The following is a 72,089-nucleotide window of genomic DNA, read 5'->3' on the forward strand; positions in this document are numbered from 1 at the left end:
ACCCCAAAATACTTGCTCACAGTAATCATGTCACTTCTCCATCTTCCTTCTGATAAGATAAACAAGTTGAGCTCTTTAAGTCTTTCACTCTAAGGCATTTTCTCCAATGCTTGTATCATTTTGTGACTTTTCTGTACCTTCCCCTATTTTTCAACATCTTTTTTTTTAATGCAGTATTTTAGTATTGGTCTCCCTAGTGTTTTATAAAATCCCCTCCCTCCTGTTACTCATTACTTCCTGGTTTGTATATCCAAGGATCACATTTACACCTTTTGACCCAGCATTGCACTAGGAGCTCTTTGAGTTTTGTATCCACTTTGACCCCTAATTTCTTTTCAGAATCCCTGATTTCCAGGGCAAAATTCTCCCTATTCTGTAACTATGGCCTACATTCCTTGTTCCTATATGTGTAACTTTGCATTTGGCTGTATTAAAACATAATTTGGTTGAATGGGGCTGCTTAAGTGATCCAGATCACTCTGTGTGACTGCCCTGTCCTCCTCATTATCCACCAATCTTTGTGTCACATGCACATTTTATCAGCACTGTGACTGTGTTTGCTTCTGGATCATTGATGAAAATGTTGAATAGCGTCGAGCCTATTACTGATCCCTTCAGGACCCTGTAGAAGTGTCCACTGCATTTGATGATTCCCCATGGACAACTACTGTTTGCAATCAATCAGTTAAGCAGTTGTTAATCCATTGAATACATCTTTTATAGATAAGAAGTGTCTAGTGCAGGAGATCAAAAGTAGTGAAAGAACCTCAAATTCAGTTGCCTTTTTAGAGTAGTAAAATATAGATGCTTATTCAAACAACCATCCATGTATCAGTTTGTATACTGTGTTTAATTACTATGATATCTGAGCAGTGTGGTTCTGAAATCTCATGACCAAGGCTTACTTGATAGATTTCCTTCATATGCTGCCTTTGGTGAGGCTGAAACTATGGCTTAAACTATTGAAAAGCAAGAAGTGAAGAGGTGTGTGCAATTAAAAAAAAACCCTTCATGGTATAAAATTAAATCTAACAAGCAAAATCAAAGAAAATTAAAAAAACAACATACCAGTGGGACTGTGACCTGGCGGGTCGGGGCTCAACCCTCACAAGGGCGGAGGGGAGCCACACCGACTCACTACAGGTCCTCTGTCTCGCAGGGGCTGATCCCCTTCTGGGTTCCTGGCGACAAAGACACAGTCAGAAGGCTCAGGCCCTCTGGGTCAGGGGCTGAGCAGCAAACAGTACAAGGTGGCTCAGGCCCTTTGGGTCAGGGGCTGAGCAGTAAACAGTACAATAGGCTCAGGCCCTGGGTTGCAGGGGCTGAGCAGTAAACAGTACAATGGGCTCAGGCCCTGGGTTGCAGGGGCTGAGCAGTAAACAGTACAATGGGCTCAGGCCCTGGGTTGCAGGGGCTGAGCAGTAAACAATAGGTGTATAGGCCCAGGTCCTTACCTGGGTGAGGGGGAAAACTGCCACCCGTGAGTGGGGTGGCAGGGGGGACACAGGCCCACCCACTCCACTGTGTCCCAGCCCAGAGCCCTAACAGCGGCTATCACTGCCGCTGGTCAGTGGGGTCCTGACCGCAACACACTGACATCGGGACCTCTGCATCTGTAGCCTGACAGGGGTCAGCTACCCCCGGGCTACTTTCCATTTCCCCCTCAGGGCCTACCTCGTCAGTTACACTGGGTCCAGGCCAGTCAATAAGCATAGGCTCCTCAGGACCAGGGCTTGGTGGCAGGTCCGGTAGCTCTGCCGGGAAGTCCGGCTAGGCGTGCTCAGGCGGCTCCTCCGGGTAACAGCAGGGACGGGGAAGCCCCGGCGGCTCCTCTTCGTAGTGGGCACAGGGGAGTTCCAGCGGCTCCTCCGGGTACCGGTCATGGGGAAGCTCCGATGGCTCCTCGTCGTACAGGGCGCGAGGAAGCTCTGGCCAGTCAGGACAGCTGCCTCGGGCCCTGGAGGGTTCCCAGTCCGGAGCTCCCGCCGGCACATCTGCTCCCGGCGGTGGCTGGGCTCTGACTGAGCTTTGGCGGCTGGCTTTTATACTTCCTGTCCCACCCCTTGACTTCCGGGGGGCGGGAACAGGTGGTGGTAGCTCCGCCCACTTGGGTGTCTGTACTGGTGCTCCCTCTGCTGGGCAAGAGGGGAGCCACACCGACTCACTACAGGGACTATCAGAAAGTATTAAGTTCAGCTTGCCAGGGCTTCACAAAGGAAAAGGCATATAACTCCTATGGCAAGGTGGTAGCCATTTCTGTGACTGCCGAACAGGGCTAGAAGCCACCCAGGAATGGAATAGCGGGACTGTGACTGGCCAGGAATGAGTTGCATTGACAGAGCTGTAATAAGGTAATAATTGGAGATATACCAATCTCCTAGAGCTGGAAGGGACCTTGAAAGGTCATTGAGTCCAGCCCCGTGCCTTCACTAGCAGGACCAATTTTTGCCCCAGATCCCTAAGTGGCCTCCTCAAGTATTGAACTCACAACGCTGGGTTTAGCAGGCCAATGCTCAAACCACTGAGCTACCCGTCTCCCCTCCCTGTATGGGGATGATAGCACTTAAGCAAGCTGCCAGCACTATTCGATCCTTATTTTGACCAGCACTGAAAATTCACTCCTCCTGTGGAATTAGAAATATAAATCTGGTTATGAGCAATGATATCCCATGTTACTAGTGATTGAAAGACCATAGGCAGCATAGGCATATTGGAGATAGGAGCCAAGCAGAGACTTTGGATACCCCAAAGCAAAGACAACAGCAGACAATCAAATGGATTTCTCTGATATAACTGTAAGAACTTTATTTCAGTTAGGAGGGATTTTTGAATGCCTATGGCTTGCTTGGCCGACTATAGATCAGTACATATTTGAACTAATCCTAACTAACCACTTGCTTTCATACTCTCAGTTTATTTTAGCAATTTGGTCACATTTTAAAAACAAAAATCAGCAGCTTTATATTTTTTTCATAGGTGTAAATAGACACTGAATTGTGCCTCAGATGTGTAATTGTTTTGCCACTGTTGTGGGATCAAGGGATTTTTTTGTTTGTTTGTTAAATAAAAATTGCCTGTGAAAGAGTTGAACTAGAGGAACATATCTGAAAGATTCCTGCACCAGTCAGACTCACTTAGCCCTTTAATCCCTTACATTGGCAGCTGAATCCAAGAGACATGTAACTAGTGCACAGAGGAGCAATAAACAAACAAAGCTTGAAGCTCTTGGCACCTTAAAAAAATTGCCCATTTCTCGTAAATACATTGCAATAAAACAATAGCTGCTGAACATTAGTGGAGAAAGAAATCAACCAAGAAGAACGCAGACTAGGTGGCCTTACAGTTGTGGATAAAAGCACTAAAAAACAGGTTAAGATAAATCCTGCAAAGACTATTTGAGCTTTTGAGGGTTTATTAATAAAATACTCTAGTAAACTAAACAGTTGATTGTTTGAACAGTAGAATATTTGTCTTACACACAGAGACACTCAATCCCCTACTATTAAAATCACTTTCTTTGATTACCTATTAAGCTACTACTGGCTCATCACCCTTTCTTAGCCTGTAATTGCTCACATTCAGCTACCTTTTTCATAGAGAATATGTGAAAGAATTAAATAAAATTGGATGTCACATTCTTAAAGTGCAGCAATAGCAGTGTGGATTCATGCTGGTAATTAAGAATGTTTCACTGTGAACAGTGTGAGTATCCTGTTAAAAATGCAATGCAAAAAATTTTGTGCTGACTTAATGATGCATATGCCTTAAAAAAAAAGAGCTTTTCGAATTTAGATCAGTCATAGCATATTGAAACGCTACTACATTTTGAATAGTGTGGAGTTATATACCATAGAGAGAAGTGGAAATATTGGTTGCATGAAATGGAGGATAAATGAGTACTTTAAAATCTTTAAGTTCCTGTATTTATACGTGCTGTACACAACATAAAAAGAAAGATAATGAGGTTATTTGCATTATAAGGTTCCAGGGCTCATTTGTGGCACATTTCATCTAGGGTTCTCATTGTGAATCCTGTGTTTGTGTGCATCGCATGAGCCAGAATCTGAGATGTTTGAAAAGATGGTGCAAGTTCCATGTTGGAAAGCTGGTGCAAGTGACTGTGAATGTAAGTGAATTTAACTCGCATGATGAGAAAGGCAGAAGGGTGACGTTGTAGCAAGAAAAACAGCAAAGGCGGAGATGCTTATACTAAACACATTGTGGTTTTTCTACATGGATACTTAATCTTACACCTCCCTATTGATTGCCTTTCCTGCTATAATCTTGCCTTTCTGCCTCTTTCACAGTGCAAGTTATACACACTTGATTTACTAAGTTGAACAGTACACTACTATTTTATATAATTTCTGAATCTGCCCCATTAAGTAGGTCTAATTATGTGATACTTTGAAATCATCTGCTAAATCTTACAATTGTGAAATACATTGAGGGAGTTTTTTTATAAAGTGCTTTGTTCCTGTTCTGCTGACCTGCAAAACTCCATGTTCCTGGGACTTGCAGGTTAGCCTTCTAGTGAAAGAGAAATCAGTGACACAGTGTCTGGGTATATGCTTAATGTAACTTGTCGTATTTACACACATACACCAAGAGTGGCCATTAGGGCTGACTTTGTTGGTGTTTTTTGTGATGTGGATGACTAAGAACTAGGCAGAAACCACCAATTCAGCTAGCAATAGCCAAATATCCCTCAGATTGCGATGCGGTTTCAGTTACTAGCTCTGGACTTGGAGCGCATAAAGTCTGTGTCTTGTTTTAGCACATTAGGACATCATTTGTCCTACAACTCTATTGGGACTTATTTTCATGTGTGCTAAAACCCATTTAACTCTACTTTTCTGGTGAAAAGGGGTCCTAAAATGGGAGTATATTACATTTACAATAGTTGTCTTTACCTTGCCAGAGTGATGTAAAAGGCCTTACTGTAAATAAAAATCAGGCCTGCTTATGTCCATCTGGTTATTCTGTTCCCACCACAAAGACAGTCTCTCCCAAGCTAGAAGTAACTTGCAAACAAGCAAACTAAAGAGCAATGCCAGTAGCACAGTTTGTTAGATGCTATATTGTTAAGCCAGTGGAAAGGAGCTATTTACCAATTTACGAATTGTCTGAGTAATGATGATCCCAGTACTTGCTGTTTTGCTATCTCAGTCTAACTAAAGGATCTCTGGAGATATGTATAGGTAGTCTCCTCACTGGCATTTTAGGAGAGAAAAGTATGTGTAGTTCATAGCAGTCAGATGAAAAAATAATGAATGTTGGAGTAATTGTTGTTTCTGAGAAGGCAGTACTTCTTTTAGATGAGTGTAGGCCTTGGTGCAAATACATTCCATTTCTGATAGGGATTATTTCAGGCAGAATTAGAAAACAAAGTTGAGGAGGAGGTAGCTGTATTGCATTTACAAAAAAATGTGTTTTGTTGTTCATGCATGATGTGGTGATCCATTCAGGATCTTCCTACTTGCTGTGGTTCATTTCAGAATCCAGTGCCATCATTAAAAGATAAGAAATCAGGTTTCTGTTTCATATGTGCATCTCATTGACCAATTTTAATCAAAACTAGCAACATCTTTAATAGAGGATCATTCTATCAGACTGTATTAGCATTTCTGATCTGTCCCCACTGTAAATTGTTTTTGGGTATGACTGACTCATGTCAGAGATAGACAAGGTAGGTGACATAATATCTTTTATTAAATCAATTTATGAAGTGAGTTTTATGAATAATACTATATGTAGTTCCGAAAGCAAACATTGTCTTTTGGTATGCCGGCATTGCCATACTCCACATGGGGCTTCTCAATGATTGTGGAATTGCAGTGGCCATTTTTAAATAAATGGCAGCCATGAACAGTTTACCTTCTGTCTCTCTGCATCCTTTGGCCTAAATAAAGTCACACAACAAAACAGTGATGAGCTTGTGAGACTTAAAATTTAAAAAAAGGGCCCATGCGGTTGTAATGACAAATTTAAATTAAAAACAGGGGGAAGCTAGAGAAATTTTGGGACGTAGTTGCTGCCCATGCAAATAGAAGTTCAGAAAGCAAAGCGCAAATAGCTTTGCGAAACCTGTGAGTTGAAGAGTCAGTGACTGATTGCTATTTCCATGGAAAGAAATAATCCAAGTATACAGTCCTGAAGAGTTTGTACAATGCAACTGAAAAGGAAAAAAAATGAAATGTTTTGTTTGATACTGTTCACAAGTGAAAATGACAGTACATAGGAAAATAGAAGATTATCCGGAAGAACGGAGTTTATGGAAAGATTGAATCAGATGTTTGAAGAAAATGAAATAAAAGAAAGCTGATTTATCCCTGGCATAAATAGGTCCAGTTCTTACTAAAGTTTATGGTTCTGATTCTGATTTCGCTTATTTCACTAGTATAACCTCACTGACTTCATTGGATGACTCCTGTTTTAATGGAAATGAAACCAGAATTGGGCTCAATGGGAGATTGTGCTTGCATTTACCATGTCTGAATTTAGCCCATAGTCTGATGTTAGTTTCCCCAAATGTTACAGCAATAAAAATTGATTTAAAAATGTGTATATTGATAAAAGAGAACCTGACTTCAAGAATGCTTATAGTATGATCCCTTTCAATTTCAGAGAAAAGTCAGTGTGAGAAACATGCCAGAATGCTACCAGATTTCTTGTATTTAGAGTGGTCTTTACAAGATGGATGTGAGGGTTAATTTTGTATGGAACAAAGGAAACCAATGACCTAAGCAGCCCAAGGCCAAATGTTGGTTTCAACACTGAAAGCTTCCTGATACAGAAACCTAGAGTTGAGAGTCAGTATACTATTGCAACCCAAACCATCTCATTATTTCTTTTAAAGGCCTTACATGTTGATCAGATATTGCTAAAAGGACTACCCTTTGCTTGTGTAAATATAGTGGTCACCTTGAATAAGGCTGAAACATTGGGCAGTCTCATCTCTACATTCCTCTCTTTTGACCTAAATGAGATAAATACATAACCCCCATTCCAAAAATTGTAATAGTTTGTAACCCTTCTTTGGGAAAGAACAACATTCATTGAGTACACCAGTAGATTTAGAGGGTGAGGATCAAATATTTAAATATTCAGCTAATATCATTGTACATCAAGAACCTAGCATGCTCCAGGTGTGTCTCTAACATGAAGCAGGTCACATTGGGAAGGTTAAGTCTGATGTTTGCTTCTGAGGTGTGATGACCAAGGAGAAAACAGTATCTGCAGTGGTGTTGTCTTTTGTCTGTCTATATCAATATACCTGTTTTAATTTGTTCTGTTCCGCTAGTGAGATTCAGGAAACTCTGACTAAAAACCAGAGTATATAGAACTCACTCCCAACATACCTTTTAGTGTTTTCACTTCCCTTGTGAGAAAATTTAGAGGAAGGTTTATTGGGTATTTTATAAAACATAACGTCCTTTTTTCACTGAAACATTTGTGTTGAGATTTATGTGGTGAGCAGCCATTTGAATTATTGGCAAAAATGAACCCTAATAAAAATATAGTTTAATTTTCCTGGGACAAAAAGAGAGGGTGGTGAAATAGAACTGTTGTTTAGCACAGTTTAAAAACTTTAATGGGCTACTGCTACAGTACATTGTCAATAATATCCTTTTGACCAGAGATATAAGCTGGCTCTGGAAAATGTAGCAGATGCATATTTCCATGATTTCCCCATGCCACAACATCATAAAGCTCAGTGGACATGTCAGAGAACTTAATAGAATCTTCTGCAGATTTCAGACTAGAAACTGTAAGGAAAATATAGAGCTCTACAAATCTATATTTTGTCTTGTGTAATGTTCGCTAAAGCATTACAGCTGGCTTAATCAGTTGAATATGAATAAATGATGGATATCAAACAAAAAATAATGAATTCCAAATAAATACTTATTTCATAATTGAAGTTGCAAGAAATTTCTATGAATAAAATATATTTGTACTTATAATGCGTAAATTCAGTTGTGACACTGTGGACCATAAACAGCTTTCTGATGAAAACATTGATGAGTTGTGTTAAATTAGTAATAGGTTGAATACATTTCTTAATTATGTCACCAACTTTGTGTGCAGGAATGTCATCTAAAATAAATTGGACGCCATTTGTTATGTCTACACTGTGAGAAAAAAATGGTGTATTTTGAAAATTGTAATGTATTCTCAGGAGCCAGCAGTTAATGATATGCTGTGCTTAAAATTAGTCCTTGTTATGGGGAGTATTGTAGAGTTAACTTCTCTTTTGCCAAAGACCATTTATATAGTCTTTTCATCAGCATAATTAGTATGGATTTACATGTCTTTCCATAAACATAACTGTGTTACTCTGGGAATTTTTTTTTTAAAAGCAAGAATAAATATACCCAAGAAGTCTGTGAACTTTGAAAAACATTCATATTAAACTACAATTAACCAAAAAACTCAAGTGTGCTGAAAAGGATAAAGAACTATACCAGGGCTTAATTTTTGTGGGGTCTCAGTCCGCGCACTTGTCAGGGGTATTTATTTAGTAAGGCATGCACTTCTATGCTTAAATGCAACAGATGACCTCACCCCTACAGTGTGTATGAGGTCATGCTGTGTGGAAGATGCCATTTTGTTTTGCTTGATCCCCTGGCATGGACTCCTTTACCAATTAGGCACTGCACCACAGTAAACCTTGGCTCAATAGTTATCCTAGGCACCTGAGATCAAGATTTTAAATGTAAAAAATTAAGGATAGGCAAACCTCAGGAAGGTGGCAGTTTAGAAGTTTCTCTGATGTTGTTTAATGATTAGATGGAAATTAGCTATTTCAATATATCGCCCCTATCTCTGACTCTCTGTGTGACCTTAGATAAATCATTTCCCAGTTTGGTGCCTGAGTTTTCCCATTTGTAAAATGGGAATTATATTTACCTGGCTGGGGCAATGTGAAGCTTAATAATGTCTGTAAAATGCTTTGAGTTCCTTGGAGCAACGTCATTATTGTGTTAGTTTTTTGGATGGTGATCTGAGTTTTTTAAGTTGAATTAGGCTCACCATATTTCCATCAAAAACAACTTCTAGGAATGGAGACGGTGAGGAGTAAATTGTAATTTATTTCAGGTGTAAATCGGGTCCTGGCTGAGATGTATGGGCTACAGCCTAAGCTTGTGTTAACTGGCATATAGCCACTGAAATAAATGGAACTACATTGATTTACACTAGAGGATCTGGCCCTATTGTTCTGCTCACTTTGCCCTGTTTCCCTCTACCCTAAACAGATGGACAAGTGGAAAAAATGTGATTTAAGGATCCCTTTTCAGCCCTGACTTCTTTAGTGGTGATCAGAATGGGATTGCAAGTATGGAAGAGGCATTAAGGTTTCCAAGACATGGAAGAGTTATTTAAGCATGCTGTATTAGAGCAAAATGGAAAAATAATCCCTTGCCTAAAGTCCTGGTACATGATTGCTACTTTCTAATCAGATACACTGAACCTTGGAGGAGTAGGCAGCGTTTCACCTGGCTAATTGAGCTGGTGGAGACACACCATTTTACTTCTCTGTATTTGCGTGAAACTGCAATGAAGGTTTGGGCCTTCCACTTCCAGCGAGGAGAGATGGACTGGTACACTCATCATGGACTCTTCGAGGCATTGTGCCTGTGTGGGGCATAATGCTTCTGAGAGTGACTGTTATTGCATCTTGTTACCGTCTGATCCTTAGTGTGCAAATGCTCAAAGCCACAGTTTTGCCCTTAGGCTCGTCATCAGGAAAAGTTTTGGATAGTAGGATCTGTTATCCTATGGAAGAATTTTCCTACAGGAGTAGTGGAAGCCCTATCACTTCACACATTTAGAACCTGGATACAACAATAAAGAATTATCCAGCTGTGCCAGGGCAGTGATGGGATCTGCTAGGGAGTTTTCATTCTAGGTTCTCTGACCACCAATCAAAGGAATAAATAAGCTAACCCATTTCACCTTTTCCCCCTTTCAGTTCTCCAAACTGTATGAAAGATTCCAAAGCATAAAATTGGGAATCTTCTCTTTTGCTTGAGATTAATGGCAAATGGGGACCCAGGAATTTCCATACTGGATTAGGCCAATGGTCTACTTAATCTAGTATCCTGTTTCCAGCAGTGGCCAGTGCCACATGCCTCACAGGAAAATGCAAGAACCTCAAAACAGACAGATGTGATATAATCTGACCCCCAAAATATACTTCATAGTTACCTTATTTTAGCAATTTTGCACTCATTGCCTCATAAATGAGTCAGAGCTATATATAATATCAGTTTAATCTTCACAATATGGACAACATTTTAGGTCATGTTCACGTTCTTTATTGCTTTATAATGGGGTTTTCTATTTCACTGATAACGGAGCAGAACGACATTTTTCCATTTCAGAAATTGTCACTTCCCTAGCAGACAATAGGATTGTTTCCTTATCTCCTTTAGCTGTGAAATTTGCTCTTTTCAAAAAAAAAAAACATGGAGTAACTACAAAATGCAATAACCCCTTAATATTGGCTGGCTTCTAGGTTGCTTGACCCTTTATTCTGTCTGTTTGATATAGTGATGGTATGCAACACACAGAAACAGCCCCTTCATTTACATCTTGTCAAATCCTTGTCTGTTTTTACTCTGTCATAAGTCTATTTTTACTCCATTAGATTATAAAACAATATCATTTGGGTTTCATTCTGCACAAAGTATTCAGTGAAACCAAAAGACTGGAACATCAGGCTGTTAATTTTTGGAAAAAAATATAATGCATTAAGCAAAGTATACTTCAGAAGAACTTTCCAAGAACACAGCTTTTTCAGAACTGGGAAAGAGGCACCATGTATACTTCTGCATCCTTGTGGCAACTCTGTTTGTGTTCTCTGTTTTGAAATGTTATCAAAAATTATAAAGCATAAAAGCTTTCAAGCACTGAAGATTAATCCTCCCTCCCAGAAAGATATAGATTGTAGTCAAATTCTATAAACCTGGTTTTGCCTGCAGCAACATATTTTTAAGTATAATTCTGAAGCAATATCAAAGCAGATGGTGCAACAGCAGCATTGAAAAAGCATTTGGTGTATTGTAAGTGTCAGGTTAAAATTCACAACCTGATGAATTGCACAGAAGTTCAGTGCTAAAATGGTGCCATTTTTGTTTTAAAATAACTAAGCTGGAAAATGTTTTTCAGTAGAATTAAAGTAAAAAGAAAATAAATAATCCATATGCCCATTGTTCTCTTTAAATATTTCAAGTGTCAACTGAAATTGTGAAATGCCATGATTATGTTTTCCATTTGCTTGGAATTTCTTGTATGAGCATGCTTTCAGGGACCTTCAAGTCAGATTTTTAGCATATGCAGTAGACAGGAGCTATACATAATACTTTCTTCAAGTGAGTGTGTGTACTTTTATGTTGCCTTTAAAATAGTGCTATACATTCTTGTGCAATTGAATTGAGCCTTTCTTTTTGTTCTCTATTTACTACACCTTAAAACACAGAAGAATCTTTGTAATAGCAACAACTAGAATCAGTGGACACTGATCCCTATTATGTGACAGTTACATTGGCTGTTGTAACTCTGATCTTTCTTAAACTGGAGCTGTTGAATAAAGTTTAGTCTCTTCGCAGCTGCAGGGCCAGATGATGCCATTTTGTGCTTCAGATGCAGACTGTTGTGGGAAAGTCACTGTTTTGTGTCCCATTCAGTTGCCAATTCCTATAAAATAACTTGAGGTTGGTTTAGAGAATTTTAGTTTCTCCTGCAGTTCAAGGTGTTTCATGACCCTTTATTTAGTGCCTGGAATGGGTGAAAGTTCAGGGAGTTTTTGATAGAGATATTTTAATCCTCCTCTTGTTATTGAGAATATCCTGCACTCACAGATTGATTGTAAACTATGTAGAGCCTGTGTGAGTTGACCATCTGACATGGTTCAGACAATATTGGCTACATTGTCAATGATAATGCAACCTAGAGAGAAACTTTAGGAGGGGAGCCGAACATTGGTTAGTGTTTGAAACTTTGCGGGTATTTAGGCTGTTGTATGATCTTTGTGAAACCCGTGGATATAAATTGCAACTGCTTTTGAAAACTCACTGCCAATGGCAGAGGCAGATGCTTTTTGGAATGGCAACCAGTGATATGTGACATCCAGTGACTTGTGCAGGCAAGTGTTAGTGTAGTTGTCCCCTTTTTGGTGGTGGTTATGAAAATTATGTTTACACTGGCTCTCAAAGCGGGATTTACTAAGTTGTCCCATCTTTTTAGTTTTGCTTTTACTACCTACAGCTCCTTGGAGGGCTCAGCATGCTTATCACTAACATTGTTTTCCTTTATCAGCTGAAGGTTCATACTTTTCATTCTAATTACTAGTATTCTAGTTCCTGGATATATTTAAGGTCCCTGCACATGCACATATTTCTTCCATATGATAACACGTCATGATAGAGGACGGGGTAGGCCAAACCTGAGCTGCGCTGCCACTCCATATGCCAGGTTGCAATGCTCAGAGCAGGGAGCAAGGGACAGCTCTCCAGGAATGGGAGCCACCACTGTGGAGTGAGTGCAATCCCCTCCAAGACTTCCCACTGTCTGGGGGCAGGACCCAATATCCCCCTCCTGAAAAAATTTAAAAAAAAATTGTAAACAATAATGTTATGGGGCTCTGCCCAAAACCTGACTAATAACTTCTAACTAAAACAAGAGATGCTGCTATCAGGTTTTTTGGAATGAACTTTCTCCTTCACAAAGGGACTAGCACTGTGGCTGCCTCTGGACCACAAAGGTTGTTGCTTAAATTCAATCTCTGATGAAGTGCAATTTGCATATAGAATACAATCACAGAGTCGTGTGGCCTATGTGTTCTCTAAGCTTTTAGATGGCTGTTAGCAGGTTTTTAGAGTTATTTTTACCTTTCTACCCTTCTGACGTTTAAAAAAAAAAAAGCAAGCCCAATAGCAAGGATTTTTAATGAATCTGTAATCTCGGGGGTTGTACCCTATGACTGGAGAATTGCTAATATAGTACATATTTTTAAGAAAGGGGGGTGGGGAAATGTGATCTGGGAAACTACAGGCCTGCTAGTTTGACCTCAATTGTGTTCAAGGTCTTGGAACAAATTTTGAAGGAAAAAGTAGTTGAGAGCATAGAAGTAAATGGCAACTGTGATAAAATACCACGTACTGTATATACTTGTTCATAAGCTGAATTTTTTTTAGTAAAAAAGGGAAGCACCAGAGACGGGGGTCGGCTTATTAACGGGTATAGAGAAGGAGAGGTGGGACACAGCCCCTCCCCCCAACAGAGGGAGCAAGGAGGCGGCACAGCCAGCAGAGCCAGAAGGGAAGAGGCAGGGCGAGAGTCTCTCCACTTCTGGCCATGCTGCTCTTCCCCCAGCCTCCGAAGCAGCTGCAGCTCTGGCGCTGGCAGGCTGTGGCCGTGCTGCCCAGCCCAGCCCGCTGGAACATGCTGCAGCCATGCCGCCCGGTCTGGCCCGCCGGAGCAGCTCCAGCCAGGTCAGAGACATCCTCCCCTGGCCCTCCCCAGATAAGGTGGGAAGGGATGGGATAGGAGGAGTGTGGGGGTCCTGGGCTAGGGGTGGGGTCATGGGGGAGTGGTCACAGAGGTTACTCCCCTGACTCCCAGCTTCTCCACCCAAAAAATTTCCCCACCAGTTGCTGTCCCAGCCTGTCACGGTAAGCAGCTGGTATGCCGGGACATTTTGTTTACTTTGGTTTACCTCCGTGCCTGTGGATGCTCGAGGTAAACAAACCATCTTGGACCACCAGCGGCTTATCCTGATGGCCCGGGAGCCAAAGTTTGCTGACCCCTGAATTATAGGGTCGGCTTATGAACGGGTTATAAAAATTTCCATTTTTACTTATCCATCTTGTGGGGGGTTGGCTTATAAACGAACCAGCTTATGATCAAGTATATATGGTAAAGAGTCTTGTGGCATCTTATAGACTAACAGATGTTTTGGAGCATGAGCTTTCGTGGGTGAATACCCACTTCGTCGGATGCATGTAGTGGAAATTTCCAGGGGCAGGTATATATAACCTCGTTATCTCTAGCCTGCTTCTTGCTCGCTTATATATACCTGCCCCTGGAAATTTCCAGTACATGCATCCGACGAAGTGGGTATTCACCCACGAAAGCTCATGCTCCAAAATGTCTGTTAGTCTATAAAGTGCCACAAGACTCTTTGCTGCTTTTACAGATCCAGACTAACACGGCTGATACTATATATGGTAGTTTTACAAAGGGTAGATTTTTGTCAGACCAGCCTGATCTCCTTTGTTGAGAAGATACTTGATTTTTTAGACAAAGGAAATGCAATAGATCTAATCTACCGGATTTCAGTAAGGCATTTGATACAGTTCCACATGGGAAATTATTAGTTAAATTGGAGAAGATGGGGTATGATGGGGTGGACTAGATCCTGAGACCCCGTGCTGGAAACCTTGTGCCCCTGCCACATCCCACCCCAGAAAAGGGAAGTAGACAAGTCCTCCAAGCTGACTAGAATGGTGTGTGGGAAGCAGCCAATCAGAGCCCAGCAGGCTAGTATAAGAAGAGATGCAGGGCCAGAGCAAATTCAGTTTCTTGCTAGAGCTGGAGGAGTGTGGATGGTGTGTGGCTGGCTGAGGGAGCTGCAGGACCTCGGATGAGGTAGTGCTGTCAGAAGCCAGGGAGATCGAGAAGGAGTCCTGAGCTGGTTGCTGAGACTCCGTCAGGAAAAGGCCCTGAGGTAAGGGTGAAGATGGTGCAGGGCCACAGGGAAATGGCTCAGGGAATTAGAGCAGCAGCGCGACTTGGATAAAGGGACACAGTGACAGCTTCTATCTACAAGGTCCCTCTGCTGGGACTCAGAGTAGTGGATGGGCCTGGGTCCCCCTGAATTCCCCATTAGTCACTGGTGGAAGTGGCCTGGGCACTGAGGCACCCCAGAAGGGAGAACTAAACTCTTTAGTGGCCCAACTGAAGAGCTATGGTCAGAAAAGCCTTGAGAGGGTGAAGACATTGCCTCCAAGGAAGGAGTACTGTCATACTGCTCTATTCCAGAGTAGGGACAAACGGAGAGAGACATTACAGAAGGCATTGAGAAAGGCCCCTCTTGGACTTGTACCCGTAAAGGGGTTTGCTTGTCTTTTATCTCACAGACAGACTGTGTATGACTTGAAGGCTGAGTCAGCGAAGACCCACCACAAACAGAGAGAGACAGTTCAAGCGCACGCTCTCGGCCAGGGGGCACTCACAAGAGGTGAGTGCAACACTGTTATATGTGGATTAATATGAGAATTGAAAGGTAGGGAAGGAAATAGCTAAAGGGGAGACTACGAATCATACTGAAAAATGAACCGTCAGGGGAGATTACTAGTGGAATTCCTCATTTCTCATTCTAATTAATGACCTTGGCACAAAAAGTGGGAGTGTGTTAATAAAATTTGCTAATGACGCAAGGTTGAGAGGTATTGTCAATACTGAGGAGGACTGGAATATTGTACAAGAAGATCTGGATGACCATGAAAACTGGAGTTAATGAAATGGGATGAAATTTAATATTGCAAAGTGCAAGGTCATGCAGTTAGGGACTAACAACAAGAATTGTTGCTATGAGCTGGTGACTTATCAGTTGGAAGCGACAAGAGGAGAAAGACCTGGGTGGATTGGTTGATCACAGGAGGACTGAGCCACCAATCTGATGAGGTCATGAAAAAGGCAAATATGATACTAGGATGCATCGGGTGAGGTATTTCCAGTAGAGAGGGAAGTGTTAGTACCATTATTCAAGGCACTGGTGACACCTCATTTTGAATACTGTGTGCAATTCTGGTCTCCCATTTTAAAGAAAGATGAATTAAAACTGGAACACATGCAGAGAAGAGCCTCTAGGCTGATCAGAGGAATGGAAAACCTACCTTAGGAGAGGAGTCTGAAAGAGTTGGCTTGTTTAGCCTAAACAAAAGAAGGCTGAAGGGCAATATGGTCACTCTCTATAAATATATCAGAGCGATAAATACCGGGGAGGGGGAGGAGTTATTTAAGTTAAGCACCAATATGGACATAAGAACAAATGGATATAAACTGGCCATCAATAAATTTATGCTTGAAATTAGACAGAGGTTTCTAACGATCAGAGGAAGTAAGTTCTGGGACAGCCTTCCAAGGGGAGTAGTGGGGGCAAAAAACCTAAGTGGCTTCAAGACTGAGTTTCATAAGTTTATGGAGGGGATGGTATGATGAGACTACAATCTGTGACTGCTAGTAGCAAGTATCTCCAATGGCTGGTAATGGGACACTAGATGGAGAGGTCTCTGGGTTACTGCAGAGAATTCTTTCCCAGGTGTTTGGCTGCTGGATCTTGTCAACATGCTCAGGGTCTAACAGTTCCCCATATTTGGGGTCTGGAAGGAATTTTCCCCCAGGGGAGATTGGGGGTGTTTTACCTTCCTCTGCAGCATAGAGCATGGGTCACTTGCAGGTTTAAACTAGTGTAAATGGTGGATTCTCTGTAACTTGCAGTCTTTAAATCATGATTTGAGGACTTTAAATCATTATTTGGGTCTCTGCAGGTGGTTCTGTGTCCTGCAATGTGCAGGAGGTCAGACTAGGTGATCATGATGGTCCCTTCTGGCCTTAAAGTCTATGTATTGGCAGCCCCACCAGAGAGACTAAGGATGGATAGGAGAATGAACTAGTTAATTACCCCTTAAGATTCTCCTTCCAGATTAGAGTTGTGCCATGCTGCTAGGGCAGTTGTGGGAAGCTAGATTGTATGACAATATCCTGTACCTGTCCTGTGGCTAAAGAGGGGAATTTCAGTAACCAGAAATGAGAATAAGGAATGCAAGACTGTGCCCTAGATAATTGTATTTATCACTCACAGTTATGATTTACTCTGTTTGCTTGGGATGAATAGTAGAGGTTAGGTGATGACTAGTTTTTAGAGTGCAGAACAGAGACAAGCCAAATACTTAAGAATATGCAGGACCCAGCCCAGATTAAAAATGAAGTCAGGAGGCTTTACTTAACGTTTATACTTTGATGTTTTTGTACTGCTCATGTACCTGCTGCATTAGTTGCCTTGGAAACAAGTGACTGTGCATATGCAGCACAATGAGAGTCCACAATTTGTGGACTTGGCCCTTTGGGGCCCCATTACAGAATTCTTATATTTTGTACAAGGCCCCTAGTGTCGCTTATTAGCAGTAAAGTGTGCAGCTGCCTTCATCAGCGTCAACTACCAATTTGTTTCTTATGGAAATGAACTAACTTTCATGGTGTGTACAGTTTTTCGGGAAATTTTATGTGGAACAGAAGTATGTTTCCCTCTGAGTTTTATGCTGCTAATTGATGTATCTTTGTCCTTCAAGAAATTTGCATGTTTCTTACTCCCAATATTGACTTCAACTTTGTTGCTAAAGGGAAAAAACAACTTGCGTGGATCATAGGAAACAGACTTACTCTGATGCATTCTTTGCATCATATTCTTTCTTAGCTTGAAACTGATGTTGCACTTGAGCTATAGAATCATTGCTTTCATTTATTTTGCACCATTTGAGTCTTCCCCTTTCCCCTTCAGTACACTTGTGTTTTGGTTTACTGTGAAATGTAGGGGAAATCTTAACTTTTAAGATGGTCATATTAAAGAATAGACGCACATTTTGGCTTTTTTCCTTCCAACGACTGGAAATCCAGACATGAATAGGAATGATAATTAAAAAATATTAGCCAAACTTTCTCAAGCCTCAGACCAGGCTAGTGAATTTTCAAGTGCTGGAGAAAAGTTCATGGTTCTTATTTGAACTGGTTCATTCAACCCTAATTAATGTGGGGGTTTTTTTGTGTGTGAGAACATTCTGATACTTGTAGCTTATACATTACACAATGAGAGATTTATTAAATTGAGAGAATTGCTAAAGATTAAATGAATAAGTAAAGATAATCAAGAGAAGGAAAACAGATACAAGTACTAGGTTTGCTAATTCCCCCAAAAGGGAAGAACCAAAGCAATTGGGAATAACCAGTTTGAATTACTTGAAGTCAGCGAAGAGAATTATCTCAGCAGAAAAGGGGACATGGGATAAATCTTCCCTGATTTATAGTAGCCTTGAAGGGAGCTGGAGTGTGCTTTTAGCCAAAGATTCAAACTCACCGCTGTTCACCTGTCAGGCTCCAGATGGAAGCACAGGAACTGCCAGTATTTAACAAGGGCTAAATCTTTTTCGCCTGCACCAAAACTGATGGAACAGGATGTGTGATTGATGCACTGCTCCCCATTCCAGGCTGCCAAGTGCTGTAATGGAACTGCTTTTTTGTTTCTGTTGCATTATTGTCCTATGTAGCTATACCTCCTGTGTTGAGGTGTTTTAGCTAGTGGATCAGCACATCCCCCTTCCCTTAAATAGCCATGTGTTATGGCATAAATTGAGCAATAGCGAGCATGGGTTACAGACACCTCTTGGGCATTTTTTACCCTGATGCATAGTGGAACTAAACCAGTTCCTCTGCCCTGCACATCCTATGTGCTGCCAAAGTGTGTGTGTAGAGTTTTCTCAGTCTGTGGTTTTGTCAGATCGTTTGAGGGAGGAGATCTGGGGATTGCAAGAAGAGATAGAACAACCAACCAGTAGCTTGATCAAATATAAGGTTTAAATTTCAACCCTGTACAGTGAGGTCATAAACACTTTAAGCAGCAACTAGAAAACACCCTCTCCAGGAAGTTCCTATGGTTATTAAGTTCCCTCTCTGTTAACTGTGGAGGACCAGAAACCACTCTGCAAACCCTGAAAAATTTTATGCTATTACCTTTTAATTAAAATCCCTGAAAATACAAGCCTGAAGAGCTGAAAGAGAATCAGAGCATGTACTCACTAGATGGCCTTTCCAAGTGATCACAGTTCTGGGTCTTTAACGGATTCATTGCTTCAGGGTCAAATTCCTGTAATCTAAGCCATGCATAGAGCATTATATACTGAGATCAGTATCTTTCAAGTAAACTGCTTTCTTGTCATTAAGTCTTGACATTTCTGTACATTGTGGCTGCTTCACTGCAATAAACTTTCCCTTGAGGATATACAAACTGCATTTTCAGACATGAATACCAGGAAGGGGCTGCATATGAAATAGGAGAAGAAATTATTCTTGTTCGCAGAAGATGACTGGAGAGAAATGCCAGTAGCTGACATATGGCAGACAAGTAAGGACATAGAAATTAGAAGCACAAGAGACCTAATAGTCTAACTTATCTAGTCTGTCCTCTTACCAGTGTGTGATTATTGCCTACAGAATATTCTCCCGTGCTTTGTCCATTCATGATTTAAATATCTCTGGACTTCTGGTCTGCCACTTCCCTTGGGAGACTATTCTGCAGGCCAAGAGATTTCACCAAGAGGCAGTTCTGCTGCTATTCTGCCTAAAAATTCTTTCCATGTGGAGAAATTGTGCATATTAAGAGCCTATAAAAATGAACAATAAAACTTCAGTAATATGTAATATTCCAAATAATTAAAGAAGAAAGAGTTCTTTAGCCTGTACAATACAATCTAGATTGATTGAACTCCATTAACCAAAGGTTCTCATAATTCCCTTGATGATTTGACACCTTTATTACCCAAACAAATTCAGTGCTGCCCGTGATACTCTGATCTCTGAGGTTGTACTATATATTAATATATTTTTAGAAAGAACGGGGAAGTGTCTGAACTGCAAGGAATAAAATATAATTAATTTTAAGGAAAATTGTATAGAATATTCCCCCACATGGGGGAAAATAATTTTTAAAAATTCAGTATAATTGATCTTACACCTAAAATCCATATTATATTTTCTTTACAAAACTACTACATAAAATAACCCAAACCAAACCAAAACTCCTCCCCCAACAAATTCCCAAATCTCTAACTATTAGAAAGTCTGGAAATGAACAGTTATGATATCCAGCTAATTTCATGCTGCCCTACAATCGTTTCTCATTCACTATCCAGTTTACACTCATACTCTAAAGTACACCAGCAGGCAACAGTTGTCTCCTCCTCACCATCTTTGTCAGGTTGCTGTGGCCACATCTGCATTCCCACAGCCATGCCCCTTATGCTGGCAACCAGGAAGGGGAGTGGTATGCTCAGTTCTGCATTGGCATCTCTTTACCCTTTACAGATTATTCTTGCGTAAGAGAGAATGGAACCCCAAATTCCTTATGTCACTTCCTTCCATTGTGTTTTGGAGATATACCCTATACACTATCTTAGAGGCATTATTCTCTGGCATTATTCACAAAGATACAGAATAATGACAATTAACTAACAATGACTATAACAGTTACTTAGTTATACTTTTTAAGAACACTTCAAAGTACAGAGCTTTGTTAGATTTTTTAAAATATTAACCTACTATTAAAAGAAAGTAATTGATCAGTTAATTTTGCATGGAGGCGGTTAGAATTCATATTCAACTAATGAATAGCTGAGGATGCTAAGATCTCCAGGTATCTGAAATGCCTCTCTAGTTATTCTTTATTGCCTTGAAGTGGCTCTTTGCAATTGGATGTGAAGTGAAATAGTCAAAGATGAAGGTAGAGTGGTGCTTAAAGGTCACACTGGCAGGGCACTCCATGGACCATGCTCTTTTGATCAATGTTCGCTCTTCCAACTGCAGTTAGGTCTAATGCAGCATTGCTATTACTAATTAATTGCCTGGGAGAAAATTAGGAGTGTAATAATGTGGCACACTGAACCATTTAACAATGTGGTTGGCACATTCTGTTGTCTACTAAGGCCGTTGGAGCAAATTCCTGTTCAGTTGTGAGTACATCTAGTATATGAAATTTAATAGTTCTTGTATTACTGATTAGAATCAGCTGATTTAGTCCTCTCTTAATGTGATTATAGACAATATTGTGATTGCACAATATGAGGATGTGAAACCCAGGATGCCGATGGAGATTGAGTAAATGAAAATCTTTCTTCCCTTGTCAGTACAACTTTGTGTTATGAGCATTATACTGCTAGAGGTACTGTTTTTCAGATGAAATATAAAGCCATGGTCCTATAAACCTTTAATCATTAATGATTTCATGATACATTTTGTAAGAACAGAGTTGTAAACACCAGCATCCTGGCCAAATTCCAGTTTGAATAATTACAAATCTGCCACCTAATCTTCCAGCTGTATTTTTGGTTGAAAATAGGCTGGGTTTGGTTTTTTGCTTCCTGTTCTACAGTGAATTGCATTATAGTTGAAGATAGCATGAAGTGGTACCAGCCAGTGGAATGTGTGTTATGAAAAGTGCCGCAGTGAAACTGGCACCATCTTACTCAACAGAACTTCTCCACGTCTCTAGGACTTGGGATTCCCTTTCTAAGTCATGTTTGATGACTTTAGTGACAATTTTTTTTCCGTTACTTGATACTCATGTTTGTCCTGAATAATCAGTGTAGCTATGAGAGTGAGCTAGATTCTATTCTTATTAATGCATCATCAAAAGAATTTTTTGAGTTCTAATCAGTTACATCTATGAAAACCCATTGAAGGAAAAGGGTTGTGTGGGTTGTTAAATAATCAGCCTAGACCCAAGGTGCTTGAAGGAGCTTTTCTTTATTCAGTGATGCAGTTCTCAACTGCTTTTGCAGAACAGAATATGGGCTTCTGTCATGCACCTCCTCCACACTTCCTGTCTGGGAAGCTAAACCACTTAAGTACAGTTCCCAATATCACAGATTGCAAAGTTGTCAGAGAGGGTCCAATCTGATGACAGTAGCTGGCATAAGTGTTACAAAGGACATCTTGAAAACTGTTCTTACTTGTGGTAATGTATGAAAAGGAAAGGGCCCAGTTAGTCTGAAGTGAAAACTAATCTCCTCTCATGTAAATTTATTTATTTAGATTAGTATGGATGACAAAAATAGCACCTATCCCTATACTCTAGGTGCCAATAAAGTTAACTTAACTTTTACAAAAATCACAAATAATAGCTAAAGTACATAAGTCTAACTCCTAGTAACTCACTATAATCAAACTAGGCAACTTTACACTCAAACTACTCTTTCCCACCATCTATTTCCTGACCTTAAAATTCTGAATACATTGGTCAAAAATGAGGACATGCCTGTGTGTGTGTGTGTGTGTGTGTGTGTGTGTCCATATCTAGGGGTATGTCTACACTACAAAATTAGGTCAATTTTATAGAAGTCAATTTTTAGAAATTGATTTTATACAGTTGATTGCGTATGTCCACGTTAAGCGCATTAAGTCAGCAGAGTGCGTCCTCACTACCATGGCTAGCATTGATTTACAGAGTGGTGCACTGTGGGTAGCTATCCCACAGATCCTGCAGCCCATTGGAATTCTGGGTTAAGCTCCCAAAGCCTGATGGGGCAAAAACATTGTCACGGGTGGTTTTGGGTACATGTCATCAGGCCCCCCCTCGCTCCCTCCCTCCATGAAAGCAATGGCAGACAATTGTTTCACGCCTTTTTTCCTGAGTTACCCGTGCAGATGCCATACCATGGCAAGCATGGAGCCCGCTCAGCTCACCGTCATCATACATCTCCTGGGTGGTGGTGGCAGACATGGTACTGCATTGCTACACAGCAGCAGCTCCTTGCCTTTGCGGCAGATGGTGCAGTAGGACTAATAGCTGTCGTACGTCTCCTGGGTGCTCCTGGCAGACCTCGGTGAGGTCGATGTGGGCGCCTGGACAGACATGGCTATCCTCCTCTTAGAGCACTGAATGGGAGCCAGAAATTCCAGGTCATTCTCTTCTTTAAGTTTCATTTCATGGAGATTCAATCCTGCCTGGAATATCATGTGAGCTGGAGGCTTCTGCCTCAGACTGCTCTCCCAACTGGCAGCACTGCGTGGTCGCTCCTATCCCAGCCTACCCCTTGCTCCCATGGCTCATGAAGCTTGGACTGTAGTAAGGAGCAGTTCAACTATAGGCTGAGCAAGTGCAGAATGGTGGTAGAATGTGCCTTTGGATGTTTAAAAGCTCACTGGCGCTGTTTGCTGACTAGGTCAGACCTCAGTGCAACCAACATTCCCATTGTTATTGCTGCTTGCTGTGTGTTCCATAATATCTGTGAGAGTAAGGGGGAGACATTTATGGTGGGGTGGGAGGTTGAGGCAAATTGACCAGCATCTGATTTTGAGCAGCCAGACACCAGGGTGATTAGAAGAGCACAGCAAGGCGCGCTGCGCATCAGAGAGGCTTTGAAAATCCGTTTAATGACTGGCTAGGCTTTGGTGTGACAGTTGTGTGTGTTTCTCCTTGATGCAAACCCGCCCCCTTTGTTGATCTTAATTTCCTGCAAGCCAACCACGCTCCCCCTTCAAAATAAAGTAACTATTGTTTTGAAACCATGCATTCTTTCTTTATTAAGAAAAAAATGAGATAACAGATAAGGTAGCCTGGGTGGGGTGGGGGAGGAGGGAAGGACAAGGGCACATTGTTTATTGTAGCCACACTAAAAATCAAACTGTTTGAATGACAGCCTTCTGTTGCTTGGGCCATCCTCTGAAGTGGAGTGTCTGGGTGCCCAGAGCTTCCCCTCCCCCGCCCCCACGTTCTTGGGCGTCTGGGTGAGGAGGCTATGGAACATGGGGAGGAGGGTAGGCGGTTATACAGTGGATGCAGCATGGGTCTGTGCTCTTGTTGGCTTTCCTGCAACTCCAAAAGATGCTTCATCGTGTCCATTTGCTCCCCCAACAGATGCTTCATCATGTCCGTTTGCTCCCCCATTAGCCTCAGCAGTGCGTCCTGCCTGTGCTCTTTGCACTCACTTAATTCTTTCCTGGCCTCTGCCACCGAATGCTTTCATGCATTAAACTATGCCCTATCAGTGTGGAAGAACTGCATGAGCTTGGAAAACATGTCATTGCGAGTGTGTTTTTTCCACCTTCTAATCTGCGATAACCTCAGGGACGGAGATGATAGGGGGAGTGTAGAAACATTCTACACTCTACAATTCTGGGGGGACTGCATGGTCACCTGTGCTTCTGAGTGCTGCTGATTTCGCCACGCTCACCAAACAGAAAATAGAATTCAGAAGTTCCCGGAGCTTTACCTGTGTACCTGGCTCGTGCTTAGGAGTTCAAAGTGCTGTCCAGAGTGGTCACAATGGAGCACTCTGAGATATCTCTCAGAGGCCAATACCATTGATTTGTGTCTGCACTACCCCAAATTCAACCCAGCAAGGTCGATTTTAGTGCTACTCCCCTCACCGGGGAGGAGTACAGAAGTCGATTTTAACCAACCCCGTTCCGTCGACTTAAAGGGCTCTTATGTGGACATATTCATTTTAAAAGTGACCTAACATGGCTAAATTCAACCTAACCCCATAGTGTAGACCAGGGCTAGATGTTTGCTGAACAGTTTCTCTCATACAGGGACTAAGCAGTCTATCCTTAGATGTCACCAAAACCCATGTACAGTTTGTCTCCAGAATATTTGTTAACTCAGTGAGTCCTAATCAATCTCTCCTACTCACTGAGGCCCAGATCCTCAAAGGTACTTAAGTCTCATTGATTTCAGTGAGAGTTTTGACCTTTTGAGAATCTGGGCCTTAGTGGCTAAACAGTCTGTAGGCTTAGTCTTCCCTTACCCAAGCTGATCCTTTCTTTCATTCATTGCTTTGCCAGCAGTAGTCAACTCTCTCTTCTAAAATTTTTCCACTATTGCTGACACCCCAATATTAGCCATGTTCAGAACCCTCATGTAGATAGGTCATTTCCTGCCACTGTGGTTTTAATCAGTGTCATTTAGCCCTGCTCAAAACAGGTCTAGTGAATATGTTGCTTGCATCCCCAGTGTGAGCCTGGCTTTGCTAAATTCTCAATGCTGCTACTATCAGTGGAACTGAACCTGTGTTACAAATGGTGGGAAATTTTGAAAAAAAAAGTCCCTATTATACACAGGGGTTAAGTCTCCATAGATATGGGTTGCCCTGATGCACCCACCTCCCCTTGTATATTGTGTTCCTCCTGATTATTAACTATATATGGAATACTGGGGGTTGGTTTTGTGGTTTGGGGCTGATTCTACATACCTGTCTCCAGAACAGACCATTAAGTCCTTACTGTCCTGGTCCATTCTGAAATTTGTAGAATCCAACACTGTCCTGTTTAGTTCTCATTATACGAAGATTGTCACAATTGACCCATCATCGGGTGAAGGACAATGATCAGCTAATTTTAGCTGTTATTTTAATTGCAAAAGTTAAATAAAGGATCATTAAATAGCTCCTCACTATTTATAAAAAGTAAGATTTTTTAAAAAAATGTTGAGGATGAGCTTGTGAAAGCAGAAATGAAGAGAAATTGAGGAGAGAGCTATATAACAGGAGGTTGGTGCTACTTTTTAAGTGGAGACCTTGGTCACACAACTAACATGAAAAAGTATGCTTAGAAAACATTTAAGATGAATGGGGAGAGGGTAGAAGCAGCTATCTGTGGTCTTCTATCTATCTAATCTATCTGTCAATTTATCTATCTACCTACCTACCTAGGCAGAAATGGAAGACAACCTTTAAGACAAGTACTACTATTAAGTATAGTTACAAAACTAACTAGAATGGTCTCAACTAAAGATAGCACCTGAATGAAGACAGTGGGTCTGCATGGGATGTTGGAGAATATAGATTTTATTTGATACTAGAGAGGATTTAGTACTGGCTGGGATGTAGAGATAAGTGTTTGAAACTAAATGGCTAATTATGAAATAGTTTAGTATTGGAACTACAGAAACAGTAACTGTCTAGGTTGCAGATAAGCAGAGATCCAGGCAGGAACTCAAAAAAGAGAAGTTTGGAGATTCTAGCAGGGGAGCGCATCTACCGTAAACCCTTGACCGAAGAACGGTACTCCTCTATCTGGGAGGTCGTCCTCTTCGACGAGCATGCAGCTTTGGGAAGGACGCACATGGAGCGGTGAGGGAGGAAGGGGACATCCACCTAGCCAGCCAGATCAGCCGAAACAACCCTGGCGATCAATGGGGTGACAGATGTCGCAGTATATTTGATGTTTTGGTTACAGATGAAATGCAAGATAGTATACTCAAAAGCTTGGGATTTAATCAATATGTCATTCTAGAGACAGAAGCATATGTGAGTTGCTTGATGATAGAGAATAGGATGGTAGATTAAGAGTAGGACAGAGACAAATTCTGTTCATGGCATGCCCAGGAAATCCATCCTGAGAACACGATAAAACCTGCAATATTGCCATTGGCAATATGGCAATTTCCACTGATATTACACTAGTTGTGATGCGATTGAGAGTCACATTATCATGAAGTAGCATTGCTGAAAGCTATTAAATAATCATAGCTGTACATCCTGACATTATGTTAATTATCACTGTTACCCAACAATTTGTACCCAAGGCACTCGAGTAGTGGTCTGCCTATAATTATAAATGGATTGTTAATTTATTCTGCCCGTATGGGGAGAAAGGTAGTGACCTGCCCTAAAGGAATTGCCAGGGAGTTTGTCTCCAACCCGCAGAGGACTCTCCAGAGCAGTCTAATCCTGCTAACCCTGGAAAGGACACAGAGCCCTCTGCTCAAAGAACTTTGTTCTTCAAAAACAAAGTCTTATTTATTAGGAGAAAGTTTGGTGGTTACAGTATATCTAGTAAAGCAAGAAAAGGAAAAGAAGAAAATTACAATGTATAATAGCTAATAAGGCTATTGAATTACTCTTAAAGGTTATACATTTAAATGGTACAAGGGACTACACAGACTATGAGACAAATACAATGTTGTGATACTGGTACACATTGAACTTTTCATACACATGCATAAGGCCTCCAATACAATAACATTGGGCTTATTACAATGTAACATACAAATACTCTATGCATATGTATAAAACAACATTACAATACAACATTAAAGAAACATTAAGATTACCATTTCGTGACTGGTGATCAGACGGTCACAAAATGGGGTGGGGTGGATCACACATAGAAGCAGGCATTCAACTTTATTTATAGGCATACTAAGTCATTTCTCAAGAATCATCCTAAAAATCAGACTTACACTCTTTCAACAATCCCTTTGAATTGTCTAGGGTACTTCTGCTCTGTCAAGTATGTTTTACTGCTTGTGATTTTTTTCTTCTTCTGCTGCTGCTTCTCCTTTCCTCTTGCCTCTTTTTTGAGTCTTCTCCACTATCACTCATACCCACACACTCTAGCTTGTCATCTGTCTCCTTATGTACAGTTTCTGGCCTCCTCTGATTGGTTGACCTTTTAAGCTGAGAGCTCCCTAATGGGTGGCAACTCATTCAGCCAATCAGCTTTGCTCTGACATCATAGCTATTCCTCCTCCTGCCCCTCCCTGCAGATATTTTTAGTAATTTTCTTGAACTTTGTTTGACCTTTGTTTCCTGCTTGCTCTTGGTCAATTTAGTCTGTGTCCTCCATCTTTCATGTTTTCTAATAGAAAATCAATGTGTCCACCATTCTGGATTTTTAACTATAAACTATCATTCACTATAACTTACCTAAAGCATCTAGCCTAAAACTAACTATTGCTCCGTGAAAACTAAAGTACTCTGATGCTAACACTACCTTTGAAATGATAACTGGGAGAAGTGAATTGCTCCAGATGTTTCTCATTCCCCTCCCCCTTCTTACTGTCAGTATCCCTATCCAGGGTGCTGAAATGTATACAGGATTCAATGCAAGTGAAAATCTCTTGTAACATCACAACACAACTTCAATTCTCATTGAAGCTTATTAATTATACCTCAGAACAGAGCCCTGCTGAAGACACAGCTCTTAAACTTATTCCTGTTTTCGCTATAAATATATCTATTATCAAAGAACAGGGGTTCTGGTGATAGTGAGAGGGAATATTGGAAACAAATGACTACATGTATAACAAAATCACAACACACTTTCTAAAGACTAAACTTAACTATCAAGGCATTCCCCTATCTCCAACAAAAAATTTCCCCCTGTATTTTCAATAAACTTGATTGACACCCTGTCTCAATGCATCAAGTCCACACTGCAGCTAGTCCACACAGATTGAAAGAATACATAGGGGTTCATCTCTTCCTCAGATATAGTTATGACCCATAAACAGGATAACGCCTGCTGTTTGGCTCTTCCTGTTAATTTCCTCTCTTGAAGATTCCACAATCTTTCATTAGAATTTGGCTCAGACTTGAGTAGAGACCCACTGTGAACCATACAATACTTAAATTTCATGTAAACAGAGAGAGAGAGAGACATTTCTTGTCCAAAAAAGACTTGTTTTTCACCTTTGTTGGTGTTCAGTCCCCTGAAAACCACCAGTATGATGCAAGCTTTTACTAGAGACCTTATATCACATTCTTTGATGAACTAGAATGGAAACAATAGACCCAGGATATTCCTATAACCCTTATGCACCCTTTATACCCTCTGCCAATTGGCATCAAGAGACCCCTGGGTCACAGTATTCTTTATATATAATTATTTAACTTGGGCACTGACCAGTGTGTTGGCTTGAGGATAGGATTAAAAATTTCAGCTTTCCCTCTGCTTGTTAATTTTCACTAAAAGAACAGGAAGGTCTAATGTTAACAGTTTCTGTAATAGCTGCTGCCTTAGCAGATTATCCTTTTGCAAAAACAGAAGTGCAGGAGACATGATTCACTGCTATAAGACCATAAACACAGTTCATTAAGAATCTAATTGTTTGAAGATGGCAGTAACCTATTTTTCTTTTAGTACAAATGAAGGGTTAATTCATTGTAAAAATGCATTTTACCCCAAACTTATCTCAGTACCGAGTCTGACTTGCTCTTGGGAAATGTGTGCATAATACTATATGAACCCCACTGTGTTATGTTTTCAAGTGATGAATGCAAGTTCAGGAGAGGACTGAATATCATGCTGCCATGATTGATGGATTGCAGTAAAGTGCCAGCTATACAGCTTGTACACTCTTGGGCTCCATGGTGCTGCACTAGCATCAGCATTGAAAAGAGTCTCTTCGTTTAAACTTTTGGCTAGGGTGTAGATTTTTGAAATAGCTGCCAAGTGAAGCAAGAGGAGAGAGAATTAAGAAAACAGCAACTGAAAACAGGATTGAGAAGGGGAGTGGGGAACTTGGAGTAAACCTTTTTTATGTTCTGGTAACTCATTTGACTTGTCTTCATTCTGGGCGGCTCCTTGTTATAGTGTCTGTATTTTCACTTTCCAGGCTTGAAATGATCAAATTAATAAAAAAAAAGAGAAAAGGTGGAGCAATTCAATCTCTTTAAAAAATAACTAGAGATTTTAAGTTGTAGAATGCCATATACTGAGTGGGTGTTTCTCCCTTGAAGGCTCATATACTTCCTTTATTCAGTGACATTTCAGATTCCCCAACTTTTTTTTTTTGGCTCTGTTCTGTTGAAGACAGTAACCCTTTAGGAATTCTGTCTAGTTAACTCTCATTCAAGCCATTGGAGATTTCAACAGTCTGTCGCCACAATCTTTTACCACATTTTCTTATTATTTATAGGTTAGATCTTGCATCAGTGCAATGCTTCTGCCATATTGCTCGAGATATGCCAGTAAATTCAATATGGCATTTTGCAGCCCCAGACTTGCCTCCAAGGCCTTGTTTTTCATACAGAAAAATACTTTGTGGAAGAATGGGAGCCGGCTGACTGCAAAATGTGCTTGAATAATAACACTGGTCTCAGCTGAAATTTTACACTCTGGATGAATCATCAGACATGCATTAAACATCTATCTTCTCCAGAAAGAGATAAAAAATCTTCCTCCTGATGTTACCCCTAGGATCTGGCCAAAAACAATTTCACACTAGAGTGTGAAGCAGGCAAATTTGACCAAATGGCAGGCAGTGATTTCAGTTCAATTTTGATTCTGATCTGAGAGTCTATTTGCCTTTTGATGCAGCAATCAGGGATGACCTAATAGTACCAACATGACAGAAGTCAACCTTAAAAGACCTGCCACTGAGCACAGGGAAAAGCCCTTTTTCTGTAATGGTCTCCACACATCTTGCTTTCCTTATTGAAAAAGGAATATCTCATGAGAGCAAAATCCTAACACAGGGTCAGGGCACTTCATAAGACTGAAGGAAATATGTAGGTTTTCCTACTGCCTCAATACTTCAGGCTGTCTCTTTCTACCAGTTGGTGGCAGGGAGTCAGCCTGCTGTATGTAAAGTGGTGGTGAGGGCAGAGTTGCAGGGGGCTGTGGACTGATGGACAAGGGGGATAAAATTGTTCAAAAAGGTTGATTCCAATGAGCGGCTCTGGCAGGGCTGGCTCCAGCTTTTCTGCTACCCCAAGCAGCAAAAAAAAGAGCAGCGGCACATCAGCAGCAGCTCAATCACGCCGCTTCTTCTGCGGCAGTTCGGCGACGGGTCCTCCCTCTCTTCCTCTTCAGCGGCAATTCAGGGGCCGCTCAAAGAGGAAGATGGAATGAGGGACCCGCCGCCTGGAGCCAGTCCTGGGCTCTGGATATCCCTTGCTTCAAGCACTTTGCAAAGTCAGAATCTTTCCTAGAGGAGTGTTCAGATGATATTGCTATTGGTGGACTAGTTAGAGATATGGTTATGAAGAGATTTTCTTTCTCTGCATTACCACCGTTTAGGAAACGAGTTCAGCAATAATGAGTCAGGCTGGGAATTTTGATTTCACTCTTGACCATAGAAAAGCCCCAGGCATTAGTCACACTTTGCTTTGACTGTGTGTGATTCACTTTCCCAATATGCATATGTTGTACCCTTGTTTAGCCTGTGTTAAACCAAGCACCAGAAAGCTATAACTTATCATTTGGTTCAATTATTATTCCCTTCTGGCTTCTGTGTCACTTGTGGCTAATACAGAATACAGTGGCACATTTTTTCACTGGCTCAAGATACTGTAATCATTTTATGACAACTCTGCATATTTTAACACATTGAAATTCTCTGAGGCAGATGTGTAGCTATATAGCCTATTTTACTTGTTCCCAGAAGTCTGTAGATGGTGTGCAGCAGTGATTGCAACCATGTTGCATTCCAGAGCAAGGGAGAGCAGAGGATCAGATGGGAACAAATAAGATGGTGTGTCAGCCATATTTGTTCACACTGAATGGGAGTAAATTTCAAGTCATGTGAGTGCATACTCACTCACATTTAAGTGCAGGGTGTGGCAAAGAATGGAAGTGTCTGAGGAGGCCTGGCCTTAAATGTGATCATGAGCCTGCAAATAAGGAGCTTGACTACATGCACTGCTCTTTGGCCATTCTGCAGCTATTTGATAAGAGTAACATGATCACTGGGCTCAGCACTTTTGCCTTGCACTTATATATGCAACTCTTCCCACCTGAACTGTGAAAGACTAAGCCACAAATAATCAGAACATCTCTTCATAGGCCTTGTCTTTACAAGGAAAATGTTTGGATAACCATTAAGCTATCTCCATGTTAAATTCCTATGTCAAGGAACGATGTAGTTTTAAGCTGCATTTCAGCTGATAAAAGAAAAGCTGGGAAGATTGTAACATGGGTTAGTTAACACAGGTTCAGGGGCCTTGGAACAATTTTTATAGTGGTGGTGCTGAGAGCCATTGAACCAAACTGTAAACCCTGTATATAATGGAAACCACTTCAAGGCACGGGGTGCAGTAGCACCCTCAGCACCCCTACTTTCAGCACCTATGCACAGGTTGGTAGTAAAACTTTTTTTTCTCTGTAGTTGTGACAGACCCAGGCCAGTGGGGTAGAGGAGTCTGGTAGAGGGCAAATATACTGGTCACTGGATGAGTAGTTTTCTGTTCCCTGAGTGACCAGAGCAGGGGCGGCACTAGAGTAATCAGGAACCTGCTAGAACCAATTAAGGCAGACAGGCTGATTAGATCACCTGCAGCCAATCAAGGCAGGCTAATCAGGGCACCTGGGTTTAAAAAGGAGCTCACTCCAGTCAGGCGAGGGGGAGCCAGAGGAGAGGAAGTGCGTGTAAGGAGCTGGGAGCAAGAGGTACAAGGAGCTGAGAGTGAGAGGTTGTGCTGCTGGAGGACTAAGGAGTATAAGCGTTATCAGACACCAGGAGGAAGGTCCTGTGGTGAGGATAAAGAAGGTGTTTGGAGGAGGCCATGGGGAAGTAGCCCAGGGAGTTGTAGCTGTCATGCAGCTGTTACAAGAGGCACTATAGACAGCTGCAATCCACAGGGCCCTGGGCTGGAACCCGGAGTAGAGGGCGGGCCCGGGTTCCCCCCAAACCTCCCAACTCCTGATCAGACACAGGAGGAGTTGATCCAGACTGTGGGGAAGATCACTGAGGTGAGAAAATCTGCCAATAAGCGCAGGACCCACCAAGGTAGAGGAGGAACTTTGTCACAAGTAAAGACATAGTCATTGTGTCCATTTACCTGAGCAGTCTTGTGTTTAATCAACAGAGAGGCTGGATTTACTAATTCTCTGACTTCAGCATTAAAACTTTTACAGCTCACCTCCAGAATTATATACCATAGCCTTCCTATATTGTTTTCAAATGTTGCCAAATGATTTGTTGTGATTTCATTTTGCATTTAAATGAAAAGCCACCAGCACCAATTTGCAGCCACTAATTATTTAATCTTAATTGGAATATGTATTAATTTAGATGGCATTCATGTTGTAATGCTACAAGAGACAGTAAATGGCTATTGTTCATTAGCCATAAAAATACTGTGCATTTGGCTTTTATTTTTTAATCTACTTAATGTCAGTTGTGTTAGATGTAGAATACTATAAGGATGAATGAGATAAAGTTCCTTTCATTTATATAACACTAAAATGTCTCTACTAAAATGTCTCTGAAGTGATTTTTGGTACAGTAAGTTAATTAATATAGTTGGTTATGAATTAGTGTATTTAAATCTATTATATATCATTCAGCTTTCTGGAATGTGATTAACTATTAAAATGGAGATTCTAGTTTTACTTTCGCTGGCTATCCAAATTCCTTTGCTGGCCAAAATTGTCCATCATCCCAGGATTGTTTGGTGACTAATGTGAAATGACATGGTGGACTCTCTTCTGTTCATTGCGGATATTTCTGTATATCACAAATTACAGGGGGATGTTAACTACCCAGACATCTATTGAAAAAGTCTTACATCAAAATACAATTTCCAGAATAAGGACAATGGACTTCAAAAAAGTAGACTTCAACAAGTTTAGGGAAGAAAATCTAAGGGAAGAAGTTCAGAAGAGTTGGCAATTTCACAAGGAGACAATATTAAAGACACAACAGCAAATTATCCCGATGTGAACGAAAGATAGGAAGAATAGTAAGAGGCCAATATGGCTCCATCAGGAGATCTTTAATGACCTGAAAATAGAAAAGGAATCCTACCAAAAGTGGAAGTATAGACAGATTGCTAAGGAATACAAAAGAATAGCGCAATCATATAGAAACAAAATCAGAAAGGCTAAAGCACAAAATGAGTTACACCTAGCAAGGGACATAAAGGCAATAAGAAGAGGTTCTTTAACTACTTAAGGAGCAACAGAAAGATGAAGAAAAGTGTAGGTCCTCTACTTAATGGGAAAGGAGAGCTAATAACTAATGCCATAATGAAAGCACCATGAAATAGGTAATTAATGCGTACTTTGCTTCAGTCTTTCCTAAAACGGTTAATGGTGACCAGATGCTAAACACAAGTAAAGATATCAATAAGGAGGAAGAAATGCAAGCCAAAATAGGGAAAGATCATATTAAAGAAAATTAGGTAAATTAGATGTATTTATGTTGTCAGGGCATGATGAAATTCATCCTATGGTACTTAGGAACTAACTGAAGCAATCTTGGAATTGTTAGCAATTGTCTTTGAGAAATCCTGTAGGACAGGTGAGGTCACACAGGACTGCAAAAGCACATATAGAACCTTTCTTTAAAAAAGTAGAGCAAAGAGGACCTGGGGATTTAGGAGATTTGTAGTCAGCCTAATTTCAATACCTGGAAAGATACTGGAGCAAATTATTAACAATCAGTTTGTAAGCACCTGGAGGATAATAGCTTGGATTTATCAAGAACAAATCATATTAAACCAACCTAATGTCTTTCTTTGACAAGAGTTACTTGCCTAGTGGGGAGAGGGGAAGCAATACTCATGATATATCTTGATTTTAGTAATGCTTTTGACACAGTTCTACATGACAATCTCATATGCAAAGTAAGGAAATGTAGTCTAGATTAAATTACTATAAGGTGGTTCCAAACTACTGGTTGAAAGACTGTACTCAGAGTAGTTATCAGTGGTTTGCTGTCAAACTGGGAGGGCATATCTAGTAGGGTCCCGCAGTGGTGATCCTGGATCTGGTGCTATTCAATATTTTCGTTATTTACTTGGATAATGTGTGGCGAATATGCTTGTAAAATGTGAAGAGGATAATAAGCTGGGTAGGGTTGCAAGCACTTTGGAGGATTTGATTAGAAACTAAAAATGGCTTTGACAAATTGGAAGACTGCTCTGAATTCAGCAAGACAAAATTAAATGAAGACAAGTACAAAGCACTACACATAGGGTGGAAAAATCAAATGCACAACTACAAAATGGGGAATAACTTGCTAGGTGGTAGTACTGCTAAAAAGGATCTGCAGGTTATAGTGGATCACAAATTGAATGAGTTGACAGTACGCTGCAGCTATGAAAAAGACTAGTATTCTGCAATGTATTAACAGGAGTATTGTATGTAAGATATGAGAGGTAATGGTCCCATTCAGCTCTGCATTGGTGAGGCCTCAACTGGAGTACTGTGTCTGATTCCGGGCCCCACACTTTAGGAAAGATGTGAATAAATTGGAGAGAGTCCAGAGGAGAACAACAAAAATGATAAAAGTTTTAGAAAACTATGAAGGTTAAAAAAACCAAGACATGTTTCGTTTTGAGAAAAGAAGACTAAAGGGGGACTTGATAAATCTTTAAATATGTTAAGGGCTGTTATAAAGAGGACACTGAAAGATTGTTTTCTGTGCCTACAGAAGATAGGACAAGTAGTAATGGGCTTAATTTTCAGCAAGGGAAATTTAGGTTAGATATTAGGAAAAACTTGTTAACCTTATAATTAAATTCTGATATAGGCTTCTAAGGGAGGTTGTGGAATACCCATAATCTGAGGTTTTTAAGAAAAGTTTGGACAAATGCCTGTCATGAATAGTCGAGATTTACTTGGTCCTGCCACAGTCCATGGGACTGGACTTGATGATTCTCAAGGTCCCTTCCAGCCCTACTTTTCTATGATTAAACCCTAAATCTGACACTAATTTTCATCTTTTTGGCAGTTTCAGGAGGAAGCCCAAAGACTCCATGAAGATGGAGAATTGATTAGAGTTGATTTGTCCATGTTGTGGTGGAGACATACCAGTGAAGCATTGTGGTAAGTTTGCACTACTACTGTGCAATGCTGTAGCTTTGTCCATGTTGTTGAAATTCCTCCAGGGCAAAGGGGTTGTTGAAAGGCACAAACTTATAGAGCCATATCGGTGGGGAAAGCAGCCATGATACAGGCACATAGGTAAATTCCATATCTTATTGCAGTAGAGTTGGCCTCTACACATGTTCTGTGTAGAGACAGTACAAAGAATGATGAAGGGATAGTCCAGACCATGGGTCAGGCCTTGACTGATGATGGAAGTGGTAGATTCCAATCAATGTGTAGGTCTTCCTGCAAAGATGGTTTGTTTGGACTTTGTTCAGAGTTGGGTGGCAAACATGGAGTGAATTTTATCCTCCGAGAAGTATGTTGTAGTGTATGAATCCAGCAAATATCACTGGCACTAAAACTTACTTAATGTTCTAAAATATTCAAGATATCTTTTCACGGTTACTTCCTAAGGAACGCAGTGGAGGTGATCCAATAAAGTCAAACAAAAAACTACATGGCATACATTTATTTATTTATTATTATTATTCGTATTGCTGCAGTGCCTAGCAGCCCCAGTTATGGATCAGGAAACATAACAAAAAGACAGTCCCTCCCCCAAAAGGCTTATGCAACATTATTTTTGTGAAGGGGGTCTAATAAGGCAAGGGGCTGATCTACTCCTGGAGGCATGATGGACTCACCAGTATGAGTTGAGCGTCCTGAGCACTTTCCAGGAATCACTCAGCACTGGCACAAGAGAGATGATTTGGAACAGTTCACAGTGTTTAATATTTACATGAAAAAGAGCAGAATGAATATTCAGGGGTGGAAAAAGTTTCTTGCTTTCATTTAAATGTTTGAAAGCAACTCTATTTTTGAAGAACGTTGTACATTTTCTTGCTGAAGCTTCTTGTAAGCTGTATGATGTCTGAAATTTCCCCTGTGATATTGGGACAAGCCAACATTGTCAAAAATGGTTTGTTTCTTTTGAAATCAAAGAGCAAATGATCGCCCCAACATTTATACCCATGAATATCGGACTTACCTGAGTAATTCTTCTGACTTAATTGGAGTTACTCACATGAGTAAAGTTAATCATGTACATACGTGTTTATAGTCTTTGGTCCTTAGAGGAAATAATGTCTTCAACAATATAATGCTTTTGAGAGTACCTGCATGGCTCATATTTTATTTAAAAATTGACTATGTAGAGTGTGCAGATTTTCTGCTTGTAGATATAACAGTTTCATTCCTAAGTACTGAGAGAATATGACTCTATTCTTCCCACAATAGAGAAAAGAAAATAATCTCACTCGCCCTTGTGGGAGTGTTATAAGATTAAGGAGGAGTGCTACTGTGCTGTAGGATAACTGGCACCCTACTACCATAAGTTCCATATATTAGTGACTTGAGATCTTGTTAGAATAAAAATTTTGATTCACCTTCACACTTAATAGGTTGAAAGTTCACTCAGAAATGAGCTTTTCATTCAAGGCTTTTTAAATTCTTTGATTCTTCTGTCCACGAGTAGATCTTGTATTGCCAAAATGTGCTCCTCTGCACATTGAAGACAATAGCAAAACTCCCAGGGACTTCAATGGGACCAGGATTTTACCCTTGAAAGATGTGTATATTCAAGGCAAGAATTTGATTATGAAATCTAAATGTATACAACATCTTACTTCCTTTAAAAGAAAAGCAACATTCAAAAGGGCAATAACTTAACATGTATTATATCTGCTATCTTATCATCTCTACTTGTAATACCATATTTTTGTAGTAAAACACCTCTAACAATGTAAAAACCTAACATTGATTTAGGCACTGTTTTGTATTTTAGACAATAGCCCCTCCGTTTTGCAAAGAGAGAGAGAAAAGGCTTAAATTACTGACTGACTGTTTCTCCCATTAACCTTAATAGGATTCGCAGGGCTAAAAACAGGTGCGATACTTTAGAAACTCAGTTTGAGAAAAATTGTCAGTGATGAACCTTTTTGCATTTTCACTCTATAATTGCTCCTTAACCACTAAAGCTATTATTTTGATATTTGGCACACTGCGCCTCTACTTCAAGATGTGTTAACAGATGCTATGGCAGGTTCCTAAGCATAATAGTTTTCAAGCTGTGGCCAGTCAGATGAGGAATGCCAGTGGAGAGTGCCTGACTGTTTCATTCCAGAATTACATGTAGTCAGATGGTTATGATTTTGTGTATCATTTCAGCTATCTTTAGTATAAGCTTTAGATAATTTTCTTTTTATTTAGACTATCATGTTTTGTTACCGAGACAGGAATGACCACTTTCCAAATCTTTACAAAATATCTATGTACAAATATAACCATTTTCAGCTGGAGTTTTTCCATCCAGCTGTGTCCTACAGTTCTTGATCAGGTGACAAGTTTGTGTATATTTCATGCTTCAGGATGTACTGGTGTGTATGAATTTTCTAAATTCAACTCTAAGCTGGTATACAATCTGAAAACAACAACAACAACAACATATTTAACTCTAAGCTTTATTTCTTGGTTTGTAAATAGTATGTTTGTCTTTTTGACATTACTAAATAAGGCAAGAGCCAATGGTCTGAGCGGTAGGTTTTGGTGAAGACAATACAATATACCTTCATGCACTCCTGTGAGATGCTGAGTGCCCAAAAATTCCCACCCGAGCCCAGCTGATTTTTTTATTTGTACTTTTAAGAATAAAACAATGCAATAGGGCATAAGACTTACTTCCACTCAATGCACTGGGTTCAGTAGGATCTCTCTTCATGCATATCCTTTGTTCACACTTGCACAGGACTGAAACAACCTTGAACTCCCCGGTATGTATCACACATGCCAAATATGGTAGAATAATTTGTAGGAATATGGGATGAGGATGGTGAGGAAACTGAAATCTGATTTGTATATTAAAAATGAGTTATAAGGAACAGTTAGAATCACAGAACACGTTCCATTTGTGTTTGACCCTCTTGACCTACCATAGTAAGGCAAATGGTTTCTTTTTCAGATTTTCATTTGATGTCTAGAGGGGAAATCAGATTGTAAAATTGAGATTGGTAAAGTCCTACATGCTAATCCCTTTGAGCTGCTTAACAATAAGTTACAGTGTTACAGTGATGCCTTTGGAAATTCTTTGTATTACTTTTCCTTTTTACTATGATAATAAGACCTGAATCATAATAGAATTTATTATATTAAATAGTACAAGAGAGAGAATTTAGATTCTGCTGCAAGTGTGTGTTGTGTTCTAAACTAAAAAAGAATAAGAAGTTGAGAGTCAAGACATATATTCCTTTTCATGTGGAAGCCTTTTTGTGGAATTACTTGCCTTTTAAATATGAGTTTCAGTATTGTCTGGATATCTGATCCAATAGTATTTTATGTATTGAGAACAAGATGCAAGCTTCAAATTTCAGTGTGCTTCATGAATCTGTCATGTCTAATAATAATATTTCACCCTTATACAGAGCTTTCCATTTTTCAAAGAATTGTACAAACATTAACTAATTAGGGCCCTATCCTGTAAACTCTTACTCAGCGCACTGACTATAATGGAAGTTCTCAGTAAGGGCTTGTTGAACAGATCCATGGTTGGGAAAGATTTGGGACTTCCAAACATTGGAATACCCAGTTACCCTAAGAGCATTTGTGCATGTATTTTAACTCCCTGCACATCACAAAGTGCTCTTCCTCCTTGGTTAAGTACCTGTTCTGGTCTTTCCACTATGACAGGAGACCCCCTACACCTTTACCCCCCTATGGTGGGTTATACTGGACTGTTGTCTGGATGTGTCATAAGGAAAACCATTTTGGGAATCATGTCACACTCTGTAGGTTAGTGGCTAGGAGCGGCAGTTAGTCCATTAGCCTCATAGTCAACCAGTTGGGAGTTTTATGAAGGAAAACCCTGGTTATTGAGAATGTGCTCTGAGGAAGTCTGGCTGCCTGGAGAGGGGGATCCCACGAAATGGAGAGTCACTGTAAACCTGAGGTAATGGAATTTGAACTCTGTTTTCTTTAATCCTGAATATAAATGGAACAATCCTTCTGTTTGGCTTTGAGGCAAGGTTACTTGGGAACTCTGGTTCTCTATCTCTGAAGAGAAGGAACCAGAAACACTGTTTAATTCAATCATTAAAGACCAGAACTTTGGAATTCTGTTTATTTTAAGCTCTGAAGAGACTGAATTAAGACACCACCTAGTGCTGGAAAAAGCCTTTTGTCTTTATGTTGCTCTCTTCATTAGCCTCCTGCTGCTCTAAGGTTGCTGAAACATTTCTCCCTTCAGTATCTATTGGGTTTCTGGGAAACGGGGTGGGCGAAGCCCGCCCCATGCTAACGGAACCCCCCCCAGCCTAAGGGGAGGTACCACAGGGCCTCAGAAACCCACTAATTGCGGGGGACAACTAATAAAGAATAGGGACAGGAGTGTGGTCAAAGGGTCATAAGATGGGCTGCCTTCTGCTGTCTCCCCATGCTGCTGCTAAGTGGGAGCTCCGCCAGGCTCCCACACTGCCATAAGCCCTCTTCCATTCCTTTGACAGGAGGTGGGTGCTCCCAGGGGCACTTAAATCTCTTTAAATAATGATCATTTAAAAATAGAACCATTTTGTTCTATTTTCCCCCTTTTTCTTAATACTGTTATAAAGTGAAGGTCAGGGATCAAGCCATGCTCTGTGTTAGTGTGTGTATTTACCTCTGCTGGACGCTCATCAGTGTATTGTGTTTGGTTCTCATCACACTGGGCCAGGTACTTTAAAGCGGCCCTTGGTCAAAGAAGGCTGCAGCACTGTTTGTCCCCTTAGCCTCTCTGGCACATTTGCTAGGCACAGACTGTCAGACTGTTTTCCCTTTATGGAAATGGAGCTCCACAGCCCAGGTGCCCTCTCCTCTAAAGACTATCATTGGCACCAAGATTGCCCACTAGATGAAGCACACCCTTTTCCATAACTCCAACCTTGGGAGCTCTCTGGGTTTACCATTTACATCTTCAAGGACATGTGATAGGTGTCACACATAATACACACAGGCTTTGCAAAGGTTTCTAGACACAATGATTCTATACTTTAGATTGCACATAGGATATACAGACTCAGGCAAACTCTAAAATGGCTAGTGAGAGACCTTTTCTTCTATCGCCTCCATCCCCTTTTCTCAGGTAAACCTCTGATTGGCCTCATTAGGTGATCTGTTGCTTAGTTACTTTTCTTTTGGACTTCAGACCTGAAAAACTGGTGTGCTCTGGGCAGTAGCCATCTTTTTGTCCAAGGATGCTTCATTAGAAAGGATGATGGTCAAAGTTTAATGACTCTCCATTGTTAACTCTGGACTAAGTGCAAGAATTTCTTCTGCTACCTCCTTAATATGGAGGCAAAAGACAGCATAGAAGTAAAACAATCTCCACATTCAGAATGGGGTTTGTAGTCTGACACACACTCCCCAGTAACAACCAGAATGCACAAGATGTACATAGATAGATTCCCCCAAATCACATAACAAGCATTAACCTTTCTATGCTTATGATCATAGGAGCGCCACGTAGTGTTACCTGGAGTAATGGAATAAAATTAATGACTGATCCAGATACATACGTGATCTATCCTTTGGAAGGATTTTAAAGGAATCCCAGTAACTAAGGAAACATAGAATTTACTGTCCCATGTTGGACTAGAATTGAGATGGAATGTTAAAGCCTTCACTCTCCCCTAGTGCAGAGAATTGTCAGGCAGGTTTAATTTCGAGAAATATAGGGCCAAATTCTGGTCTCAATTACAATACTTCTTTTTTTTTTTTACATATATTACAAATATATGACCAAATAAGAGTTGGTTCTACTGGTAGACTTTCATACAGTGGTTAAAATTAAGAAGTCAGCATTTATGTAGGGTTGCAACACTTTGATATCTGAAATACACAGACATTAAGAGATCTGTGGTACCTTGGAGTAATAGTTGTCAAATACTGAATTCTTAGTGGCTTCTACAGTTTGTTGGTGATGTTACTCCATATTTAAACAATGTGATTGAAAGCAGAAGTTGGCCCAATATCATTATATCTGAGATAATCTGTTTTTAAAGATTATTGCTCTTTCAAAGAAGGTAATAGTTTTAAAATAAACTCTTTAGATATCTCTGTTCATCTAAGATCAGGTTGGTGCTGACACACAATCTCAATGTAAAACCCTAGAAGCAAATTTCCTCTCTTGTAAAACACTTTCAAACTGAGAATTGCTTATACATTCCATGAAAAGATACCTCTCATTCTATAATTAATGCTCATATTCAAATATCAAGGCAAACATTTGAGTTTATGTAGTTTAATTCTGTCAAATTTGAATGATTTCATTTGCATGAAAACTGTTTGCAACTTCGTGGAAAAGGCCAAGGCAATTCTTAGAATAAATGGCTTGGTAAATCAATAAAACCAAATGTATGCCTGTTTATAAAAATTAAAATTGGATTTTTATAAAGATTATCAGTGACTGCTCTAGAGGACATTCTGAGAATGACTGAATGAAATGTCAAGAAAATTGGCACAAATCATTTGGTGTCTTGCAATTTTTCTCTCTCTTTTTAAATTGAAGTAGGTCATATCAAGTAAGATGAAGATTTCCCATTTGCCTTTTTTCTGCTTTCCATGAACATGAAACATCTTCATATCCAGGCCTACTGTCTTAAACTGATGTGCCTTTCCTAATAAAATGGGTTTATAATTAAAAAAGAAAGGAAAGTATTTGTAAAAGATGGAAATCCCAGTAATGAAGGCTTCCTGGATTATGTGCCTACATTACACACTACCTTGTTTCTGCACCAGTAATTGTCTTTCAAATATTGCATATTTTAACCAGCTATGTCTTAAGTAAAAAAACAAACCCTTTCTCAGTCTCTTCACTTACTTAAAAATTTAACAAGGTTAGAAAATGTTTTGGTCTTTTAACTTAGTACAGTTAGTTAAAAAGGCAGTATTTGAAAGACAAAACTACTGGTGTCTGTACATAAGCAAAGCAATAAATAATAATAATAAACATGCAACTGAAAAGAGCTATGTAAATTATAATATGCAGGTGTTTGAGGACTCTTCCATCACTGGATTTTCTCTCTTTTCTCCTACAGAGCTTAGCTTTTTTCTTCTTTATTATAAAAACTGATTTATTAATTAGGAAAAGATTATTAAAGGTTTGGTCTGAACAAATATTTGCTGTCACGTGACTAAGAGTTGTATTAGACTCTGGTGTTAACCTGTTAAGTTTCAGAAGTGAATCATATTTTGGAAATGCTAGATTTCCGCAGCTGAAGCTTATGTTGTAATTTTTTTTAAACACTCAGTTTAAAAGGAAAGTTTCTAATACAACACAGCCTTTTGCAATTATACTAATGATACCAAATTCATTCATAAACCACAGAAGCACTATTATTGCAACTCTGTTGTGGACATATTCACTGCAATGGCTGGATTAGAAGAGGTAAGTGATGTGCTCCACCTACCCCTGTGGTTTGAGAAACTGTCAGAGCTAAATTAATTACATATAATATCCGTTGTTTGATAGGAGATCCAGTTTCTGCCATATCCATTGACTGCTTCTTGTTGCTTTCATTTCACGAAAGGAAATTTGAACATTGCTTTGGTACAGGAGCCCTATTCTCCTATGTTCATTCCATGTCAGCGCCTTTCCTTTCTGGTCAGTTTTCTCTCTCTCATGTATACTGGCCCACTGACCATCCTACAGAACAGCCCTAACCAAATGTTCATAACTTTTGGGTTTGTACACACTGAATTTGGGAAAAATCCTTTTGCTTCAAGCTGTTAACTCCTTGCTCACTGAGTTCTGAAGAAAGCTGTTACAGGAATGCTCTATACAACAGAGATGTCTGTATATATTTAAATAGAACAGGAGTACTTGTGGCACCTTAAAGACTAACAAATTACGGATACAGACTAACACGGCTGCTACTCTGAAACCTATATTTAAATAGTTAATAATCAGGTGCTGGTAGATGGCACTCAAGAATACATGGCATTGCTCCTGTGGTTTGTAGGACTTATAAAACTGCCCATTGTTAGCTGTAAATTATGGTTTTCTGCAGCTCTTTGTATTAGCTCTGAACATGAACTTCCCTTCAACATGCATCACACCACCCTATGTACAGTACAGTTCAACTTTCCAAGCGATCCTATAGTGATATTCACCCTTGTTGGAAAACACCAAGTCAAAACAGGATCCAGCAGGCCTATCTTCTCCTGAAATTCTCCTTACGCAGCCATAGAAACTCTTTGTTTTATTTTTTTGAGAGTCCTTGCAGTCCTCATGTATTGGGAGGGATCCCAGTGAATATTTTTAACTAAGCCTTCTGGAGCACTTGTCTCTGGTCTCTGTGGCAACAGCTCCTGCCATCTCTCACTCTTACAGCAGTCACTCTGGAAACATTCTGCTGAGAGCTACTCTCTTCCCTTTAAAATTTTATTTAGGCAAACTGAGAGAACTAAGCAGAATTCTGCAGCTAATTAGTGTACCTCCTGTACTGGTTTACAGCTGTCTTGAAAGAATAGGACAATTGCCGAAAAACAGCCTCATAAATCACGGATAAAACCAAACCAGTAAATCATCTTCAGTACTAATTTTACTTAAGGCACAGAGAGTGTTTTTTTTTAAGCTAATTGTCAGAACAGAACTGGAGAACATTTGTAGTGCCACAAGCCCTCTACCCATCATGTCTTTTGTTACCTGAAATTTAGCAATATACTATATTAGAAATGCTCTTTTATGAGAGTTGCTGCATGATTCCCAAACACCTGTTTGTATCAGAAGATTGTGGCATTCTGTTTCAGAACCATCTTAGTGTTTCAGAGATGAAAAGGAAATGTGCTATGTGTAAAAATGCCTTGATTTATCAGAGGCAAGGCATGTTGTTCACAGAGATAAAGGGTTCTGTTTACAAGGTATCAGTATCCCTAGAAGAAAGGAATTTCCAATAATTGAATAAGGTGTTCTGAATGTATAGATTAGACTAGAAGGCCAACAGTAAACATGATGAACTTCAAAAGAACAGCTTCTTATCTCACTGGGGACCTTCATTAACGAGTCACCAGATAGGCAATTACTGTACAGCTCTTGTAATGACCAGGATCAGACACAAGCAATCAGCACAGTAGGCAGCAAGAAACCAAGCAGAAAAAACCTGTGAAAATATGCCATTAAATCTTAATTATTCTTCAAAAGAAAACAAGCACAACTAGGGGGCAAATAACTGTAAGGAATATACAAAACTATATCAGAACCTGCTGGCTCAGGGCAATGATATTTAGTTATTAGCAGCATCAACGTTTATTTAAAGCTAAGCACTATGTTCACAGACCATTCAGAGGTGTATTTTTTTTATGTTGGTTAAAAGCTTCAATGAGAGCTAGTCTTGTCTCCACAGGGTTATTTTTTTGTTAGAATTAAGAACCTATCTTCTTATTATTAGCATTACAGTAGCCTTCAGAGGCCCCAGTGGAGACTGGGGTCTTATTGTACAAACAAATAGTGAAAGGGAGTCATTTCCACAGAGTTTACAATCTGAATAGGCAAAACAGACAAAGGATGGGAGGAGAAATCGAAGCACAGAAAGGAGAGGTGAATTGTCCAGGTCACACAGCAAAATCAGGAATAGAACCCAGGGCTTCCCTGAGTCTGAATTCAGTGCCCTATTCACTTAGATAGGCTCCCTCTGAAGTATCTTTATCAAGTATACTCTGTCTTCTGTCTGATTTAGGAGGTTTTTGCCAATGGCCAATCTTGAAACCTTGCATCATCTAAGTAATCATTCTATCCATGAATAGTCCTGTTTAACTCATTGTGACTATCTGAAAGATTAAATATTAATCATGTGAATAAGAGTTCCAGAATCAGGAGCACCATTCCTTATAAGACGTGATCTTGAACTTCCAGCATTTACACTTTTTAACAGAGTATTTTAAAAAACAACCCAAAGCTTATTTCTCTTTAGTGATATTTTTGTGTATGACTTCAGCCATTCAAAGGTTTGTTTGAATTGATTCAAAATTATCATGGGTTTGACAATATGGCATATGGTACTGAAAGAATGGTCGTGACTGTGTTGTTACTCCATCTTTAAAGCTTGACACGTTCTTTGACGCAGACTTCAAAACATCTTCTAACTGGAAGCAGCTGCAGCTGAACCTTGGCTGAACAGTGAGCCTAGAAATACAATGGATTGGTTTCATCTAAAACAATAATGTCTTTGTATTAAACAGATCCTTTTGTTTTGTTTTTGTTTAAGAGAATGTTTATTTTAAGAGAACTCATTGGCTTATTTGGGATGACTTAATGGCTTATTTGGAGGTTATAAATTGAAGAACCATGTGATATGTTAGTGGATTTATTACATGGATAGCATCGCCTCCTGTTGGGGCGGGGGGTGATTACAGAAATTGTGGTAGGTTAGTTATTTACTTAGTTTATTTATTTATTTATTTATAGCCATTTCTATGAGACTCCTCACACAGTATCTGAATGTTTTAAAAATTTGTTACATGCCATATAGGCATGAATATGGGGAATTACCCAAAGGAAATAGTAGAGCATTTTGCATCCAAAGCTCCCAAATGTGACGGCTGAAATTGGTGATGCATCAATGCTTTTGATTTTAGTTTTGACTGTCACAATGATATTCCCTAAGCAAGTATTCTTTTAGTTTTCTTGGGAAATCAAAAAAAGATAACAGGAATAATTAATCTGTTGAGTTTCTTAGCTGCGGTGATCTATAAAACATTTTAAAATTTGTCTAGCCCAATATTTCATCATCTTTTTAGATTCTAAATTGCACTGTTAAACTAGTGTGTTGTTGACAGCTGAGTATCAGAGATACAACAGTTTGAAGTTGTCAGCCCAGCCAAGGGTGTAGTATGCCTTTGCATTAGCTCTCAAGAAGAAAGTGTTTCAGTATTCTCTGCATGCAAATAGAATATATATAGACTTCAGCGGTTGAGCTGATTTGTCACATTAGAATACTTTATACAAACAAATAAAATAAAATCAAAGTTCAACCCACTCCAGTGCACTTTAAAATATCTATGTTAGACATGAACCTTACTTGTTTCTAGATAATTCTGATCTGCATCATATATCGGAGCAGACTGAGATGTGTTCTCAGTCGAGATTATTTTGTACAAAACCAAATTAGGACAAAAAATCATCCCTGAGACACTTCAGAGTTTAGGCCAGTAACACTTTTTGCTGATCAATCATTGACTGTTTTTTTTAAAATCATTATTATTTGGGCTAAGTATTTGTGAAAGCCTCATTTGGAATCTTGAAAATCAAGTTTTCTACGTTTGAACTGGCTTCTTGGATCATAAACTCTTATGAATTGATATCCTGATTATGTAAGATCCATCACTTTTTTCCCAGTGTGCTACAAAAATAATATTTGCGGCCACTATATCTCTAAACTTTCCTGAGGTAGCACAGTCTCAAATTCTTACATGATCTTGCATAGAATTACTCATATATTTAAAATTAGCATATCTATAACTCTCTATCAGATCAGAACCTTAGTGACTGATTTTTCACAAGCAGACTTCTTCTATATGTGTATAGTAAATGGATAAATTGCACTGACACCCTGAGTATCATTAGATAAACAGCAAACCTACTCTATTGGTTAACCTGAAACACAAATTTCTAACTTAACTATACTGTATTAAGTAAAAACTGACCAACAGCTATTGCTATATTCTTGTTTTCCTTTTGCTCACGTAGTATTTTCTTTCAAATTCTCCAAGTAATGACACATGAGCCTGACTTTTATTAATCAAAACAAATAAATGGGTAGTCAGCCATGTCTCTAGAACAGTAAATATTATTCTCATACTGTGCATGGGAATACAAAACAATGAGGTTAAGTAACTTGCCCAAGATCACACAGTCAGTGAGTTTCAGAGTTGGGATTAGAATTCAGGAGCTCAGGGCTCCAACTTTCATGTTTAGTTCACTATCAGTGCTGCTCAGTTCACAAACAATGCTTTCTCTTTCTTTTTAACCATGTCATGTGGCTTTAATTAGAGCCTGTATATCCTCATTGGTGGTAATAATATCAACAGCTACTGTTCTATGATTCCTATCTGTACAGGCTTATCACATACTTCCTATGTTAGAAAGCAGGGGTGTTGGACTTGAGTTCATGACCTGAGCTGAGAGTGACCTTTATGGTGAGACACTGTAGTTATCTCTTGCTCTTCATTTCTGCTGCTTCATATTTGTCCTTTGCTTTCACACTCAACCTTTCCTATTTTTCTTGACATCTTTGACATCAATCGGGCTGGCAGGTCAATGTGAGCAGTAGTCTTTCCCTCTGGATGTGTAAAACATGGCACCTATGTAATATACTTGGACACCAGTGACCTAGAATGAAACTAAGTTGACTAACAAATGCAGGTCTTTGGTATTGCATTAAAGCGCTAGCCTGGAAAAGAGACTCTGATGTCCTAATCTTTATTATACTGAATGTAAGTTTTAAATTAGTCAAATATTTGTATTTGTAATATTGTGAACTTTAACTTTTTAATCTTGCCTTTGGCACATTTGTCTGAAGTTCCCCTCCGGAACATGTTCCCCTGGATTATCTGTCAGTGGCTGAGTTCTGACAAGTTTCAGATCGCACTATAGGGAGTTTATTTTTTGTTTAGTCAAGTTTCTGACAGAACATTTTTGTGTTTGTGACACTTGTGTGCTAGATGCTGTGTAAGGCAAATAAAATATTTTGCTGCAGTAAAGTGAATACGTATATAAACTTTTTGAAGGTGAATAACTGGAATTATAAGAGAAATCTGAGGAAAGAAGAGATGTGGTAAATATATGCATATCTAACACTTTGTTTCAGTTGAAACATGGCATAACTTTAAATACCCAAACAGAGTTGAGGTTTTTTCAGTATGCAGGAGGGAACACTGTAGAACAGAGTCAGTGAATCTTCAGGTAGATAGCTGCTATAAGCCAAGACTTTCAAAAAATGAAAACTAGTGATTTTTGGATACCCAACTTAAGACCTCTTAATGGGGCCTGATATCTCAATGGTGGGTCCCCAGTACTTTCTGAAAATCAGATTCCTTTCAGGAGTCTCTAGTAAGCCCCACCACCCCCCAAAAGTTGAGGTGCCAAACTCTTGAGTCAACTTGAAAATCTTGGCCAGAGGTTCTAAGCTTGATTCCAGAAAATGAAAACAGGCACTATTCCTGGCAGCAACTGCATGGTAAGTGCTTCCTTCATCTTGCCTTTAGGATGGCCACTAGGATGTTCTAGGTGTGCGAGTGCTGAAAATGTTTATCTGACACAAAGGGAGATTCTGAATATTTTGAATATACTGGCTGTGTCATTCATATGGACTGATATTTCTGATAATATTGACATATATATTTGAAGGTCAGCAATGATGCAAACTTTCTCCACAAACGGGAAAAGTTCTGTCACGATGCAATGAGATTTGTGTGTTTAATTCCCTTTTATGTTAATGTAGTTAATACGTATAAACATATACCATAGCACAGTATTTCCACTGTGGTATCTTACTGTTCTGGCACTTGATTAATTTGCTTTATGGATCCTAAAGAACAATCATAATATATATTATCATATATATTTTAAAACATCAGTTCAGGGAAAATGTCGATGATTTATTTCTTTTCTTAGACTCCATGTGGCTTTCCATTATCAGGGTTACAGGGCTAGCTACACCTTTGACCCCTCTGGTCTCTGAGTGTACCCGCCCCAGTACTAGTCTTTGTGTTCTTACTTTTTCTGGGGTGGATTCCTGTGATTCTCCCACTCTAAAATTGGGTCTTGGGCTATAGCACCCTATGTACCAATCATATTTATCCAGCAGGCGCAAATTGGTTTGACCCTTGCAAGCCTTACCCTTGGGAGCAGTGATCAAACAGCTTTCTTAGAACACATTTGTTTAATCTTCACAGTTGGAACTATAAAAAAAATGATATGCATACAGACTGCCTATCCTATGTAAGGTCCTCCATCATTCTGGATTGTTAAGAGGGCTTAAATGCTTCAAACTCCCAAATGGATGGGTGGGTGTCTGTATACGTCTGCTCCTGGGAAACAGCTCCCTGTCAACTGCCCCCATCTTTAGACAGAGAGAAAAGTTTTAACTGTTATTGTCCTTTTGATCTCTTTGTTCCTAGCCTTTGCAAAACTGTGTGCAACTTTTGGCTAGAGCTAAGGGGAAGCATCTTTGTACCTAATAGCTTTGATACTGTTTCTTAATCTCCTGTCCTATTTACCAGGATGTGTTTTATCCGCTTGAATTATTTTACCTCCCTACTTCTTTCCTAACTCAGCCAATCCACGCATATAGTAAACTAACCCCATATAGTCATACAGTAAATGTTCCCATAACCCAAGTATTAATACAGTATCAATAGCACATTAATACAGTATTAATAAATTAATACGGCTCAGCCCCATGTCCTTCACGTCCATATTCTTCCTGGAAAACAGATCAGTGACAAGTAAAGGAAAAAGCAAATGCAATCTATCCACAGGTATTTGAATTTAGCGTTGAAGACGCTGCACGTCCTATAACAAAAGAAGAAAACATTTCATGATACCTGTAAAGGTCTGGGACTCACCCTGCAGCACCTCCTGCTGGCTGTCTGGGAATTGGCTCGCTTTCCACCTCCGGAGCGCCCTTGGCAGGCTGGTATCATTGCTGCTCGCTGGCTCCCGTGTCCCTCCTGGACCCCGGTGCCCCTTTTAGGTTGAGGTGCTGCCCTCTGGCAGTACCACCCCCCAGTTTCAGGGTCTCCCCACCCAGGGGAACCCCCAACCCTCTATCCCTACCTTGCCTCAGTCATGGGCTACTGCCTGTCACCATCTAGCCCCCACTCACTGGGGCAGGCTGCAGTATCAGCCTACTCATCACCGGCAAGGTTGGGTTTGGACCTGCTGCCTTGGCCTACCTCTGGGCTGCCCTCTGCAAACCCTAGTACCTGTTGGCCTTCTGCTAGGCTGCAGCCTGGGGCTTTCCAGGCCAGAGCCTCCCCAGCTCCTCTGCCTTTTCCCCAGTTCTGCTCCACTCAAGTACTCTGCTCAGGTCCCTGCAGCCAAGTCCATCTCCCTCTCAAAGCTAGAGAGAGTCTGTCTGTGCTTCTGGCCAACTGCCCTCTTATAAGGGCCAGCTGAGCCCTGATTGCACTGGCTACAGCTGTGGCTGCTTTCCTCATCAGCCCAGTTTTTCTCTGCCACAGCCCTCTCCCGGGCTGCTTTAAGCCCTTCCAGGCAGGAGCGGGGTGACCTGATTGCTAGCAATAGTTATCTTAAGGCAAAAAGAAGCATTTCAATGCCACTGATAATGAAGAAGTATGTCTTATTGCTAGTTTTCTTCTTGAAGTATCAGTCATAAATATCTTTCATCAGCCAGGCCAGTTCTCTCTAGATTTTGGTTAACTCCACTGGCATTAAGCATTTTTTTTTAGCAGAAATAACTGTCAGTTTCCCTATGTGCCTTCATTTTTATGCAAACTTTGCAGAGGATCAGGAATGTAATAATGCCCTTCAATGAAAGGTATTCTGGTCTATCCAGGTTTAGTCAAACAGTCTATGGTGAGGTCAATGCACTGTATGTAAAATGTAAAAGAATGTCAGTGCATTGACTATGGAGGAGATGAAGTGCCTGAGAAATGTCTATAAAAACAAATAAATAAAGGTCGTCTTCAGTGAAATGAATCTTTTCACATTTGACTTTGTTGTCCTCTCCAGAGACAGGTATTTTTTCCCCTCTCGTGAAGAACAAATGTTACCTTTCTGTCCATTTAATCCTGGAAACAAATTTCTCAGAAATACTCATGCTGCCTCCACCTAACGTACCCCAGCATAAGACATAGACATTAAGCTGGCACCATGATATATACCTATCTTGTCTGAAATCACTTGGTGTTGGTAATGATGTCCATTGTTTTCTGAAGAATTAATCAAGGATTTGGTGTACTCTAGCTGGAATTGCATTTTAATATCTTAGCTGTCAATCTACAAGTATATATATTTCACAGCATACATGCAGCATTATATATGACAGAGTAACTGATAACAGAACAGCTTTAATGTCTGGAGGAGATGAGACTTGCTTTCATCAAGATAAAAAATGACATGTTTCAGTACTTTTATGACAAGTAGCAGAAGAGCTACACTAAGGGTACGTCTATACTACCCGCCGGATCGGTGGGTAGTAATTGATCTATCAGGGATCTATTCATCGCGTCTCATCTAGATGCGATAAATCAATCCGCGAATCGATGCCCGTACTCCATCTCTGCAGGAGGAGTAAGCAGTGTCGACGTGGAAGCCGCAGCAGTCAACTCGCCACTGTGAGGACGGCCAGGTAAGTCGAACTAAGATACTTCGACTTCTGCTACGCCAATAGTGTAGCTGAAGTTGCGTATCTTAGATCGATTCCCCCTCCTCCCTCCAGTGTAGACCAGCCCAAAGATTTGTTTTATGGCCTTTACTTACTGAGAGGTGTATCTTTTTTTTTTAACCATAGACACATTTGCTTGCTGATTGCTGGATACTTGCCATTTGACCCAATCACTGTTTAGTAATTAAAAAAAAAAAAAAAAGTACAAAAGACATATTTTTTCTTTTGTTGGTTATGCTACTGCCAAGTGGAGTGGTCAATAGTGGGTATTTACATGAGTATGCTGTTTTACAATAGAAATGATACAAAAGGGAAATACATTTTCTTTAGAAATGTAATGATCCCACTGGTAGTGGCCCACAACTTTTAGCATAAGACAGAAATTGGAGTGATTATGTTCAGATATTTTGGCCTCAGTTCAGTTCCTTTGAAAGTCCATGGAATGGGATATCTTTTAATTCTTACTTTGAAATCTACGGATGAAAAGTGTTACAAAAGAATTAAGTATGATTACCGTTGACACGTCTCCTGTTTATAAAATACTGGTGTTGGTAATGCAATTCTTCTTTCTGTGTCCGATTGCGTAGTGCTATCTGTGCCTGATTTATCCATTCTTGCATCTCAGTCTGGATTTAATCCAGAGATTAAATTGTTAGAGGTAGAAAGTAGTTACCATTGATAGTCTATGTGTAATTGCCTTTGAGGTCTTAAACTAATGCCTAAGGACTAGATGTGTACACCAGAAAAGAATAAAAATACCATGGTAATTGGCACTAACTGATACCTTTATTAGTGGTCTCAGCAGAGAGGTTAAGGACTGAATGGACATGGAGACTGGACAACTTTACCCTTTCACCAAAAGAAGCAATGAGATGCAAATTCTTTGGGTAGCATGAAGAAGTTTACAGTGCCCTGCTCATGCTGTCTTTTTCTGGGGGTTGAAGGAGGGAGGGACTTGGAGGAATTAAAAGTCTATTTTCTGTGCTTTCAATCTGGCTCCTTTTCCAATTGTTAAGTTTGCTTAAAGAAATGGCAAGGGCTGGGGGAGAGGCAGAGGAGGAGAGATCAAATATTGAAATAACCAAGCAGATACTGCTAAAACTATTACATTTGATCCAACATCTAACACTATACTAGAAAGCTCTGACTTCCATTTAGTACCTAGCTGTAATGGCAAGGATGGAAGAATCTCCTAAAAGGCTTTCCTACTGCTGTCCAGACAAATCAAGAATGAGTGTGTGTGCACTAGAGTTACAGTACATTGCATGCATACCCCAATTTGAGAGTTACCGAATCTAGGAGGGACAAGTTAAATGAGTTTCCATATTCACTCAATCCTTGCCCTTTCTCCAGTCAGACTGTAATTCAAGGTTTCCATAGTGGCAATGGTTTTCATTCATAAAAATAGATGCTCTGCATTCCTGTGGCTCCTTTCAGGGGATCTTGACAAACCTCTAGCACTTTATCCTCAGCACACTTCTATGAGATGGGTAAGTATTTTTATTTTTATTTTCCCAATAAGGAAACTGGCACAGAAAAGTTAAAGCCAAGATTTTTTTAAAGCAACTAGTGATTTTTGTGTGCCTAACTTGAGACAACTTATTGAGCACTAGCCCTTCGCAAATCAGGCCTCTTAAAAGGTGACTTAAGTCAGGCACCTAGAAATTGAGGCATGGAAAACCACTAGTTGCTGTTGAAATCTTGGCTTATGTGTACTGTACATGGTCCCACAGGATGTCTGTGGCAACACCAGAAATAAAACCCAGATATTCTGATTCACAGTCTTCAGTGACAAAACCATTCATTCCCCTGAGCATCGTTCAAAAATATTATTTAGTTTTCCATAAAACACACTATCAAATCCCCAAGACAAAGAAACTGAAAAGCCATAATAAGACATCTATTTACATTGGTAACTATTTCTTAAAGATAATGGGAGTAGTATATATTAATTCTTTTGCGTAGTGGTGGGAGATCAGACTGTTCTGGGATGAATGTTTATATCATTGCTGATCTTCAACATTATATATTAGCCTTTTGTATTGTGAACACTAGAAACTAGTCCTCTTGAGAGCATGAATTAGTTTTGCTAAGAATAGTCATCAGATGGTAACTACTTTCACCAAAATCATCACTAGAATTCCAGACCCGTAGTACTAGACAAAGGCAGACAGAACAACATTTTAAAAGGGGTAAATACAGAATTTTGAACATGGGTTTCAAGAGCGCATTACCTGCATTGAATAATGAATAATAGATTCGCTCAGTCTGCCATAAGGCCATGACATAATTGTAATCTGTGTGGTGTTGATTTGGTAGCCCTCTGAAATGTTCTGTTTTGCTTCGGAAGAACCCTTTTGAATAACAATATGCTAATTTCTTTCTGTTTAAGTAGATATGAGTAGTTAACAGAGAAAGCAGCCTAAATATAATAGCTTCTTATGATACTGCACACCCGTTAAAATACACTGGAATCCAACAGATCAATAGTTAAATACCATTAAAAACAGTTTTAAGAAAAAAAACCATAATTGACTTTGCCATATGTCTCATTTTCATACTACACTATCTACAGAGTGAAACACAATCACCGTTCATAGAGAAGCTAATTATCCACTGTCAGTTAAGCCCTCAATAATTGATCTGTTCGCAGCTGGTAATAACTCCCAAACCCCATTGCAAATTGCATTCAAATAAATGTTTATCCACTGGAGAATTATTGGAATAGAGCTTCATAGGTTCAGTAAACCCTACTATTAGCAACAGTTGTCTTCTCCAAGTTCTCTATGGTTTTCCTTCAGTCTCCTCTCCCCCCCTCCCCCCAAATTTATGATTTTACTTTTTGTAGAGATTAGAGCTTTGCAAAATGTCTGCAATCAAACCTGAAATAATGGGGAAACTTAGATTTGGGTCTTTCTATGAACAGGAAGTGAACCTTTTGAGTAAATCTATACTGTGTTTTGATCAAATTTGAGACCATGTTGTGGTTTTGTCTTCAATATGTGGGGCAAGTTGCCTTTCAGCATGTTTTGGTGTGAAAGTTGGCAATGTGGTCTGAATTTCATTTTGAGTTTGTTCAAACCTGAAACAAAAAGCAAAGCTTTTGTATGTGAAGAACTGACACAACTGCAAACCAAATAAAACAGTGGCACAAACTCCAGGATCTGAAACTGCTCAGTTTCCAGGCAGACCTAGTGCATGTATATCTTCCTAATCAAACTCTTTTAGATGTTTATACAGCAATCCCACATGATTTCTCCAGATTATAATGTGTGTTATTTCAAATTTAAATGAACTCATTTCACAAATTCCAGTTATATTTTTTAGTCTGCTTCAAATGCCGGTAGCATATGTTGTTTTTGAATAGCAAATGGGTGTGTTATTTTGTCAAGTACTTTCAAAGTTCACATATGATATACACAGGCTTGAAGAGGTCAGTACTCATTTCCCACCTTCATTTCAGTACCACAAAAGACAGTGTGTGTGTGTAGGTACTAGCAGTGGCTATTCTTGAAGATAATGAATGATGTACATAAAAGTGTTCCTATGAAAATACCTTAGGAAGAGGGGAAAATCATGTTAGCTTGAAGGCCTAAAGTTATGTGATGATTAAATATGTGGGAAAGGTAAAAGATGAGTGTAAATGCTTACATTTTTATGAGCGAGACAAGAAGGGTGAGGAAATATCTTTTATTGGACCAACTTCTGCTGGTGAAAGAGACAGGCTCTTGAACTTACACAGAGCTCTTCAAGTCACATTTTTAATCTACGAGTGTATATGTGAATTTAGCAATTATTGGTTCTCAGTGTCAGGCAACTAGTAGTACTTACCCCAGGGTGCCATTAATTTCTAGTCGGTGTTGTGTTTCTGTGAGGCAGTGTGTCTGGTGGACTGGTGTCATGGAATGGAGAACTGGGTTCTAATCCTGGCTCAGACAACAATTTGTGTTACTGTGAGGAAGTCACTCAGGGCCAGTCAGTCAGTGGAAAGATTGCCGTTTATTTAAAAAAGAGCAGAATCAGACCCTTAATCTCTCTGTGCCTCTGTATCCTCATCTCTAAAATGTGTGTTTATAAATCCCAAGAGTGCACTGAAGTTGAGTTAATTAATGTTTGCAAAATGCGTGCATAGCCTGGGATTGAAAATATAACTACAGTTCTATCTGTCTAGGTACCTCCCTCACAGTAGTATCTTTACAACAGAGAAAAATAAATGCTGCCAGTGACTGCTTCCCTTCTGTTAAGCATGCAGATTTTTCACAGCTTTCTGCTCAGTGGCATTCACTGTTGTATAACTGCAAGGCAGAATCAATAGACGATTGCTATATCCTTTTCTATGAATTGTTACCATCTCCACTGTGGATGGATCTGATTTTTTTTTTCATTTTTTCCTTTCTGCCTTAGTTTAACAAAAGACATTACTTAATAATGGAGCAGTCTTTAGTTTGCTTCCTCTTTCTTTCTCCTAGCACAAGCACATGCATCCATCTATCAGCATTGTAATGTTCTTTCGAGGTGTGAGAAGCTATTTAGTAGATCTCTCCTGTAACTACCCAACCATATTATGAACTCCAGGGTTGAGGGTGCTTTCATTTGTTAGAATAAAGGACAGACTGTCAAGTAGACAAATAATCTCTCTTTAAACAAAACACTAGGAAAACCATACAAGATGGTGATCTAAGCAGTCCCGTGAAGAGATGTATCTTTTATAAGAACTCTCTTGCCAGGAAGATTGGAAAGAGATTTGTTTTCTTCATCAAACTGTACATGCTATGCAGTCTTTTCTGTGTGTTCTTCTATAGGCAGGTTTAAAACTAAATATGTGATAATGTCACAGGATAGCTGGTCCCTCTGGATAGACAAAGGGCAGCTTCCCTGGACCAAAGCAGCTGAGCCCAGTCCAGCCAATTAAAGAGGGCTGGGCTACACCTGAGCAGGCAACTGGGAGATTGGCAGAGACAGGCTGTGCCCTGGGGAGGAAAGGCCCACCACACTACAGTGGTGCCAGCTGCTGTAGGGTGGGTCCCTGAAGCAAGGGGCCAGGGACTCAGGGAAGCATTCAGGGCTGCTGTTCCAGGAAGGGATCTGAGCTGACTGAAACTGAGGTGCTGGCAGGAGCACCAGAGACCCATGGGAAGGGTGGCTTTGAAGCCTGGGGTCAAGGAATGTAGGCACTGCTACAGACTAGGGACCGAATGGCTGGGCAGCAGTTCTGCAGAAAAGGACCTAGGGGTTACGGTGGACGAAAAGCTGAATATGAGTCAACAGTGTGCCCTTGTTGCCAAGAAGGCTAATGGCATTTTGGGTTGTATAAGTAGGGGCATTTCCAGCAGATCGAGGGATGTGATCATTCCCCTCTATTCAGCACTGGTGAGGCCTCATTTGGAGTACTGTGTCCAGTTTTGGGCCCCACACTACAAGAAGGATGTGGATAAATTGGAGAGAGTCCAGCGGAGGGCAACAAAAATGATTAGGGGGCTGGAGCACATGACTTATGAGGAGAGGCTGAGGGAACTGGGATTGTTTAGTCTGCAGAAGAGAAGAATGAGGGGGGATTTGATAGCTGCTTTCAACTACCTGAAAGGGGGTTCCAAAGAGGATGGATCTAGACTGTTCTCAGTGGTAGAAGATGACAGAACAAGGAGTAATGGTCTCAAGTTGCAGAGGGGGAGGTTTAGGTTGGATATTAGGAAAACCTTTTTCACTAGTAGGGTGGTGAAGAACTGGAATGGGTTACCTAGGGAGGTAGTGGAATCTCCTTCCTTAGAGGTTTTTAAGGTCAGACTTGACAAAGCCCTGGCTGGGATGACTTAGTTGGGTTTGGTCCTGCTTTGAGCAGGGGGTTGGACTAGATGACCTCCTGAGGTCCCTTCCAACCCTGAGATTCTATGATTCTATGAATGAGTAAAAGGACTGTTTGCTAACTTTGGTTAGAGAAAATAAACTGTCTTGCAAAAGACTGGTCATGGACAGGGCTGTCCAGAAGAAAACGCTTTCTCTGCTTGGGAAAAGAAAAAGGACCCTACATTTCTTTTTAATTTTGAATATTGTATATTTTTCAATGCTTTGGAGGCACTTGGATATACCAATGATAAGTCCTAAATAGATAGAACTAAGATTTTTATAGTACATAACTTGTCATGGTTCCATTTTTAAACAGCTGTTTGTCTTCTTGAGCTCTTGCAAGTTTATCTAAATTATTCTGATCTCTTTTTGGTTTTCCTGTAGTGCTCATTACCTAAGTTCAGATCACTTACCAAAAGAGATGGTTTGATTTAACCAAGAGAATATTTGAAATATGCAGCCTTTGGGTTCTTGTTATGGTTTGGCCAATTATGTCTTTAGTGAGCAAAATGTACTAACCATGGAAGGAACAGGACACCTCTTAAGAGTCCCTGAAAGCTGCAAGAATGCACAAAAGAACTGGTGCAGAGTGGAATGACTATTTCATCGTAGTCTAGCCAACTTGATGTTGCTTGTCAGAATACTGACAGTCACCAAAGAGAAATTATATCAAGTGGGCCAAGTGTTGAGTACTGGCCAACGTTCTTCAAACTAATGACTAACATTAGGCTTCGAAATTCACTTTGCCACCCAAATAAAAGTGGCCTTTGTAGGAGTTGAGGTAGCTCAGCATTTCTAAAACTCAAGCTACTTCTATATAGGTGATTAAATGTGAGTTTAGGAGTCTAATTTTAAGCACTTCATGTAGAAAATATTTTTACCAGCATAGTACAGTTTTACAGCTGAAAGTAGATGGATATGTAGTTAGACATTCGGCATAAAAACATTATTTAAAATAGCTGAAGCGTATTAAATGTATTACATAAAACATTAAAGTCAGATTACATCTCAGAAACTAAGTATAAGATCCTTTTATAATTATTAGATCTCAGCAAATCTGACTGGCAAAAAGAGAGCTTTGCCAATCTGTTTCACATTTTTCATATTGAACGTTTGTTAGATATACAAATTTGAGGTCCTTTAAACTCCAACTCTGACACACAATTTCACATCCCTCTTTCATTTGGACTTTTAGGTTTGAATGAACAATGTCAGCTGAAAGCTTAAAGCTTTGCCTGATGGTGGGAAGAAAGAAACTCATGGTAAAACCACAAGATTGCTCATGATCCTCTCTCAAAATCATAAATTTCTCCCTGACACCCCAAAAATGGCTGCATTTTCCTTGAAACTTGGTTTTCATTTGCTCAAATCTCAGCTCAGCTTTGGTGAACCTGGCTCAAGTTTTGGGACTGTAATGAAACTTGAAATCTGGCAAGTTTTGACTGCTTTCACATTTGATTATTAAAGTATATCTGAGCAGATAATGCGATAATTACATCCACTCTGTTTATTGTAAATGTTGAAAAGTATAGGCATTCTAAAAACAAACAAATTCATGCATGATTTGTTGATGTGTACATCAATGGGTTTCTTATTTTTTCCATATTTACAGTGTTATATGATAAAATATTTTCTTCGTATTTTCAATTTGTGTTTGTGTGACTGTTTTTGTTTGGGGAGATAGCTGTATCTTCTGTGTCTGAGTGGCTGTAAGATTTATCATGTGTCTTCAATCCATTGACCCCTGTAACACTACAGGTACTTAGTGTCACTGTATAACATTTTATGCAATAAATCTTCAAAGAGGAAGGAAATGTCAAATTAGAATAAAGACTTGTAGTACTGTATTATTTGGTTTACAGAACTTCTCCTCACTTTCCCCAAAGTAGCTAATGCCATGACTACACTGCAGTCTCTTGAAACAACAGGGTTGCTTAATGTTAGGTTTCTAGAAATTTATATCATATCTAGCCACAAGAAGCACTATCTTTCTCCTACTCTTTGAACTAAACCCAACTTTTAAGGTTTGGCTTGGATCAAGAGAATTCTTTTGTTTTTTAAGGATCTGGGGATTATTGTAGACCACAAATTCAGTGAGCCAAGAACTTGATGCAGTTGTAAAAAGAGCTAATATTTTGTGGTATATTAACAGGAGAGTTGTATGTGAGACATGGGAAGTAATTGTTCTGCTCTACTCAGTATTTTTGAGACCTCAGCTGGAGTATTGTCTCCAGTTTTGGGCACCACACTTTAAGAAAGATGTGGACAAATTGGAGAGAGTCCAGGGGAGAGCAACAAAAAAATTATAAAATGTTTAGAAAACCTGGCCTACAAGAGAGGTTAAAAAAACCTGGGTATATTTCATCTTGAGAAAAGAAAACTGGGGACCGGGGGTGACCTGATGATAGTCTTCAAATATGTTAAAGGCTGTTATAATGTCATCAATTCTTCTCCATGGCCACTCAAAGAAGGACAAGAAGGACATTGCAGCAATGGAGATTTAGGTTAGATAGTAAGCCAAACTTTCTAACTATAAGATAAAGTACTGCAATAGATTACAAAGGAAGGTTGTGGAATCTCTGCCATTGAAGGTTCTTTTAAGAACAGGTCAGAGAAACACCTATCATGGATGGTCTAGGTGTACTTGGTCCTGCCTCAGTGCCAGGGAGTTTGACTAGGTGGCCTCTTTTCTACAATTCATTGATTTGCATAGGGAGCAGTGAAAGATTGTCATTTTGCCATAGATGGAGGTCCACAAAAACACTTTGCACAGTGAAACTTTGTTGGTTGTCCCATTGCTTGCCATAAACAATTGCTTAAAACACTATATATGAACAAGTTTGGGTCTTTTCCTTACAGCACTACATTCTGGGGACTAATTGTAAAACAAACAAACAAATACAAAAAAACATGCAATCAAAACAAGCTACCTCCCCACCCTATATTAGTAGCACTGCCACCTCATTGAGGGATGAAGGGTGTCCATTACAATGCACACACAAAGGTGATTTCTCAAAAGGTTAGGGTCAAACCCTTGTGCAACTATTCCATATTAGAGCTGACCCGAAGATAACAAAACCAAAACCTTCTGACTGTTTTTATGGGAATTTGAGTGTGTGTTGAGGAGGAGTCCTGGCCTGGGATATGGGAGATCCAGGTTCAAATACAGGGATGGATTTACACCTTGTGCACCCCCTAGGCACAGCATCTTCAGTGTCCTCCTGCCTACAACTGACCTTCATGTTTTACATAAAAAATGAAACATTTAACCCCTTTTTAACTTTTAGGCTCCCCTAGGATGCCAGAGCCCCAGGCACATGCCTATTGTGCCTAATTGGAAATCTGGCCCTGTTCAAATCCCTGCTCTGCCTGACTTAGAGCAAAGTTTTCATTCCTCTAAATCAGGCAGAGGAGCAGGGACTTGAGCCTGGGTCAAATCCCCAGTAGGTGCCTTAGCCACAGCCATAGAGTGTGAGAGTCTCAGTCTCTTTCCCCATCCACCTTGTTCTCACCAATGAAAAAGTCATCAAAATGGAGACATTGCTGCAAAAAGTTTTGCCTTCAACAGAACAGCATGTTCCAGCAAAAATTCATTTAACTGAAAATGTTCTGACTAGCTGTAGTCCTTATGTACATGAATAGTGACAGTGACTATAATGAGACTATATATCAAAGTAAGGGGGTACAGGATCAGGCCCTGGAGATTTGAATGATTAATTTTTATATGGAACACTTTCCTGACCTCTAAAATATGTTAATTGTCTGCCTCTTAGGTGAATCCATTTCAGAGGCAAAACATTCATACTTTCACTATTGCCTTTTATGTTACCCTTCTTGTAAACAAATTTTCAATTTATTTATTTCCACTTGTTTAAAAGGAGGGGGAAAAAAAAGGAAACTTCATCAGTCTGTCATTTCAGGTGAAACTGAAACATTGTATATAGGTGTACAGATGTGTGACTTTAGGAGACAAACTTTTCACTTGCTAATAATTTACTTGCTCCTCTAGAAAACCAATTTTTAATCAGAAAAACCTCTTATTTTCCATTGCCAGTGGTATGAACATGACAATGCAAATTTCATTTAATCAGTGCATAATTTTACCTCTGTAAATGTTGAGAACATTTGGCAACACTTGAGAATGAATGTTCAATCAATTAGAATTCCTTCAGCATTTATTAACATAAAATACCAGGAAAATCCAGCACCTCTCCTAGAGAAACCACCAGTGCCCCCAAAATGGACTTTAAAAGGGTGTGGATTTTATTAAATACAAAATGTTCACATTTTATTGCAGTAGATTTTTAAGACAATAAATTAGACCTCAGTGGGTGAATGTCAAAAGCTTTTGTCAGCATAGATTAAATGTTAATTTGACAGAAAATATCATGTTTGCCTGGAGATGAGTGACCATATTCACCCAGTTAGCACCTGGGAGATCAGCCCTAACACATGAGAAAACATCACCAATTATAGAAGTCCAAACTTCTTGGAATCCTCCTTGCTCAAAACTTCATAACTTCCCTCCAAAGCATCAGAATGACTAGATTCTCAAAGCAGTTCATGGCCTTTGGCAAGGTCCGACTATGCGATGATAAGAGATGTGAGACTATTAAGCAACTGTAATAGCTGCCAAATGAACATAATTTCAAACAGTACTTTTACACTTCATCTAATCAATCTAATGGAAGATTTACTTCCACATAGTTTCTTTTAGGAAAGGGGGCTGACAATCTGGTGGGCTAATGTTGGTGGAAAATAATTGGTTCCCACTGGGAGCACACCAAAATTATATGGTGAAAAAAATTGCATAGGCAGAGACTTCAGTGCCTCTGGTCAATCCCATGCTGCTGGCATCACTTTTTGAACAAGATGGCTTCCACCAGCAATTAACTCAGTCCTATGAACGATAAATATTTTTCAAATACATTTCACCATTTATACATCATGAGAACTAAATGCTCTTGGATAGCTGGGCTGGGTGTACCTGAGTATATTTTTACTTTCTTTTTAACTTTTTTTCTGCATTTCAGTCATTTCAGTCTTAGTATATATGGTTTTGGTTTGCTGCAAAGAAAAATGTATTCTTTCAGCAGCTGTGTCCCTAAGTGAGTTGCACTGCACTCACAATGTATGACTTCCCTGGCAAACAGTTTCAAGTGAGAAGTCAAAAGGAGTCTCTTATTCCTCACATTGCTGGATCAGCTCCACTTTCAAGAGTCATATTGCATTTTTTTTTCAGATTCAGACATTCCCTCTAACCATCAACTATAAAGAATACTGTGGAATTAGTTCAATTTTTGATTATGCAGAAAGCAGAAAGAAGACAAATTGATTTTGATACGCTGTGGTGCACCTGGAGGGCTGAAACAACCATAACTTGATTTAACTAGTGAAATGAGCCAAGCTCTTAAATAAGAGAGAAAAAGCTATGCATTGGTTGGACAGCATCCTATTTTTCCATTAGAGGAACATTATAAAGCCATATTCTAGCTCTATCTGCTTTGACATTCATGATCATATTGACCTTCTCTTTTGATCCTCATAGCTTTGGGGGGGGGGGGGAGATTTTACCAACTTGGAAGCTGTTGGTCTCAATAAATTTAATAGCTCTATTTGGGTCCTATCAGAAATGAAAACAAAATCTTCCTGATTTTTCTGGTTCAATATCTAATTTGTCATGACTCATTAGTAAATAAAGTACTGCCAGGTTTTAGAGGTAACTGTCTGGCTCCTTAACCGTTATTGCAGTGTTCTGAGGAACTACCTTATATACATCAAACTTACTTTTTCTGTGAGATTCCTTGACGTTTAATGATATCTGTAACACATTAGAAATGAAAAAAAGGAAGATGTCAGAGCTATCATTTTATAAAGTTTTGAAAATTTCTGTAACCTGTGACCATATCTCTGTATCCTCTGTAACAAATACAGGACCAGATAATGATTTTGGGAAAATAACATTCAGTACAGAAGTATTTTCACCCAAAAGGATCCTAAAATTGCATGTACTGTAGAGAAATCACCTACTACCGTAAAACAGACTCCTCTTAGGTAGAAAACACTAGTTATTCTGTGCCAGCAGTGCTCCACAATGGAGTTGTTAGAGGAAGAACAGCTATAACTACAGTGGGGGTTAGGAAGACAAGAATGTGGTTTTTCTGAGTTGGAATTAGCCCATGTTTCCTGGCTGAACAGTCTTGGTAGGGAGGAAGCAAGACCCCTGTCATCTGTAATGATAAGCAGTTACTCTGTTTATTTTCTGGTGACAGAACATAAATAAGAATAGAACTTTAATAATATCACACCAGATAAAAGTTTCTGTACAACAAATATATTCAGTAACTCTTTGGTAAGTATTGCAGTGAAAATTTAAAAAAAATGTTCCCCAGGCTCACAAGCCTCTAATAAGCTTAATTAATATAAAATAAAAATTAAAGCTTTGCAAACAGTTCATCCAGCAACAAGCTCAGTTTCAAGAGCAGTAAGATGTAGCTGATTAGCTTTTTTGGTGTTTGTTAGATTAACCCATGCTGAATTCAAAGTTTACAAATTAACCTTGCCATGCAGAGAGTACATAAGAATGGCCATATGGGTCCAGACCTATGGTCCAATTAGCACAATAACCTGTCTTCTGATAGTGGTCAATGCCAGGTGCTTCTGGGGTAATGAACAGAGCAGACAAGTAACCCATCCCTTATCGTCCACTCCCAGTTTCTGGCAAAGGAAGGCTAAGGGCACTCAGACCATGGGGTTGCATCCCTGACCAGCCTGGCTAATAGCCATTGATGGACCTATCCTCCATTAATTTATCTAGTTCTTTTTTGAACCCAGTTATAATTTTGGCTTTCACGACATCCCGTAGCAATGAGAGCTGAGTGTCAAGTGGGGACCAAAGTGGATGAGCTACTCCTAGGAGTACGACTGCTCCCCTATCAGAGGTACTACCCCTCCCTGACAACCCCATCCACCCCAACACTGAGGATGGAGTGGAGGTTAAGGATAATTTAGGCAAGACCCAATATCTAAACAAATACTTTGTCTCAGTCTTTAATGAGGAGCTTAGGGATAATGGCAGGATGACAAATGGGAATGTGGGTATGGAGGTAGATATTAAAACATCCGAGGTAGAAGCCAAACTAGAACAGCTTAATGGGACTAAATTGGGGGGCCCAGATAATCTTCATCCAAGAATATTAAAGGATCTGGCACATGAAATTTCAAGCCCATTAGCAAGAATTTTTAATGAATCTGTAAACGCAGGGGTTGTACCGTATGACTGGAGAATTGCTAACATAGTTCCTATTTTTAAGAAAGGGAAAAAAAACGTGATCCAGGTAACTACAGGCCTGTTAGTTTGACATCTGTAGTATGCAAGGTCTTGGAAAACTTTGATACCATTCCACATGGGAAATTATTAGCTAAATTGGAAAAGATGGGGATCAATATGAAAATTGAAAGATGGTTAAAGAACTGGTTAAAGGGGAGACTACAAAGGGGCATACTGAAAGATGAACTGTCAGGCTGGAAGGAGGTTACTAGTGGATTTCCTCAGGGATCGGTTTTGGGACCAATCTTATTTAATCTTTTTATTACTGACCTTGGCACAAAAAGTGGGAATATGCTAATAAAGTTTGTGGATTACATGAAGCTGGCAGGTATTGCCAATACAGAGAGGGACCAGGATATCCTACAGGAAGATCTGGATGACCTTGTAAACTGGAATAATAGTAATAGGATGAAATTTAATAGTGAAAATTGCAAGGTCATGCATTTAGGAATTAATAACAATATTTCTTGTTATAAACTGGGGATGCATCACTTGGAAGGAGGAGAAGGACCTTGACGTATTGGTTTATCACATGTTGGCTATAAGCTGCCAATGTGATATAGCTGTGAAAAAAGCTAATGTGGTCTTGGGATGCATCAGGTGAGGTATTTCCAATAGAGATAAGGAGGTGGTAGTACCGTTATACAAGACACTGATGAGACCCCCCATCTGGAATATTGTGTGAAGTTCTGGTCTCCCATGTTTAAGAAGGACGAATTCAAACTGGAACAGGTACAGAGAAGGACTACTAGGATGATCCGAGGAATGGAAAACCTGTCTGATGAAAGGCTTGTTTAACCTAACCAAAAGAAGGCTGAGGGAAGATATGATTGCTTTCTATAAATATATCAGAGGGATAAATACCAGGGACACAAGAACAAATGGATATAAACTGGACACTAGAAAGTTTAGACTTGAAATTAGAGGAAGGTTTCTAACCATTAGAGGAGTGAAGTTCTGGAACAGCCTTTCAAGGGGAGTAGTGGGGGCAAAAGACTTATCTGGCTTTAAGACTAAGCTTGATAAGTTTATGGAGGGGATGGTATGAAGGGCTAGCCTAATTTTGGCAATTAATTGATCTTTGACTATTAGCAGTAAATATGCCCAATGGCCTGTGATGGGACACTAGATAGGGTGGGATCTGAGTTACTACAGAGAATTCTTTCCTGGGTGTCTGGCTGGTGAGTTTTGCCCACATGCTCAGGGTTTAGTAGATCACCATATCTAGGGTCAGGAAGGAATTTTCCTCCAGGGCAGATTGAGAGAGGCCCTGCGGGGGTTTTGCCTTCCTCTGCAGCACAGGTCACTTGCTGGAGGATTCTCTGCACTTTGAAGTCTTTAAACCACAAGCTGAGGACTTCAATAGCTCAGACATAGGTCAGGGGGTTGTTACAGGAGTGGGTGGGTGAGATTCTGTGGCCTGTGTTGTGCAGGAGGTCAGACTAGAAGATCATAATGGTCCCTTCTGACCTTAAAGTCTATGGGACTATGAGTTCCACAGGTTGACCATATGATGTATGAAGAAATGCCTCCTTATGTTTATTTTAAACCTGTTGCCTATTAATTTATTTGGGTGACCCATAGTTCTGGTGTTCTGTGAATGAGTAAATAACATCTCCATATTCACTTTCTTGATACAAGTTAAGAATTTATAGACATCTATAAATATCCCCTCTTAGTTGTCTCTTTTCCAAGCTGAAAAGTTCCAGTCTTTTTAATCTCTCCTTATATGGACGCTATTCTATACCCATAATCATTTTTTTTGCCCTTCTCTGTACCAATTCGAATGCATCTTTTTTTGAGGTGAGGCAAGCAGATCTGCACTCAGTATTTCAGATATGCACATACCGTTGATTTATATAGAGGCATTATGATTAGGGTGACCATATTTCCCTATGCTGAATATGGGACACTTTGTAAAATTACTCATATTCAAGCAAGTTCAATGGCAATCAATCAGAACTGTGCAGTACAAAAGAAATACTGCATAGTTGGACTCTTTTTATTTACCTTCTTATCTTTAAGGCTTTAGGGTCCACATGGGGAGGGGTGACCCCTACCCACCCCCACAGGGAGTGGTTACACACAGATACTCCCATACCCCTCTCCCACACACGGGGGAGTGACCGACCAACCCAACCATCCCAGCCTGGCGTGCTCTGCCCTCCATGCCTGGCTGGGCCCCTGGATGGACTTGTCTCTCCTGGTACCTGGCACCATGTCTCCTGAGGCAACATGTGGGGGGCACAAAGGGTCACATGCCCCGCTCCCCAGATTTCCATCAGGGTTCACACCAGAATGTGGCCAGCAGCAGCCTTTTGGCACTGTGGGAGGGAAGGGACGTCATCTGCTTCCAGCCGCGGGGAAGGGGAGGGATGACCTGACCCATATCTTTGCAGAGCTCATCTCTTCTATCCCCCCTTCCCCTCCTCCCTCCCACCTCATGGCTGGAAGTAGCTTGTCCCTTCCTGCCTGCATAGTGCCGAAAGGCAACTAACACCTCAAGGCTGCTGCTAGCCACTGACATAACCCAGCCATCTCCTGGCCCCTAGCTACAGAATAGGCAGGAAGGGGTTAAGCCTTAAGGATGCACTGTGCACCAGGGCCCAGGGAACCTGACTGTAGGGGCTTCAGTGAACCTGGCCAGAGAGGTGGCTCAGCAGGGGAGGGTGCCTAGGGGATGGAGCAGCCCCACGCTCCCTTGGGGCAGGACCTAGTGCAGGGGAGGGAGTGGAGGTGGTGAAGAGGGTGCTAAGCCCCTATCCTGGGGGCAGTTGTGGAGCCTGAAGGCTTGGGGCACGAAGAGGCTGGAAATCACTCCCCTCCCCCACCATTCCAGAACTTACCTGAGGGGCGGTGAGGCTTCCTCGTACCAGCGCTGTGCAGGGCTTTGGCACATGCAGGGCTTGGCTCTTCCTCGCCAGTGTCCTGGGCCAGAAGGTCTTGGGCTTTCCCAGGGCTCTGGCCAGCCAGAGGCCGTGCGGGAGGGAAGGAGCCTGCAGCCAGGCTGTTGGTGAGCTGAACACTCTGACCAAAGGCTGGTTCTCCGCACAGCGCTGGGAGTGGGACATGCCCCCCCGGTGGGGATATGGAGGAGCTGCGGTGGGTGAAGGGGCAAACAGAGAGAGGACAGTGAGGGGGGAGCACATAAAGGGCCAATGGGTAGGCGACATGTAACCGGCCACCACCTGGTGCCTGCCCACACTCAGCAGTGTTCCCTCTAATTTCTCCCACACATGTGCAGAATGGATTTTGTTATGTGCACCGATATGGAGGTGATATGTGACACATCACCTCCATATCGGTGCACATAAAATCCATGTGGCGGTGGTGGGGCCGAGGGGTTCTTGGAGTGCGGGAGGCGACTGAGGGCTTGGGCAGAGGGTTGAGGTGCAGGAGGGTGAGGGCTCTGGCTCGGGGTGAAGACTCTGGGGTAGGACATAGTGTTGGGGAGGGTGAGGGCTCTAGCTGGGGGTGCAGGCTCTGGGGTGGGGATGGGGATGAAGAGTTTAGGGGGCAGGCTGCCCTGGAGCTAAGGTGGGGAGAGAGGACTCCCCCAAGCTCTCTCTCCCCACAGAAGTACCTGGGCTGGGGGGGAGAGGTGCTTCTCCTTGCCATGGCAACTCTGGGCCTGCGGGATAGGCGCCTCTCCCCCGGCCGTGACAGGTCCGGGCCAGAGATGGGTTGAGGCTGGGGGGAGGGATGCCTCTCCCTCTGCCATGGCAGTCCGGGCCAGGGCCGGGGCCGGAAGGGAGAGGCAGCAGGTCCAGGGCTGGGGGAAAGGCATCTCTCCCTGCTGCAGCATGAATGCCTGCGTGACACTTAATAGGCTGCTGTGCGGCCACACAGCTCAGAGGGAATTTAGCTCCCCAGCCACTGCAGCTTGCGGCTAGTGCCAGCTGGAAACGGGATGGGGGCTGCGCTAATGGACCCACACCGCTGGTGTGTGGGCTGCTGGCAAGCAGGGGTCCAGACAGCAGCAGGACCCACCAGTACTGATGTGGAGGTGGGGGAGAGATAGAGAATACTGTTTTTAAGAAATACCTGGGACACCTGCAGGATGGCTTATGTACGGGACTGCCTCTTTAAAATCAGGACATCTGGTCACCCTAATTATGATATGTTCTCTCTTATTATCTGTCCATTTCTTAATGGTATCTAACATTCTGTTAGATATTTTTGACTGCCACTGTACATTTAGTGGCTGTTTTCAGAGAACTATCCACAGTGACTCCAAGATCTTTCTTGAGTGATAACAGCTTATTTAGACCCCATCATTTTGTGTATTTAGTTGGGATTATGTTTTCTGCATTTATCAACATTAAATATTATTTGCCATTTCATTGCCCAGTCACCCAGTTTTTTGGTGACCCAGAGATAACAGAGATTAACATCCCACGCTGGGACAAACTTTTGCAAAAGGCTAGGGATTATAATGGGATAGAGAAAATAGTATATTTCATATTTATCCATATGGATAGAACATTTCTGAATAGTCTGGTGTTAGAGCTGAGTTGCTGAAGTTTTGGTTAGGTCTCTCCCATGAAGTGATCAAGCCATTCTTAGCTATTTCCCAGTCACATACTTATCACCAGCTGACACTGCTGTGAGGGTTGAATATGTAGTATCCAGTAAACTGGTGCTATTATATCAACCGTTGCTTTTGATTAAAATTATAATGCTGGAATTTGTCACCAGTTCACTAAAGGTTTATGACATTACAACACTGTGCTCTAATTTGGACAATGACCAGTGAAATCTTTCCAGTTCTACCTGAAAATTTACATACTGGAGAAATGAAAACGAGGCTACTTATAGAAAAAAGAAACAGAAATGCAAATAATTTATGGACTGAGCCAATGCACTGCATAGTAGCATATCATTTGTTCTTAAGTAATAGAAGCTGTAAGGCCATTTGACTTTTGGGTGTATGTTATCCTTAGGCAAAGTATCACACATGCATTCAATTAGCTTTTGCAGCACACTAATTTGTGTTTATGAAGCATATTGTCCCTACAGCAAGGAAATGCTGCAAGGCTATTGTAGAATAGCACACACCACAATCTACATGATTAATGAGTTTATATTATTACAGTTGGCCTAACCAGGCAGATTTACAAATTATCTAGATCTAAGGTCTATGTGCCCTGTTATTCACATGTGCTTTGCTGTCAACACTTTGAACTCCTTTGTTTTACCTAAGGAGCTTTCATTAACCCACCATCTACTTTTTAGTTTATTTGAATAAAAAGAGACCCTTGGCGTTTGGGGAAAAAAAGGAAATATAAAATGATTTGGGCCTTGAGAATGGACAACCTGTCTTACTGTGAAAAGAATGATTTAAAGAAACACAGCTCTTTAATCCATTAGGCTTCAGAGGTAAGCCGTAAATTTGATTAAGCAGCTACTCTGGGTGAGATTTATCATGGGGAAGAGATCTTAATTTTTATTTAAGATTCTCATTTTTTAGCTAGCAAAGGTACTGGTGCAGATACTGTTGGTATTACACGTATACAAAAGACGAATGGTCAACACTAGTCTTAGTTTAATATTATAAATCTGTGTTGAAATATAGTCTTTACTTATCTTTTGTAAGCTGGTGAACCTGGGATGACCAGATGTCCTGATTTTATAGGGACAGTCCTGATATTTGGGACTTTGTCTTAAATAGGCACCTATCACCCCACACCCCGTCACGATTTTTCACACATGCTATCTGGTCACCTAGGTGAAGCCAACATTGTCTCCTCTTCTCCTCCATTATCCCCCTCCCCCACCAACTATTTAGTCCACACGTGCTCTCTTCCAGGAGTCTGGCTTTACTGTAATTCAAATAACAAAATATAAATATTGTAGGCCACCAGGAAAAAGACCACTGTACAGACCATTACTTGGCTTCAGTATTGTTCTACAGATTTGGGTTATATTGATTACGTATAGAAAGATATTGCAATCCCAGACACATCTGGATATGTGGGTCTGATTATGGTTGCACTCAGAGATATTAGGTTTAACTTTTCCACTGTCCCTCCACACCCTGCCTTCCCCACTCTACAACATATTGGTGGGGGGGGAGGCGGGGGCGGGGCGGGGGATGAGTTGGTGGGTATGGGAAAATGTGGAGAGGTTTGCTGAACTTACTAAAGGATCCTATTCTACTTTTATAGCCCTATACTAATAAAAATCCTTATACATTCCTTATGAAAAGTTGTGTGTATTAAGAGCAGATGAATACAAGTCTAATGAAGTTTGTCAATCTTCTAGTTTGTTTTTTAAATGCAGTTTGACATTTCAGTAAAATGTATTTTTTTCCCCTTGCTGGTAACCTTATCCTTTAAGTGTCATGAGGGCAGCAAGCCATTTTCCAATAATATTAAATTTAACATGAAGCCACCTAAATATACGGATGACACTTAATGAATTCCATGCGTTACAAAAGATCTTAACTACTTTTTAGTGAAATTTAAAAAAAAACAAAAAAAAAACAAACCCAACTTTGATCTTTCTTATGAAGATCAAAAATAATTATTTATACAAAGCTAAAGGTGACAATTGGTGATTCACTTGATGAATGAGTTCTGTTCATTCTTTCTGATGCACCTGGTATTGGCCACTGTCAGAAGACAGGTTACTGTGCTAGATGGACGATTGGTCTGACCCAGAATGGCTGTTTTTATGCTCTTATATGTTCTTATGTTCTTAAAGGTCATGCCAATGTGATTTCTTCTGCTAAAATAGTCCATTACAGTGAATTTCCTCCTTTGTTTCCTTAAGTGCACTCTATCTATACTGCTTAGATTACCAAAGGAAAACAAGCATGTCTCAGAATATGTGTATGCTTTCACTTTGTTCAGGCTAAGCATCTGCATTAGAAACATGATGCTGGGTAACAAGTCTTCCATGTACTGAAAAGTACAAACACCTAGATCATATTTTCTCCTTAATCTACATCCCAATTTTAGAGTGGCAAAGTTTCTCTTGATTTCTGGAGATATGGGATTGGGTTTATGCAGGTAGCAATATGTTTTGTGCCACATGCTCCTTTTATGAAGGTGAAGGGATTCCTTTTGAATCTGAAGAGTCCAAAACCTTGGAAAGTCCTGAGCAAGCCTAATGGGTTGGGGCCATGTCTTATATTTGCACTACTTACATGTTATCAA

General features: G+C 40.3%; 1 long non-coding RNA gene across 1 annotated transcript; it reads left to right on the forward strand.

Moving 5' to 3' along the window:
• The first annotated feature begins 31,913 nt into the window (after positions 1 to 31,913).
• On the forward strand, positions 31,914 to 59,333 carry LOC123344029. Its single transcript, XR_006572438.1, has 3 exons — positions 31,914 to 31,953; positions 35,243 to 35,337; positions 58,795 to 59,333. It is a non-coding gene; the product is annotated as an uncharacterized LOC123344029 (long non-coding RNA).
• Positions 59,334 to 72,089: the final 12,756 nt, after the last annotated feature.

The sequence above is a fragment of the Mauremys mutica genome, chromosome 11 (assembly GCF_020497125.1).
Source record: "Mauremys mutica isolate MM-2020 ecotype Southern chromosome 11, ASM2049712v1, whole genome shotgun sequence".
Taxonomy (NCBI): domain Eukaryota; kingdom Metazoa; phylum Chordata; order Testudines; family Geoemydidae; genus Mauremys; species Mauremys mutica.